The 72,089-nt window shown below is 35.6% G+C and overlaps 4 protein-coding genes across 5 annotated transcripts; 3 read left to right on the forward strand and 1 right to left on the reverse strand.

Annotated features, from left to right (window-relative positions):
• Positions 1 to 809: 809 nt before the first annotated feature.
• LOC125656172 (uncharacterized) lies at positions 810 to 23,985 on the forward strand. Its single transcript, XM_048886767.2, has 3 exons — positions 810 to 827; positions 11,156 to 11,275; positions 19,693 to 23,985. The coding sequence occupies exon 3, from the start codon at positions 19,706 to 19,708 to the stop codon at positions 21,359 to 21,361; it is 1,656 nt and encodes a 551-aa protein (XP_048742724.2). The 5' UTR covers positions 810 to 827; positions 11,156 to 11,275; positions 19,693 to 19,705; the 3' UTR covers positions 21,362 to 23,985.
• A 5,940-nt stretch (positions 23,986 to 29,925) lies between these two features.
• Positions 29,926 to 31,746, reverse strand: LOC125654693 (putative nuclease HARBI1). Its single transcript, XM_048884718.2, has 2 exons — positions 31,263 to 31,746; positions 29,926 to 30,119 (listed from the first exon to the last, which is right to left on the reverse strand). Exons 1-2 carry the CDS (start codon positions 31,588 to 31,590, stop codon positions 29,926 to 29,928), a joined length of 522 nt encoding a protein of 173 aa, XP_048740675.2. The 5' UTR covers positions 31,591 to 31,746.
• Positions 31,747 to 33,881: 2,135 nt separating this feature from the next.
• Positions 33,882 to 42,178, forward strand: LOC125653954 (uncharacterized). Of its 2 annotated transcripts, none has more exons than XM_056145527.1 (9): positions 33,882 to 33,975; positions 34,066 to 34,132; positions 34,269 to 34,393; positions 35,080 to 35,274; positions 37,031 to 37,219; positions 40,116 to 40,220; positions 40,525 to 40,615; positions 40,704 to 40,842; positions 41,012 to 42,178. In XM_056145527.1, exons 1-9 carry the CDS (start codon positions 33,933 to 33,935, stop codon positions 41,357 to 41,359), a joined length of 1,302 nt encoding a protein of 433 aa, XP_056001502.1. In that variant the 5' UTR covers positions 33,882 to 33,932; the 3' UTR covers positions 41,360 to 42,178. The 2 variants fall into 2 exon arrangements, with proteins under 2 accessions (XP_056001502.1, XP_056001503.1); XM_056145528.1 differs by having other exon boundaries at positions 37,061 to 37,219.
• A 19,929-nt stretch (positions 42,179 to 62,107) lies between these two features.
• Positions 62,108 to 68,562, forward strand: LOC130048809 (uncharacterized). The gene is made up of 5 exons (XM_056145871.1): positions 62,108 to 62,219; positions 64,831 to 64,902; positions 65,068 to 65,158; positions 65,278 to 65,416; positions 65,587 to 68,562. Exons 1-5 carry the CDS (start codon positions 62,108 to 62,110, stop codon positions 65,938 to 65,940), a joined length of 768 nt encoding a protein of 255 aa, XP_056001846.1. The 3' UTR covers positions 65,941 to 68,562.
• Positions 68,563 to 72,089: the final 3,527 nt, after the last annotated feature.

Here is a 72,089-nt window from a genome sequence, read left to right on the forward strand (position 1 = left end):
TTGCTGCCGGAATTCAAAGACCGGCCTTCCGCATGCGGGGCGAACGCTTTAACTTCTCGGCCACCGCGGCGGTATTTAAAAAGGATAAGTAAATATATGTGACTTAAAGAGATTCGCACATGAGATTCGGAGTAATGTCAATGTTTTGGGAAGTGTGTTTGTGAATTTTACATTGAAGGAGAATGAGGAAATTAAAAAGAAAAACTGTGGTTGTAACGTTTGTTATTAACCCACAGTGTTTTAAACATGACCTTCTAGCACTTAAAATTCATTCAATTAAACTTGATTTGTCTGTTGGTGTCAACACAACATAAGCAACACAAATTGATCATTACACAAAATTGATAGATAACCATGTCTTCTAACACTGCAAACAAGTTTAATACTAATAATGAAAATAAATAACGACCTTTTTGCACTTGATATACCGGGGAAAATCATGATACCAAATTTGAGATTTATGTTATGATGTTATTTATGCATCAATTTTGATGCGGTTTTTTACTTTCAACTCAGTAAAGAAAATTCTTTTTAAACACTAACGGCACTCTACTGACGTCCATCTATTACGCGTTCGAAAAGAACCTCTTTGCTTAACTAAAGTATAATTTTTCTCAATCACTGATTAGATATTATATATCTATTTATTTGAAAGTCCCCATCTTGGATTGAAATCAAGAAGTAAATCAATTATAAAAATTGTATGTTTTCTTAACTTAATTGACTTGTACCAGAAACAGGTCGGCTCTATTCGGGTCACTATCCCCAACACTAACCATTTTCCCTAACTTACTTTCAGTGCTATGGACAACTACTCTGGAAAACAGGTAAACAACCAAAACAGCTTCAACTCTATTCGGGCCACTGAACTGATTTTCTTCTTACTTTTCCTAATGCTAAAACCTTTATTCATCCTTAATTCTTATTAGGCTTCCTCTCGGTTTGATTAGTTCACAAGAAAGACACAGAATTTACTGCACACCGGGTTTATATACACACAGACTGTTCTAATTATAAGGGGAGTCAGGTCATCCCATATTATCATGACAAATGTACTGGTAATCATTGAAACATTAGATTGAATATAACAACACAATTACTACACACTTCTCTGGATACACTGATATCAACATCTTACAAAATTTGTTATTATTATTTTTCAAATAATTGCAATACATAGTTCAAACACATAATTAAAATCTTTAATTACTAACTGAACACTATCTATGTTAAATGATTCAAACGTTTTCCATCACTTTGATTAAATCAATACAAAATGGTTTTCTCCTCTGTAATTCCCTCGATGTCAATTTAACCGTCTCTGGATTTCTTAGTTGTTTTCTTGGATATTTCCCTAGCAAAGTCTGTCTGTGTCCATACATCAGACTTAAGTTTCTTGTTGATGGATCAACATTGTGTCTGAGTCATCGGGAACATTTTTGACCTTCCATCCATTGTCTGGCTAATAAGAAAATGGTGATCTAGAGGATGGACGCGTTTTCCTGGCAGAGATGGTGTTTGTTTTCTGTAAACTCGACCTGCCAGCAAGTCATTTATTTTCTTTCGGCGTTTCATCTTTTTTTGTGTTGATCTTCCGCAGAGTAAGACATCTCATGATTTTCCTCAAGCAATTCACCTGGATCTTGACTTGTCCAGTCATCATCAAATGAACCAGATTCATGTTATTATCTGCATCTCTGATTAAATTATCCACTATGTCCTTCTGACCATTAACATAACTTTTCTCTCCAAGAGGTCATGGATCTTCTAACAATTCCATATGAGCTCTTTGCATATGGCGCTTGACATCGCATTCCTTCTGTGATGTAAATGCATAGAAGGTGCAGGGATGATCATGTTTGGCACACTCCACCATATGTTTGGAGAACGCAACATCTCCATGACATAGCACTTAGCACATTGGACATGTTCTAGAGTCAATACACGTTGTCAGTTTTGTCTTCACCATAGTTTGATCTAAAACAAACAAAAATTATATACAATGACTGAAATTGTAAGTAATAGTCTGTCTCATAATCTTTTAACCAAAACAGGTGGTCGTCTACATCGAAATTGCCTTGTGGGCAAATCAGCCAATTTGCCTAACACCTGACTTTCATCTTTATCAATATCGGTTTTTGTGTCATTGTCTGGAAGGTTTTCATGTGTGGCATCCATTGATAAGCTTTCAGCAACATTTTCACTTTCCCCTATCAAAATATGACTATGTTTGATTCTTATTATGTTAACACGAATTACTGGATTTGAACCATATGGACCACAGTCAACCATGTATGGAATCTCGGGATACCAAAGTAAGGTCCACGCCAATAGCTAGTGAATTTAGGGGGCTGATCTGATTTTCCTCTATGAAATAAACATATACTTTATCATCTTTATTGAACTTTGCCCAGTTCAACGTTCTGTCACGGTAATGTTTCTGTCTTACCATTTCTTGGTTTGTATTGATGCGAACAATATTTTGGACATTCTCTAATCTGTCTTGGACTTCCCTGACCCATTTATCCTATGGTATTGGTTTTATTGATGAGGACACTTGATATAAGATGTCCAGAGGAGTACACACGTCCCTCTCTAACATTAAAGCATTGGGTGAAAAACCAATGGTTTCATGTATAGTAGAACGGTGTGCCATCATGACATATTGCAAATGTTCGTCCCAATCATTATGGTTGTCATTTACAGACTTACTAAGTGTTGTTGTTAATGTACGATTAAATCATTCCACCATACCATCAGACTGTGAATGATAAGGTGTTGTATGTGTTTTTGTTAGGCCCAACAAAGAACACATTTCCATGAACAACTTGCTCTTGAATTGTCTTCCTTGATCGGCGTGTAAGACTGCTGGTACCCCAAATCGAGAAATCGCCTCTTCAACCAGGATTTTCGCAACCGTACGAGATTCCATGCTCGGCATGGCAAAACTCTCGGCCCATTTCGAAAATAATCAGCAACCACTAAGATGTATTTATTGCCATTTTTTGTTAGTGGAAGCTCACCCAAAATGTCCGTTACTATTCTTCTATGGGGTATGCTGTATGTACTATTGTCATAGGCGCGCACTCCAGGTAAAAACTCTCACCCGAAACTGAAACATTATTTGGAAAGACAACTTGTTCTATCCAACTGCGTAGTTTTTGGAGGTCGGTGTCAGCTTTTTGTGAAGTCTGCAAGTACTGGTCGATACCTATGTATCCAACAGTGTGAGAAACAGTCTCTTCTTCCCAGATATCGTCATAACCACATTGTTTACAAGGTAGCCTACTGATCACATCTGCATTGACATGTAGTCGTCCTGGATTCGGAAGTTGTATGTGGACAATACATCAATCCAGCGCGTAAATTGTCCTTCAAGATTTTTGAATTGCATAAGCCAACGTAGGGAACTGTGATAGGTTCTAACAAGAAACTCTTTGCCATACAAATAGTGCTTAAAATATTTGACAAAAGATGTCACCGCCAATATCTCTTTTCTTGTTACGCAGTAACATCTCCGATTTCATCAAGCAACGACTGACTTAAGCGCACACTCTTTCCTTGCCATCAATGATCTGTGATAAGACAGCTCCAATAGCATTATTACTTGTGTCTGTATCTAAAATGAAACTGTTAGTAAAGCCAGGGTGTGCCAATACTGGATCAGAAGTGATAGTTGCCTTAAGCTTCTCACAGGCATCTTGACACTCCTCTGTCCATTTAAAGTTCTTGTCTTTGGCTGTTAGATCATGCAACGGCTTTGCAATGGCTGCAAAAGTTTTAACAAATTTTCTACAAAGACCTACAACGATCTCATTTGTTGGCCAATCCTGCACTACCTTTCTCTTTGCTGGGCTTGTTGATATACCGTCAGTTGACACTATGGGGCCCATGAATTCGACTTGCCGGGCAAATGAAGTACACTTTTTAGATTTTAAGTTTAAGCTAGCAGCTTCCAACCGATTAAAAACACGAAACAAGTTTCCTATCATTTCCTCGAAAGATTTGCCATAGACTATGATGTCGTCTAAATAAATGAGGCATATCTCAAACTTCAAGCCTCTCAACACTGTCTCCATTAAACGCTCAAATATGGCTGGTACATTGCAAAGCCCGAATGGCATTACTGAAAATTCATAAAGTCCACATCTTGTAGTAAAGGCCGTTTTCTGCTTGCCCTCAGGATCTACATTAACTTGCCAATATCCTGAACATAAGTCTAATGCGGAAAACCATTTAGCACCTCTCAATTGGTCCAAAGAATAATCAATTCGTGGTATTGGATACGCGTCATTCTGTGTTACATTGTTCAATTTGCGATAGTCGATACAAAATCTTGTGCTACCATCTTTCGTCTTTACTAAAACAATGTTGGATGGCCATGGACTACTAGACGGCTCTATCACATTTCGCTGCAGCATATCGTCAACATGAACATCTACCTCCTTCTGCATGTGAACCGTGTAGGGACTTGTTTTATTGGAGGATTGTCACCCCTGTTGATGTTGTACTTTATGACATCTGTCCTACCCAGATCTCTGTCAGATTTCGCAAATGATGTCTGGTATTGTAGAAGTAACTTAAGGATAGCTTGCTTGTTCCTACATGGCATACCCTTATTTGATCTTTCAAAAACAAATCATGTAGTTGGTCTGGCAGTTCTGAAATTTCCCTTTTCTTCTGTGTGCTTTTGTAGACAGATGCTGCCATGACATTTTGAATTGGGTTTAGCTGAGCAATGCATGTTCATTAATTAACTGTTTAAAGTCATGTTGAACATTCATTAAACGCACATGAAGTTTGTTTTTCATACCACTTGTCACTAGTGCTCTTGCCACTAATGATCTATCAGAGTTTTCAAATGCTGTTGCACCTGAATCCACCAGAAAGTCTAATTGTTTGTCGTTTATATTTATTTCTAGAAACATGCCTGATTCACCAGATTTATTGATAATATCTGATGCTCCACAACTAAATTTTTATACATCTCCTCTGTCTGAAGTTTTACATTTTGTCTCTGATGTAGAGTATACCTTTGCCTTGCTTACTTGTGTAGGTCTGTGGTTAGCTTGTAAAGCAAGATAACGTTTGCATTTACTCTTCATATGACTTGGTCTGCCACAGTAATAACACTTATATATATTAATATCGCTTGATGGTTCAGATTGACTTTTCCTGCTAAACCTTGATTGCATGGACGCATGTTTACTGGGCCCTTCCTTATGTGACTTCGCATATTTCTGAGGTGACAATATGGTGTCAGTTATTTCTATCAATAATTTGTCCGTTTTACTTACATTAGAATATTTTTCTACTGTTCTGACATACCCTTGGTTTTCCTGCATTTTCTTTTCTGCACTTTGAAATGCCTGTAATCTACGGTATGGCGTATTGCATCATTTAGGTCCACAGGACGTGCCGGTTTTATTTTAAGTCTCATGTCGGAATCTGTAATAGCATCTATGTATTGTTCTTTAGCAAATATCTCTTTAAGGTCCACTGTTGCTGCTGGGTAAGCCAAATTTGTAGGTCTCCTGATGTCCTGGCCTAACTCTGGTATTGACTTTACAGCCTTTTGTTTTCTTTCGCGTAATTGAGCCCTGTACAATTCTGTCGGGTTTGTTGGTTCGAAGCTCTGGTCAAGTGCTGTACATAACGCGGGTATGTTAAAGGGACTGATTCACGATTTCCCCCCAAATTTTATTTTTCACTTTTAATGATCAAAATTTACTGTCTAATATGTTTTAAAAAATTCACATAAAAATTAAGGTTATACATCATCACAGAAGCCCATTTTAGAGAGTTTATTATTTGTTTTGTAAACAAAGATTGCGGTATGTTATTGTTTATGAATTTTAAATAAAAATGGATATCGATCTTAGTTTATTATAACTTTCGCATTTCAAGCATTCTTCGGGTAATATGTGTTATATAAAAGTTAAAATGTGTAACTATGCAAAATTATGATGCTTTATATTTTACTTGTTTGTTTGTTTACATAAAAAGACTCGAGTCTTTGTTTACATAACACATATTTAAGGCTAAAATATAGCTTTTATCCTTGCATTCAGAAGGTCAAAATGTTGGTTGTCAACATTAAATGAGTTATACTTTTAATATCTAGCACAAAAAAAAAATAAAAAAATATTTTCTTCAAAAATCGTGAACCAGTCCCTTTAAAGCAGGCCATGCTCCATTTATGCACGTAAACTGCATAATGTTTCAAATCATATATTACATATATCCCAAGTTATATATTTCAAATACTCCACATTTTGTCGATATTTGCATGGCACACATTAACAAATTCCTTGCATGTGTCAAAGTCACTCATCAGTTTACTTTCATATTGATCAGATAGAAATTACACGACAGCAGTATAACATTTCGAATTTCTTTGGATCTTAGTAGCTGCATTGTTTATTTTATGCATAAATAAAACTTACATAAAAATAAGATCGGAACTTAATATATACTTGGTGACATACTTATCTCAATTATGACGTCACATTGTTTTGCGGATTTTATCCCAGTAAAGATTTTCATAACCTGCATTAACGTGCCCGCGAAAGTAGCGTAATCACGTTGATCAGATGCAGGAATATTACCTAATACACTTTGTGCATTATCCCTTGAAGATACTGCCAACTGCAAGGTGAAGTTAACGAACAGTGATCAATCTCATAACTCCTACAAGCAATACAAAATAGATAGTTGGGCAAACACGGACCCCTGGACACACCAGAGGTGGGATCAGGTGCCTGGGAGGAGTAAGCATCCCCTGTTGACCGGTCACACCCGCCGTGAGCCCTATATCCCGATCAGGTAAACGGAGTTATCCGCAGTCAAAACTAGTGTGCCAAGAACGGCATAACAATCGGTATGAAACACGTCAGACAGCATTTGACCCAATGCGAGGTTGTATTGACGAACTAGATCGTATATTATATTATTCCCATCTATGCCAGTATTGTTGTCTGCCACTGTTCTTGAAGGTTGACCTAACATTGATGTATTTCTCATGTGTGAGACACACCGATCAGTACTTGTTGATGTAGTATTGCTTGCTATTCCCTCAATATTGCTTCTCTGACTTACCATACCCCTTAGGTCTGTCATTTGACTTGCCAATTTTCCATGGTCTGCCAAATGACTAGCCCTTCCACTTTGGTTTGTCATGTGGTCTGCTATCTGGCACGTCAAACTTTGATCTACCATCTGGCCAGTCATTGTATGATCGACTCTCTGCCTCGTTATACTATGGTTTGCCAATTGTCCTGTCATAGTACGGTCTACTAGTTGTCCTGTCATAGTATGGTCTACCAGTTGTCTGTACATTCTAGGATGACCATACGTATGACCTGCCATAGTAAAATTACTGGCATGCCGTATAACAATTGGTGTTGCATGTTTATGCCTAGCGATTTCCATATCTGACCTCATGATTTCCCTCTCAAGCAATGCTATCTCATTTTCAATATTGCTTCCCATTGCTTGCAAAATTGAATAACCATATATGAAAGGCAAAGAAGTACACCAAATGATGTAACGACACTCTATTGCTGTCATTCTATTATGAGTTCAAAAATCATCTTTGCTTAACTAAACTATATTTTATCTCAATCAATGATTATATATATCTATCTATCTATTTACTTGAATGCCCCTACCTTGGGTTGAATTCAAGAAGTAAATCAATAATAAATGAAATACTTTACTTCTACATGAGAAGAAAACATCTCTTGCTATGACCTTCAATTCGATATTTAGATCTATCGACGATATATTATCTATAAACAATAATAAATTTCATTCATATGTCGATTCCATATATCCGAATGAACTTGAAATAAAAGGCACCACAGAGTCGTCCGCTTCTGCTTCATACTTAGATATTTTATTGAAAGTAGATATCAACGGCAAGCTAACAACTCAGCTTCATGACAAACGGGATGATTTCAGCTTCTCCATCGGCAATTTCCCATATTCCATATTCCATTATCCCTGTATATGGTGTTTATAGTTCTCAACTGATTCGATACGCAATATCCTGTTCTACTTATGGTCATGTTTAAAATCGAAGCAGGGTACTGACAAAAATGTTGATAATGCAGGGGTTCCAATAGTCTTGTTTTAAATCAGAATTTCTAAAATTATATGGTCGTTATACAATCTATCATTGGGTGAAATGCTTGTCTGACGTGTTTCATACCGATTGTTAGGTCGTTCTTGGCAGCACACTGATTTTGACTACAGAAAACTCCGTTTACCTGATCAAGATATAGTGATCATGGCGGGTGTGACCGATCGACAGGAGATGCTTACTTCTTTTCTTACCCACTTGATCCCACCTTTGGTTTATCCAGGGGTCCGTGATTGCCTATCTTGTATTGTTTATAGGAGTAATGAGATTGATCACTGTTCGTTATCTTCACCTTTCATCAAGTTCTTTTCCATTTTTATTCCATCGTCTCGCATAATCTTCGAGAGAATTCATAATAGAGATGAAGCTCTGTCATCAATTGAAAGACCGAGGTTTCTCTGTATTTAGGACCTTTTAGAATAAATGATTTGACGTATATAATATGTTATAATAGTAAAATATAATCCAGACAAGGTATTAACTTACTATTGCCTATATGTACATACCTGTAGACATAAGTAATTGCGCTTTGATTGCTATAGAAACAAAACATACATTTATGCATAAGTTTATGACTTTTGAGGATACTTAACATTTTAAAAAAATAAATTCTTAATCCCAGAAGCATCTGGTGCAAACATACATAAAATCAACATTCACTAGTACTTTCAGGACCTTGATTAATATATTCTACTCAAAATTTGATAAGGATCACTAGGTTATATGTGTGTAATTTACTACTAACATAACAAAAGACATAAATTTGACTCAGAAACGTGTTTACTCGGGTTGTGAATGAAAATTCATGAACGGCATGAACTTTTATCAATACGGAAAGCTTGGAATCTGATAACAACACCAAAAGGCATTTCATTACAAAAAGTTAACAGCAAACCAGAGAAAAAATTACACAGTTTTTGGGGATAGTCCATCATTACACTTAGTCGATGAAGTGTCAATATCGGGTATGGCCTCCCCTTGCATCAATAAGGGTTGACAACGTCGATCCATGCTGTCAATAAGCACCCGGATGTTTCCAATGGGAAGGTTGTTCCACTCTTTCACGAGGGCGTTTCCGAGCTCTGCCAAAGTCGTGGGTTGTGCTCTACGGCGTGAAAGGGCAATCTGCAGCATGTTCCATACATGCTCAATCGGGTTCAAATCCGGCGAGCGCGCCGGCCAGTCCATACGGACAATTGTCTCCTGCTGAATGTACTGCTCCACCACCCTGGCGCGATGAGGACGGGTGTTATCATCCATCAGGATGAACTCAGGGCCAACAGCGCCAGCGTAGGGTCTGACGTAAACATCGAGGATCTCATCCCGGTACCGCACCCCCGTCATTGTTCCTCTCTCCAGGACATGAAGATATGTTCTTCCATCCCTGCTGATTCCATCTCAGACCATGATGGAACCACCACCATAACGGTCATGTTCACTGATGTTGGCATCATGGAAACGTTCACGTTGTCGTCGCCACACTCGGTGCCTCCTGTTTGTAAAGTCCAAACAATACCTGGACTCATCGGTGAACAGAACTTGAACCCAATCGTTCTGTGTCCAAGTGACATGATCTTCAGCCCAGTCCAATCGCCCCACCGGTGTCAAACAGTCAGAGGGACTCGAACACATGCCCTTCTCGAGTTGAGACCTGCATTGTGAAGCCGATTCCGTATCGTCTGAGTGGACACATTCACCCCCGAGGCGTTCAGGAGGTCGTTACGTAGACTGATTGCTGTCCAAAAGGGATGAGGTCGTGCCTGAAGAGCCACAAAATGGTCTTGGCGTTGGGTTGTCGACTTCTGACGACCACCCCATGTCGGTGTGCTGCTGTACCAAAAGTTTGCTGTCGGTTCCAGGCCCTGTTTACAACGCTCTGGCTGACGTTTAGTGCATTTGCAACGTCACGTTGTGAATAGCCTGCGTCAAACATTCCAATACATCTGCCCAGTTGTTCTGTCGTCAGGCGACGCCTTACATGTTGAGGGGGCATTGTGTTGATAAACGTAGTGTAAACACTCAAGTGAGTTTGAAATTTTAGAAAGAATCAGACACCGATGCCTGAGTGAAAATTGTGCAATGGTAGCAGAAGCATAACCTGTGATGAGAAACGCATTTCCCATGGCATGGAATTCACCTGCAAGTTTGTTGAAGACGTTTTTGATTTCACTTGGACACAATAATGCCAGTTATGCAGTTATTAATTTTTTAAACAGAAAAATATCTATGATCCTTATCAAATTTTGAGTAGTATATATATATATATGGTATGCACGAAGGTGACCTTGAAATTGCCCCTAATCTGAATGACTGATGCGTTTAAAATTTCATTTATGTACATAAATAATCCCATTCTACGGAAACAGTGGCAAAGTTCAGTTGTATCTGCTATAAAAAGCAATATCATTTTTTTTCTGAAATATATCTTAGATATATTTATGCCTTTGAAAAGAGCTGGGATCAACTTCTGTCTTGTATATTAACGACATGATATCTATAGGAATGCGGATAACCCGTTTATATTCGCTGATGACTGTAGACATATAGCATGTTTAGTTTGAGTATGCATTTGGTCCTATAACTTTCTATGTATATTTTTTAAATTTCTTTCTGAGTATGTGAATAAAAATTCAGCTGGTTACCCGAATGCATCTGAACTTTTATTCAAAAGTAGGGCCTCTTGATTTTTTTCGAAAAATAAAGTGTTACGTGATATTCAATTGACGTCGCGGGGAATTCCCATGAGAGGAATTTACGGTAACTCAGTCAAAGTCAATATATGGGTAGTGTCGTTTTGGTGTTGAACCGTAACAAGTGTAATGATACTTGTGAATTTGAGGTGTAATTTCACCCATTAGTTATAGTGCAGTTTACCATGGAAAACCCTAGTTGGGTAGCTCTGGCAGATTTATTTCCAGTTTCCTTCACTATGGGTAAAAATACCCACGTGGTGTAAATTTAGATAACAATAACGTTAGTAGAGGTGCTTAAGTTACCTATGTGTTTATACAGATAAATTATCCACCAAGAAGTATAAACACCAAACGAAACGTACTTCCCAGCCTGGTAAATATCGGGGTGGCGGCCATGGATTTCTTGTTCACACACCGTTGGAAATTGCAAGTATAAAAGGTAAATCTTGCTTGCTTAACGTCTCGCTCGAGAATTTTTCACTCATATGGAGAAAAAAAAAGGTAAATCACTATACAACAATTTATTAGAGCTTAGTGAATAATGCACATAAATTTTCTCCTGACATGATAATATGACCAGAAGTATTGGTGAAAATACACAGCCTTACACGTCTGTAAAAAAATTGTGTTACATCTATCTGTGTATGAACGTTCTCTCAGCTGCATCTCCAATTCACATATTGCTCCCTGTGTACATACAAACTTTTAACAAATATTAAATAGTAAACCTTACAGTTAATATCTGTATGAACAACAGGAGTTAAGAGCTTGTGTGCGAGAAAACCATGCAAAATGTGATGGAAGCAAGTTGTCGGATCAACAACATATTTTGAGTGTAATAAAGTACATCAATATCAAATACTTTGGCATATTATTTCGGGGATGTAGTCATTGGATAGGGATTTGCAGCCATGTTACTAAAAATAGCACTTCTGTTCTGACAAAAATATAAAATTTTGTATAGTTTACCATTTCTATTTAAAAATTCTAACAGGTTATTGAAAATGGATTTTTAAAAATTGACACAGTTTGTAAAACAACTGGATATGCATATTCATATTGTTTAGTGGGACTCTAACGCTTTGATTTATTCAAAATTTCTTTCATCTTATAGAGTCTTTGGACTCTCGATTATAGTAAATATATTAATACTTTAAGTTGGGCATTTTTTCCTGCTTGTAGAGCTTTTATTCTGGTAGCCATCTAAACCTGTTTTCCATGCATGGTCCTTGTTATCTTATTAAATCTTATATAATTTTATGATTTCACATCAGATGACCAGAAGTATGTATCAATCATTTTTTGTTGCTATGGTCCTGGTTGTCATGGTGACAAATTGCAAAATTTGAAAAAATAACGTTTTAAAAAAAAATAATATGCATCGTATGAATAGTTGTAATTTAACAAAATTGATATTTGTGTACTTTTAAAATGCAATTTTTAAAAACAAATTTCATGCCAATTTATATTATGCTATATATAATAAATTCTTTATTTAGACACGATAGCACGATTAGTACAAATGACTAGTTTACATTGTGGTCCTACAGAGACTTAAATATACCACAAGCAATTGGATCATATTTCTTCATAGATTTGCTTTCCCCGTGGATACAATAAGGATATATATATTTTTTTAAAATCTGACTGTTTATTGAAAACATTCTGAAATAATCAAACTCAATCGCAAATACTAAGCCAGCCAGCAATGAAACTTTTGAAAAGTTGTATGAGAGTCACAATATTGATATTCTAAAACAAATAAAATTGTTGCCATAGTAACATTTAGACCAATTTAAAGACTGACGTGCTTTAAGTTCAAAGCTAAAACTTAATTGTGTGAAGACAGAACTTAATAAATATCCACAGTATAATACCCCAAATCTTTATATTTTCCTCGGGACAGTTAGCACGTCATATGAAGTTGTCAGGTACAATATATTAGATAAAAAGTACTTTGTGATTAGGAATTTTTAGATGTCATCAAACTTTAACAAATGAAGTACCCAGAAAAAAATGAGCAGCAACCCTTAAACAATTAAATAACATGCTTAATATGTACATATAAACAAGAGTTGGCAGATGACTGTACCTAACCGTTTGTTCAAAATGTTAAAAGTTTTTGAAAATTAGGTCAAAGTCCAAGGTCGACGTTGACAGTTCTGGTAACAAAAGAAATAGCATCTATGTTTGAAACATCAAAGATATATCACTCTTGGTTCAAAAGATATAACCAAGATAAAGTTTTTAAACAGTACGTCAAAGTTCAAGGCAAAGGTCGTTAGGTCAAACCAAAATAAATGTCTCTTCATGAGGCATTTATATATGTAAAATATCAAAGCCTTATCCCTATTGGTTCAAAAGACATAGTCCAGGTTGAAGTTAAAAAAAAATAGGTCAAGGTCACAGGTAGAAAGTCTTGGAACCACATCAAAGCTCTCTTCATGGGGAATCAATAAGGGATATATCAAAACCCTACCCCCCCTTGGTTTAGAAGATATAACCCAGGTTAAAAGGTTTCCTTAAAGTGACGCCGACGCCAACACTGGGGTCATTACAATACATGTAGCTTTCCGGATAATCGTCCCGGTGAGCTAAAAGGAATGTGCATGTTCTTTTCTTGTCTTTCTTTTGTTTTTTATTCTTACATGTAGCGTATTATTTTACATTCTAAATCCATGCGAAAGGCATCGAAGCAGCCATATTCAATACCGGAAATTAATGATTATAAACATTATATTGAGAGTGGAGGGGTGGTAATGGTAAAATGCTCTTAGATAGTGAATGATCTTGTTAAAATCATAAAATAATCAATAATGTTGAATATATCTAAATACAGAAATATTCTTTGCATTCGCACTCCACTCCCAACACCATTACACGTACAAATGAAATATAGCTTAAATGCCAACTGACAGTAATCACATAAATTGCACCGAAGATGAAAGTAAGATAATAATAACGTCCGAATTCGCACAAAAGTAGAGAAGTTCGCTTGTATTAATTGGAAATATAATTTGTAATGAAATGTATTGTTTATACCTGACCCGGCTGGTATAGTATGTCCTGTCTAAACACATTCAGTGTAGCTAGGTGGAGAGGCCCTGTAGTTGGCACTCATCACAAGGGCGGAGGGTGTGGTGGGTGGCAAATTTTTATAGAACCCCCCAACCTCCCTAAAAATTACTTTTAACACAAACCGAAGGTCAAAATCCTTGATAATAAAAATAATGGGGGGTTGGGGGTTTCCAAGGATTTCATTCATCAGTTCAAGCTTCCATTTCAATTGTTTATTGATTGCCATAAAAAAGTAGAGGGGGGGGGGGGGGCTGATTTAGCTAAAGAGACCTGATCGAAATAATATTCGGTTTCCCTGTCAGATAAATGATTTTTTCCAAATTTTTTCCCGATCAATTTCTCATGATGAACAAAGTATAGTGACGATCCAAACTCTACCTACATCAATGACTTTAAGAAAACTACATTGGCACATACATATACGTAATACCATCAGTTTACAATATCTATATATTTGTTGTTGGTAAAATATAGAGAAAGGTGTAAATTTTTGCATGTTGAATCGTAACCTATGATTAAACATTAAGTATGTCTTACTGTTACATTGATCACTGAAGAAGAAAGAAACCGAGCAAACTGTTACAGTATACATTCTTAATTGAGAACACGTTGTGGATTTCTATTTCACACTTTTGTTATTTTGTCCTGTCCTCATTACTTAGTGCATATTTGTAAACTAATAACAAAATGTTTTGTCATCAATCATGTCGATGGTAAATACATTTTGCAAATTCGGGGAGGGGGGGGGGGGCTGCACTAGATCCTCACATGCTCCATCTGGACTGACTATAGATGCATATTTTCTTTGATTTCCTCCATATAACATCTAAGCATTCTCGGTTAATGCATGTATTATCAATGAAAGAACGCTTTCAATTCTTCAATGACAAAATGCCTGACCACTGGTACTAGTTTGCAGTATAACAGGACGAAGTACCGAATACTTTTTAAACCCTGCCAATATTTAGAAATTTCTGGTTTACATTCACAGATACAGTTATGTCTTTCACTGATATCACATAAACATGATGTACAAATTCTCAAATCCCATTTCAAGTTGGAATCATAACATTCCATAATATTGCTATCATTTTGTACCTTCTACGTATGAAGAGTGCATCAAAGGGGCGGTAATTACAGCAACAGGTCTATTTCATTAAAAGACCCCCTTTTTCATATAAAATATTGGGATTTATATTTATTAGAAAATGTTAAATCTATAAATAAAATTAAATTTCCAAACAATTTATGCATCTAATACCACAAATTTTAAATCTTTAATCTTTTAAAAGATAGTTTTAAATGCTTAAAAATATTCATTTTTGTCAGTTTTTAAAGTTTAATTGCAAATGAATGTCCAAAAGTCCAAAGTACAATTTTTTATATTTTACAGACAAGAATTTGATATTAAAGTATTATACACTTTTAAAGAAATTTAAGCGTTACTTTTGCAGCAACACCTATTTCAAAATTGACCATATAACACAAAATGAAAAAAGTTTGGCACAATGCCAAATTACAGGCTCCATGTAATCTCTATATGGACACTTATGATGTCAAACATGATATCTCCATAAGTGCTTTACATGGAAATATCATAAAAAATCCATTCTTTTCATACGTCTTCAGAATTGATTTGCATTTTTGAAAAAATAAAACCCTAATATTTAAGGATTTTTCTTGTGTTCAAAAACTAATCCACGTGTAAATACAGAATGCGCTGTTACTAAAAATAGAAATGACCTATCAATAAATTTACCTCAAATTATCATTATTCCAACCATATACTCAAATGATATAAATGATTAGAAATGATATTGGTGACCACCATTTCCTTCATTTTTATATATTTGCATGGTTTTCTCGTAGACAAGCTCTTAAAACAAGGTCACCCTAAAACTTTCCTTTAACACAATTTATTGAGGACCAGTCAAATACGTTGGGTACATTGACTCTTTGAAGCAAGTTTGTATTTAAAGTCACTAATGTTTTTTAATGTTAAAATGTAGGCTGTTTCAATGTACGTCATTTCATTAAATCACCGACCTTTCAACTCTTATATTTTACCTCCAGCAATTTTGTAGTATCATCACTGGTTTACGATTCGATCACGTGAAAACCAAATATATCCATACACCGTCAGTGGTAGTCATTGATAGACCAGTTATTTCCCTTTCCATGTTTACTTTGATTACAAAGTGGCGGACTGCTCGGTAACACAACTAACAAACCCAGTCGAAGAAATAAATTTAGAACTTTTAAAACTGAATACAGGCAATGTCTAGAACGCAAATACGTAAACTACGCAGTTTCTAACGTCATCTGTGTGTGAAAGCCATCGTTGTGTCAGTTCACAGTGCATCCTAAATGTCACATGCAATTTTATTTCTCATACATTTATTATATCTAAAGAAGCTTGTCAGTAAACTATATGCACTATATGATTTAAATTAGCCCTGATATGGTACATGTATTTACGTGGTCAGTAAATTCCAATGGGGCGAGACCATCTATAAACCAAATTAGGTCAACCACAAACCATGGAACTAATTCACAATTCAAAATAAACATAAGAAATAAATATTCTTGTTTGTATCATACTGTCATTACCATTATCTATGTACAGGAACTCCAACAAGAAAGAACATTTACTCTTAAGAATTTCGCACCTGAGATTTGGAGCAATGTCAAAATTTTAGGAAGAGTATTTTTTATTTTTACATTGCAGGAGAATTAGGAAATTAAAAAGAAAAACGGGCTGCAATGCTTGTTATTGAGCTGCAGTGTTCTAAACATGGTCATTTTGCGCTTTAAATTGACTAAATATTTATTCGTTTAAACTTGATTTGTCTGTTGGTGTCATCACAACATAAGCAACACAAATCAATTATTACTTGAAATAGATACATGATCATGTCTTCTAACAATACAGATAAAAAAGTTTAATACTAATAATGGAAATACATAATGACCTTTTCACACTTGATATAGGAAAAATCATGATATTAAATTTGAGAGTTTAGAAGGAAAAATTAGGAGTAATGTCAATTTCTAAAATTTCAAACAATTTTGAAGGTCTTGTCTTCAAATTTAAAATGCAACTAAAAACTTGAGATCCATGGGCCACATCGCTCACTTAAGTTACCTTGGTCCATATTTAAAGATTTTCCCTGTATATTCGCATGTGAAAGATGAAGATAACGAACAGGGGTCAATCTCATAACCCTTATAAGCAATGCAAGATAGATAGTTAGGCAAACGCAGACCCCTTGACACATCAGAGGTGGGATCAGGTGCCTAGGACGAGTAAGCATCCCCTGGCGACCGGTCACACTCGCAGTAAGCCCTATATTCTGATCAGATAAACGGAGTTATCAGTAGTCAAAATCAGTGTGCCAAGAACGGTCTAACAATCGGTATGAAACATGTCAGACAGCATTTGACCCAATGATAGGTTGTATTGGCAAACTAGATCGTTATAACGACCATAGAATTTGCGAAACGCTGACTTTAATCGAGACTGTTGAAACCTCTGTACCATCAACTTGTTTGTCAGTAGCTTGCTTCGATTTAAAAACGGACCATACAGAGAACAAGCTCTTGCATATTCGCATGTAAAACTTTGATCCCTATTGTTGCCCTATCCTACCCCCACGGACCATGGTCTTTACAGATTTGGTTCTGCACAATGTCCGGAAGCTTTCATGTAAATGTAAACTTTTTTGGCCCAATGACTCTTCAGAAGAAGATTTTAAAAATATTTTCTTTGTATTTTTGTATGTAAAACTTTGATTCCCTAGTGTTGGCCATCTTACCCACGGGGGCCATGATTTCTACAACCTTGAATCTGCACTTTGGCAGAATGCTTTCATGTAAATTTCCACTTTCCTGGGCTAGTGGTTTTTGAGAAGATTTTTAAGGATTTTTCCTATACATTTAGATGTAAAAGTTTAATCCCCTATCGGGGCTCATCCTACTCCCGGGGGTCATACTTTTAACAAACTTGCATCTGCACTATGTCAGAAAGCTTTCATGTAAATGTTTGCTCTTCTCGCCCAGTGGTTCTTAAGAATATTTTTAAATGGCCCCACCCTATTTTTGCATTTTTGTGATTATCTCCCCTTTGAAGGGAGCTTGACCCTTCATTTGAACAAACCTGTACGTTCTTTAGTTAAGGATACTTTGTGCCAAGTTGGGTTGAAATTGTCCCAGTGGTTCTGGAGAAGTCGAAAATATGAAAGGTTTACAGGTAGACGGACCGACGACTGACAACAGGCGATCAGAAAAGCTCACTTGCGCTTTTGGCTCGTGTGAGCTGAAATGGGGTTAGAAGCAAGGCGAAGACAACGAACAGCGACCAATCCCATAACTCCTACAATCAATACAAAATAGATAGTTGGGCAAACACGGACCCCTGGACACACCAGAGGTGGGATCAGGTGTCTAGGAGGAGTAAGCATCCCCTGTTGACCGGTCACACCCGCCGTGAGCCCCATATCCTGATCAGGTAAACGGAGTTATCTGCAGTCAAAATTAGTGTGCCAAGAACGGCTTAACAATCGGTATGAAACACGTCAGACAGCATTTGACCCAAATTATTAGCGAAAGTACTGTATTTGTAAACAAAATTTCGAGTAAATTAATTTACACTTTTTAATGGACATATCGGCAATTTGAGTTAAAATATTTAAAATTCTATTTTTCCATTTTTAATGTTTAGAATGCTTAATTAAGGTACATCTTATGGTTAACAAACATTTTAATATATGTTGTCATGAAACACGGGGGATACAGAGCTCACAACTCTTTTTGATATAAACAAGGCTCCTGTCATGTTTTTGTTAACATAGGTTAAATATACTAGTAACAGTTTCGTTTAAAGCAAATTTATTTTCAATTTACAAGTTAATTCTGAACTCAATTAAATAGTTTCTGGTGTTTGACACATTTCATTTTGTTTTATACATGCTATTTCTATGAAGCCATCAATATGTAAATACAAGCATGTCACGAACCTTGTTTGAATAACAAAGACATTTGAGTGCTGTATCTCGCTTCTGATTTAACAAATGATATACAAATTTGCGTTGAGCATTCGAAAAGGTTTTCCGAATGGTCAACCAAAATTTGCGTATCATTAAGTTAAGCATTCTAAACAATAAAAATAAAAAAAACAAGATTTGAAATTGTTCAGCTCAAATTGTGTCCATGCCCCTTTAAAAATCGGTGTTATGTTTTGAAAAAGATATTAACCAAATCAATAAATTACATTTTGACTAATTCCAAGTCTCAACTACTTGTATCATAAATTATAAAACTGAAATACACGTAATACTATAGAAGTATAACAATAGAAGATATATTGGATGAAACAGAAACTGTAAAATTTTTGATAAATCAATTCTTCCGTCACAAAACATAGTCCCCACCAAACCCTTTCAAAATTTGATTTGATACAAACTTTTCTAATTGAATAGAGTTCAGTAATAGATGTGTAATAGGTTTGCACCACCGAGATAAGTTTTGAACCAGTAAATACCTAGTTTTAGCATCCTGTGCAGCTGTGGTCAAAAGCTCTGGAGCTAACTTCCTTAAATCTGACACACGCCAACCTACTGTACAAATCATCTACTCCGTTTTTGAATTACAAGTTACTCTACATGATGATCTTGATGAATTGTATCAAATTAGATGCTAAAATTTTAATTATTCTAAACCCTTTTAAGGCAACATTCATACATTATAATATATAAAATTTCATTTATTATTTATTTCCAGCTTTTATTGGATTATGGCCACGTTGATCTCCCAGGCAAAGGAGGTCATCACCTGTGACCTTTGTGTCAAGCCAACCCAGCAGTTCTGTAACAACTGTCAACTCAGTTTGTGTGTTGACTGTGTTAGTAAACACGTGGACAAGCTCAAGTACCAACCACATCGTATCGTTCATTTCAAAGACAGAAAGGTGGCTTTTCCTGAGTGTGAATTTCACTCCAACCAGAGATGTGAGGTCCACTGCCAACAATGTGATGTTCCAGTTTGTCTGAAATGCATGCTTGATCTCCATAATGGACACAGAGTCAAGGATATGCCAGAAATTTTCAATGACAAGAAAAAGAAATTGGAAAAGGAAACCAAAGAAATTGAATCCACCATTATTCCACAGTACAAGAAGAAAAACGAAGAAACAAAAAGCCAAATATCCATTATAATGGCCGAATTTGATGAACTGGAAAAAGAGAAAGAAAAGCACAGAAGATTCTGGCACAAAGAAGTAGACACAATTTTCAATAATCTCGGTTCTTTGATGAAGTCCATCAAAACGAATATCCTGTCTGCTTTAAACTCTCACCAATCCAAGATGAAAAATAAAATTCCAGACATGACCCAAACAGTTCAACAAAACAAAAAAATACTGAAGTCAAACAATGTGTGTGCAGTCACTGACTACAAATCCCAACTCGAGGAATACAGGAACATGCTTACTGATATTGATGTCAAAGTGCCATCACTCAAAACCAACATAGTCCAAGGAAGAGAACTCAGCCTGGAATTAGAAGAATACAAGGCTAGCCTGACACAGACAACACTGCCCAGTCTGACAGAGGAAGTCTCCTATTTATCTTTACAAAAGCTGTTAGAGCAAGCCAAATCAATTGCAACCATTCCTACTGGAGTTAATCCTCTATTCCATGTTGCCTGTGCGGGAGTGGATGACGCCTGGGTTAGTGGTAAAGATAATACAATAAGGCGCATTGACATAAACGGGTATGTACGGGACACTGTCCCCACTACATGTCAAACCTGGCCTGGGGATATCACAGTGACCAGAGAGGGAGAACTGGCATACAGTGATGCTAACAATAGAACTGTGAACATTGTCAAACAAGGGGAAAAAGAGACACTGATAACCACACCACAGGGCTGGCATCCAAAGAAAATATGCTTTACTAAGTCAGGGGACATCCTGATCAGTATGGCTACTTCTTATTGTAGCCGAAATAAAATTGTCCGTTATCAGGGACACACAGTGAAACAGGAAATAGATAGAGATGAAGATGGAGAACCAATCTATAAAGGAGGGGAAAACCCACTGTGTCTGGTGGAGAACAACAATGGAGACGTCTGTGCCTCTGATCTTAATGCTGACACCGTGGTCGTGGTGGACAAGTCAGGAAGAGTCCGATTCCGATACGACGGTACACCAGCCATGAGGAAGAAGTCATTTGATCCTGGACATATAGTGACAGACTCCATGAGTCAGATCATTGTGGCAGATTGCAACAATGCCAGTCTACACATCCTGGATCAGAACGGAAAGTTCCTTAGATATGTGGACAATTGTGGACTAGAAAATCCTGCCGGACTGAGTGTGGACAGTGAAGGGAGATTGTGGGTAGTGTTATTCCATTCAGGAGAAGTGAAAGTGATTCAGTACATGAAATAAACACATAACATCACATACATACATCAGATAATGACAGAGTTCACACAGTGCTCTTGATTCACACATGTTTTAGTGATATTTACACAACGGTGTTTTCTTACGCATTTGTTCAAAGTTTTGTCAAAGTCAAACATTCCTAGAAAACATTAATGTGAATCTGCTTTTTCTCATCTCAAGATATTTACTGTCATTTTCCTTTTGATTTGGATACATAAACAGGTTGTACAATTCTACAGAACAGCAGTCTAACGAAATACACACATGCACGCAGGCACATCCACCAATCGAACCAGTACATGATTGTTGGTTTTAGTTGCCCTCAGTCAGAGAATGCATTTTCAGTGATCCCCTGTTTGATGGGGACTGAGGTAAAGCATGGACTTGGATGGATTGTGCTCAGTGATCTGTAAAGTGTAAATGTTTTGCTTATGGTCAGTTTTCAAATCGAAGCAGCTACTGACAAAGTTGATAGTGCAGGGGTTAATTTTCTTTTAAAGTCAACATTTCGCAAATTCTATGGTCTTTATAACATTCTAGTTTGCCAATACAAGTTATCATTGGGTCAAATGCTGTCTGACGTGTTTCATACAGATTGTTAGGCCGTTCTTGGCACACTGATTTTGACTACAAGTAACTCCGTTTACCTGATCAAGATATAGGGCTCACGGCGGGTGTGACCAGTCAACAGGGGATGCTTAGTCCTCGTAGTCACCTGTCCCACCTCTGGTGTATCCAGGGGTTCGTGTTTTCCCAACTATCTAGACAGTATTGCTTATATGAGTTATGAGATTGATCACTGTTCGTTCGTTATCATCACCTTTCAGTTGAATCCTCCGTGATATATAAATACAAAATGCTATTGAATTTTCCGTGATCTGTGATACAGAATACAGTTGAATCCTCCGTGATCAGTAATACAAAATACAGTGAAATACAGCATGAGATTTGTATGTATGACAGTTTAAGAATTGTTTTATATGACTCTAGTTTCACACACTCGTAATTTTTTTTTCTTTACCAAGATTGGAACTTGCAATGGTAAGTTAAAATATTGAAAAACAAAAGAAAATTAAAATAATTTGTCAGGTTATCTCAGATATTGTCACATCAAATATACTGAGACAGAACATTCTGTTGTAAGGATTTTCTACAGGCCCTCTTCCTGTTATTTCAAGATGTTACTTGTAACAATCATTCCCAAGAGTTAAGTCGCCATGTTCTTACCGGTCGTTGGAATCTAAAGAAGTTAGATAATACACACAGCGTTTGTGTATAACACTACAACCGGCTTATTAAGGCTTCACAAGTCAGGAGTTCCTGGGTTCCATTTTTGACACGTCATGTGAACCTACGACATTAAAACTAGGTCGTGAGTGTTCCTTTACGTGTCTGCATTAAAAGTGAAAATGGCGTCTTTCAGACATATGTCACAGCAGGCGATGAAATTATAAAAGAGCCTTCCCTGTCATCACCATGATTGTCATATATATGCGGTAAACGTAGAGTACTACAAAACTACTCTTATATAAATATATATCACTAATTTGTTAGTTTTTGTATATGTGTATTTTTGTTTCATTCATTGCTAATTTTCATTACTTGGAAGTTCGTATATTCATAAAGTTTGAAGTTCTTTTGCGCGTCTGGATTGAGTTGATATCCTATCTTTCATTTCACTGGTTAATCTGGAATTTTCCTTTGAGTTACTGTCTAAACTATGTAAAATCTAAAATTAGAGCAATATTACATTTTCATCATTGATGCTAATATGTGTAATCTGTATCAAATGTATACGAGGGGTGATGAAAATGAATTTTGGCACACAGTCAAAAACATGTGTTAGATGTAGAATGAGTTACTTAATAATTTTACATACTACATTGTGATAACCTGCGGAGAGAGAAATATGATAGCCAGGAAAATCTTGGTACTGCTCTGAACAGTGCACCATGGAGCACGTCACGTGATGGTCTGGATCACATGTTTCGAGCATAGACAGACCGATGGCAGAAGTGTATCTAAGTTGGAGAAGCCTACTTAGGAAAAGAAAAGAAAACCCTGAAAATCCCACTACCGTTTGCATTAAGTAAGCTATTCTTCTAGTTCACAGACTTTTTATCACCCTTCGTATAATATCATATGTACATTGTAATCATACCAATATATGTGTAAAACAAATCTTAGATTTAGAATTGTCTGTAGTGGTATGTTATGTCTGAAAGTTCAAAGTCATTTTGTTCCAAAAATAGTTTTAAGTTTCAATGTTATTCCCGTTGATATCTTTACAATTTGTAATTATAGCCATTGCCTCATGTATATGCTGCAATTATAAACAATATGTGTATGAATTTGAAAGGGTAAATCTAATTTTTCGGTTGGGATTTTTGACAGAAATGAAATACTTAGATTGTAAATGTAAAAAATAACATAAGTATACCGGAGTAAAGCGTCACAGTAAGTACCCTCACATATTTACAAAAATGAAGTTTATTTTTATATGTATACTTTATCAATGGTAATCTATCGTTAAATGTTTATGAAACTAAACATGGAATATTGTACTATACTTATATAATTATAACCAATGCCTTCATGATATTTCCTGCAATAAAAACTTGACTTTCCATCTTATTTCTTACTGCTCGGTCACAAATAGGTAATAATTTACACTGCTTCACGTAGAGCTGGTCATATATGTAACAAGAGTACCACAAGAGCGGGGCGCATGTGCTAGCGATTATTAGGAGGGTAGTGAAAAGTCCTCTAATCAACGATACCTATCGGCAAATTTGTAAAGTATTCAGAACAAATAGTGTAAGGAACGATAACTCTGGGTAGATGTTGAAAATGGCCTGTCCATGGATTTACGTTTCTGTCACAATACCTACGCATTATCATATAGTCTTTAAAGTACTTACAGTATTATTGTAGTACCATAGCAAGCAAATGTTTTGTGACACGTTTTGAAATGCGTAGGATATAAAAACATTGTGGGTTGGAACACCTTCACAAGTCAAGGGTATTGATGCGTTACCTCACACTAAACTTTGACATCAGTCGCTATATAAAAGTTGGGCATTAGACCATTACACAATTCACTATAGATAAAACATCCATTGAAATCACTGCATCTTGTTATGGTGTATATGAATACAAATGACGCGATCTCATGCTGTACTGATAAACACGCGCATCTGTAATATTTACACCACTAATTACATTTACTGATAGTAGATCAAGTTTGGAAACCTTTTTGCGTTAGACAACATTGCTTGAACAATTGAAATAGCCATAACTGTAAGCATCATGAAAACGGAACGGAAGGTAAAATACTGATGCATAGTTGATAATATGGGATGATCAGTATTTTGTAAAATCGAAAGTACTATTGCATTATGAACAAGGGCAGCAGCAATTTAAATGAAAAACGTCATCCTCGTGTTCCACCGTTTCATATACTTCATACGTCATACACACATGTATATACCTACATGGTGCATGTACATGTACGTATCATAAAATAGTAATAACTTGCCTCATGTATCAGCCTCATAAGTCTTAACAACAATTGCGATTCTTTTGTCATACTTGTTATGCCTCTCCTTTTTTCACATACCTGGGATTTGATCAGATGTTATAAAAATGTTGCAGGCTTGAATTGGTATAATATAAAAAAAACCAACAACAACAACACTGTTTTTCTCTTGCTGTAGAATGCATGATAAAAGTGGTGGCATTTTGATGGGGTTGATCTACACCTTCCATAGGGCTTCCATTGATAACTGAAGTTGCAGATGATGATTGAATATGCTATGTTGATGAAAGACTGCTGTTGTTAGGTGGTTCTGTAAATTCTCTGACTTGTGCTGCTGTAACAAATATACCCAATGAATTTTTATTGAACCAGCAAAAACATTTTTAGTAGCATTGAAAGTAAAACAAAAATGCTGAGAGAGGCCATGGGATTTTAAAAAGTGATCTATAACATGAAAGTTTCTATGCATAAATTACACGAAACATTCATTTGTTAGTATTTCAATAACTGCACATTTCGTGATTTAATGCTTAAGTTACAGTGGCAGATCTAGAGAGGGTAATGGGGTTATTACCAACCCCAACTCCCACTTTTGGCGGAATATTTTTAACAATAAAGGGTCATTCTGTGCCATTTTGGGGTCTCTATCCTATTTTGGGCAGAATAATTATTAGTTTGGTACGGGATTCGATTGCTGTAAGAACCTGTACGTCGTAGGTTCTTTTTATTGTGACGTCATATCTTGTAAAGTGCACTATGGTACATTTATATACAGCACTGTGATTGTTCTCTGGAAGTCTTAACTGAGGTGATTGTTCATTATCTTCAGTTTTCACTACCTAAACTTCTTACAATTAGTGAAAACCAGGAATCCAGAAACAAACCCAAACTTCCGGTTGAAAAGAAAGCACACTTTTATGCTAATTACAGTTCTTTAGACACTTTTTCATTGCTACAAGCAAACAATAGCACTACAATTACAGTCTGTGTCATCTTGGTATGTCGCCAGGTTAAGAAAATGCACGAAATTCATTCCTCCACGTCGCCAGAGGAGATGCGGTTACCATATCCGAACAGCCAATCAGAATCGGGGAGGGGGTGTATGGAACCCAAGAACCTGTGCTAAGAGCTATACTTTATTATTTTTAACATATCATCTATTAAAAACAATCCCCTATCTAAACTATTTTCATATCTAAGGTCAATTCCTAGTAACTTTACACCATATATTCAGTTCCGGTCTCATTGTCTTAAAATGTTCCTTCACAGCCTTAAATGTACATATTATATAACTATATTAACGCAAGATATAGGGTTCATGGCGGGTGTAACCTGTCGACAGGGGATGCTTACTCCTCTTAGACACCTGGACCCAGTTGCTCAAAACCTTGGTTAAATTTAACCACTGGTTAAAGTAACCAGTGGGTAAATTTACAATCCACTGGGTATCTAAACACTGGTCAAAATTCTGTTGCTCAAAGTGAGTTTAGCCCTAGGACTTACTAACCAACGGTTTAGTACTTTAACCAGTGGTTAGTATCCCACAATGCAACATCTGTCGTCTGTATATGTAAACAATAATGGCTACCAACACAAACAAGAAACGAAGTGAAAATTTCTCACCAGAGGAGACACTATTTCTAGTGGAACTAGTTGAAGAACATTTAAGTTTGCTCAAGTCTAAACAGACAAACCAGGTTACTAATGCTAAAAAAGCTGCTGTGTGGCGACGTATTACGGAAGCTGTCAATTCCAGGGGGTCGGGGGTAGTGCGTTCGATAGACCAGGTAAAGGAAAAATATAGAAAGGCCTGCTCGAAGGCAAAAGTGGAGAAACACCTCCAGAAGACTCACCGTGTCAAAACCGGGGTCGGTCCGCCACCTCAGCCAATTGATCCGGTGTCGCAAAAAATCTTAGATATCCACCACGATTCCCCCAACTTTATTGGGATCGGGGGAGGAGTTGAGGTCGGAGGCCTCATAATCCATGGTAAGATTATTATTCGCTAAACCACTCTTTTGTAATTTGTCCAAGAACATTATCCAAGAACATTGAGTAACTATGGCAGAGGAAATTCGTAACTTGTGTTCGTCTGCAATACATGTCTTGGGCTATCCGACGATAGACCGAACTTCAGAGTTGTAATTCACTGATAATATGCAAGAAAAAACTCATCATTAACAACTGTTGAAGTATATTCCATACACGTACATCCTATCTAATTTTAAAACTGAAATTTAGAGTCCATATAACCGACTGCTACCGAGTAATCGTACTTGATGCATTAGCAATGTGAAGGTCACGGAAACTTCTTTTTTCGCCCCATGAGTGTTTTGCACCTAGTATCATAATTTCCTATAATGTATAAATACAATATCCCAACGAACAGTGTTCAAATATAGTACTTCGTGTAAATTTAATTTAGAAACATACACACGAAATATATTTCAATCAGATATTTAAATGTTTTGTTATTTACACACTTTTGTTTTTGATTTAATCCAGAAGTACCAGCTATACCTACATGTATGTTAGAGAAAGCTGAGAGTTCAGGTAAGATTTTTACTCTGAAATGGCTTTTTTGAGTTATAAGTATATTTTAATTGTTCCTTTTGACAAAGGAAAGCGAGGGGTGGGGAGTGGGGGGCACATTTTTAAAACGTGTTCAACAATTGACCCTTATCTTGGCCCCTAAACTTTCACACTTGAACAGCATGAAAAAGGGCCAACAAATAGGTGATTGAAACATGTAAACTTGTGACCCCTTCCCCATAACTTCATCGTTTTCTCTTTTTTATTGTCAGCTTCTTTTATAATATACCAATTGCTTGTAAAGTTATGCATTGATGATGTAAAATTTTCTTTATGATGGTAATCGATTTTTCTTAATTAATTTCATACAATCTAGGTTTTCAAACCATCAATGAAGAGACAGTCACCTTTGAAGGTAATGCAATGTTTACAACAAGTTTATTTTAGCATATAACATTTTAACAAGACCAATGGTGATATAAATATAATAAAAACATTGTACATGTATATATATTTATTTATTTATTTATTAAATTATTAAACATAATTACAAATTAACAATATTTATATAGTAATTAGCAATATTTGAAATTCATAGACCAAGGTAGTACAGAGACAATTTTTCAACTCCCAGAAAATGTGGAATGTAAGTTTAACAATGATAAATACGTAATCTCATATGACATACATAATACTTAATACATGAATGTAGTGCATAATACCAGATCTATATTTACTTTTCTGTAAGAATGGAGATTAGAGATTTATAGCACTGGGTCGATTGGGAGAGGTTACTAAGGGCGCTCTCAAATGTGCATGTATTGCAAAGCAAAGGTTATAACTGTCAAATAATTCAGTATTTAAAATTGAATTTTATTTTAGGGACATCTGTAACATATGATGTTACATTATCAAGTTCTGGGACCTTGATCAGCTCAAAGAATAATGAAACAGGTATTGTATATAAAGCAATGTCTAATGTTAAAGACATCAATAGTGCGAGTCTAACACTACTTACAAAAAATGGTTCACTGTATCCCAAAATTATTTTATAGTGAAAAATTGCAAATCAAATTGTCTCACTGCAAAGAATTAAGTGAAAACAAATTTGAATTATACAATAATAAAAAAAACTATATAATGTAATAAGTATATTTAACAAAAATGAACTTTGGAAACTCAAAAACATATTTCAAATATAAACATTTAATGAACATCTAAGTATACTATTGGATTGATGTATATTGATTTTTTTAGGTAAAACAAAGAAGAGGAAAATTGGTCAGGAAAGTCTGCTAGATCTTCAGAAAAGTGTATTGAGAGAGGATAGGGAGAGGATCTTACTAATGAAAGAACTTATTAAATTGCAGAAAGAAAAAGTTGCATTAGAAATTAAAAAAACCTGCAGATGGAATTACCATCTAAGCCAACAGAAAATGAGATGTAGTATATTAAATGGCTCAATACACAGTAAAATTCACCTGTAGTAAGCTATTCTGATCATGTTGTCTGTCATCTGTTTGTCTATATGTTAGTCATATTGGTGTTGCTGGATCTCTTTGTTATGTTAATTAATTTTCAGTTATGTTGTGATCCTTTGGGACTAAGTTAAGGGCACAATATGGGGGTAAAAATGTTATGGGAATAAATATTGATGAAAAAAAGTTTTTTGAAAATCACAACAGGTAAACAATGACAGGTTGAAGGTGAATCAGGTGAGCAATGAGGCCCATGGGATACCTCACTTGGGGGTGGAGTTAAAAGTAGCAAATATTCTGACTATAATTAAAAATAATTTTGGACAATGAACTGTCTGACATTGTTGTTGTTTGGTTCCACTACAATATTATTTGAAACATGTGGCTCATCTGAATGTCCACACTCCAAATCATCCATACAATCTTTCCTCTCTAAAGCAATGTTGTGCAGCACAGCACAAGCTACAATTATTTTTGCAGCACGATACGGTTTACACTAGAAAAGAGAACACATGAAAATCTAACATGTAAAAATGCACAATTTCATAATACAATGTAAATTAATTTAAAACATTGATCTCTCAAGTTTTAGATAAATTCGAAATTGAATGCAGTTCCAAATAGTTTGTGAAGCAAGCATTTGGAAAAAATAGTAAATTTTATTTACAATTTCATTTAACATTGAAGAGTTGTCAAATAAATCAAGTACATAGCATGTGCATATCGAAATACCCTAATTTCTCCATGAAGGACCATAAATCGTCGCTTCAGCCACCCGAAACTTCGCTCAATCACTGCCCTTGTGTGTGTATGTGCCTCATTGTATTTCATCTGAGACCTACATAATACATTTGACGACAATTACAACTTTTCTGGTGAGGTAATTGTATTAAAATATGAAATCGATAATTTGAATTGAGGAATTGACTCCATAACATTTCCTCTTTTGAATTAGGAAATCTCAGTATCTGATTTTAGTTTGGTCTTAAATTACCCCCACCCCCCGGAACTTGAATCACTTAATCAGTCGTGGGTCGTAGAAAGGGAGTCACCAGATATTTGCTGCATGCATATCCACTGTCACCAATCAGTAGTCCATCCACATCAATCCCTTTATGATGCGCTTCGAAATATGTTCCAATATTTGATTCTCGAAAAATAAAAGAATCATGGTTGGACCCTGGCCACTTGGCAACAATGTTGATAAATCGGCCTGTAAGTAAGGAAAAGGAGTAAAGGTGGGGCTTGCATGAAGTTTCATTATTTTACTACCAGCAGGACAGAAAGTTGGGTTTTGTTGTTGTTGTTGTTTTTAAAAATATATATTTATGTAATTATGATATGTATTCATTAAACTAAGTCAAGTGCAAGCCAAAATTTTCAGCCAATTTGGGTGTCCAAAGGGGTAAGGGGGACTTTATGGCTCCTCTCAAAATCTTCCACCACTGATAATGACCGTATGTGTTTTTTCATATGTAAACAAAGGTATATTGGGTGGCCCACTATTTTTTTATAGTTGCTAGTAGGTATGAATGAGAACAAGAATGTATGCTTGAAAGTTCTGAATTGTAATATCAGTACTGAAGGAGCCCACCCACCCCCCAAAAATTAGAAAGTATAAGTTGATGAAATATTCACCCCCCACCCTAGATTTTATAAGACTTCAAATATGTCTCCTAATTAGTCATTTGTACTATTTTCTATCATTTCTGATAAGGTGAGGTTAATAAAATGACGCACATTTTAAGTGTTTTTTTGGAAAAAAATTAAGTTCTCCCAATGAAGTAATTCAAGAAATCAAAAGATTTTGCCCCGCCCCCTTAAATCCGCCACTGGTTTAGGCACGTTAATATTCCTCATACGATGCTACTACGTGACAAAAATACAAGTAATGCAATTATTCAGTGATGATACTACCGCCAACTATATAGTACACATGTGACAAATTATGTATTTACATACATAGGTAAGTGAAGTAAAGTGGGGGGGGGGGATTTACAGTTGGAGTGAAAGCTCATTTTTTACCGGAAGTGGGAAACACTATTCTCTCTTTCATAGGCCTACAAGTTGTCGACACGGATAGACTGTGTTTCTCCACTGCTAAAAGTTCATGTGAGTCATTGTGTATTTTTGAATATTTTGTTGGTGAATATGAATTTTTATATCAATGTTTAGTGGTGATATACCGGTATATTAACTTCAAAAGTTATTATGAGTGACATAATTGATATTCAAATTCAATATCATGAAGTGTATGACCTGTCTTTATTATCTCATGATCATTTAATTATTTATTTTAGGAATACTAAATACAATATATTGAAGAAAGATAAAAACTTGGATAAAGTATAATCACCTTCATGATTACATATGGCCTGTGTGTTTATTGAATGGAAGCCTTTCCGGTTCACATACACGTGCTCGTGCTCACTGGGGCCCATGATGCGGACGTGGGTACCATCGATAGCACCAATCACACCAGGAAATTTGGCAATGGCATAAAAGCCCTTCTTGATGTTGGACTTCTCTCCTTCTGTGGATGGCCACTTTATAAAACGTGAGGCCAAATCGGTCAGGGCTTGGGATACATCGTGGATACTTCGAGATACACTTGACTTGTGGAAACCCAGTGTATCGCCTATAGTTTTCATGTTATCACCTGTAGCGTAATATCGTAGAGCCATCTCGACCTGACTGAGAGCTGACAAGGAATATGAGCGCAATGTTGGACGGCACAACTCGGGTTCTAGTAGATCAGTGATGAAATTAACTGACTCTTTACTTAACCTATACCTTTCTTTGTATTCACTGTCATTGAAATCGTGATTAAAATGTCTGTAAACTCTTATTTTCTTGTGTCGTCTGCCAAGGCTAACATCAAACAGCAAGCGGGCAGCCATGTTTAACCACTGGTTAAAAGACTTGACCCACCTCTGCAGAATGGCTAACTTTGGACAAAACGTAACCACTGGTTAGGCAACTTAACCACTGGCTAACGTTTGAGCAACAGAATTTAACCATTGGCTAAAAGTTAACCGGTGGACAAAGGATTTAACCACTGGTTAAGCTTAACCAAGGTTTTGAGCAACCCAGTCCTGATCCAGGGTCCGTGTTTCCACAAATCTGTATTTTGTATTGCTTAAAGGAGTTATGAGATTGATCACTGTTCGTTATCTTCACCTCTTATGCTACTGTCTGTAGCTACATGTGAATATCAGGATTTGTATTCTGGTTACACCTCTATATGGGTGAAAAATTCAAATCAACATACAAATAAAACAAATAATTATTCCCATGCTTCTATGCCACATATTATTATTTTGATTCTATGTTAAGAGAAGCCGTTTAAACAACCATCCTATTTTCACTACTATTTGATTATCTCTCCCGGAAGGGGTCATTATTCTTCATTCTCGTAGATTAAAATATCTTTATCCAGGCATGTTTGGCGCCACATATGAGATTGATCACTGTTCGTTATCTTCGGTTTTCACATGGTAATGTTTAAATGATTCTGTGATTTTTGAGCAGAAGGAGAAAATAGAAACAATTCATACATGTAACCTAGTAATGGCAGGTGATCAGGTCTTCCAACAGTCTGTTGGAATTCCCATGGGCACGAATTGTGCTCCTTTGTTAGCTGACCCGTTTTTATATTCATATGAAGCAGAATTTATTCAAAAACGTCTACGTGAGAAGAAAAAATCTCTCGCTGTGACCTTCAATTCGACTTTTAGATATATCGATGACGTTTTGTCTATTAACAATGATAGCTTTCATTCATATGTCGATTTGATATATCCCTGTGAGCTCGAAATAAAGGACACCACAGAGTCGTCCACTTCTGATTCATACTTAGATATTTTATTGAAAGTAGACATTAACGGCAAACTAACAACTCAACTGTATGACAAACGGGATGATTTCAGCTTCTCTATCGTCAACTTCCCACATTTATGTAGCAATATTCCATTATCACCTGCATATGGTGTTTATATATCTCAATTGATTTTATATGCAAGAGCTTGTTCTGGGTATAGTCAGTTTTTAAATCGAGGTAAGCTACTGACAAACAAGTTGATGGTACAGGGATTTCAACAGTCTCGATTGAAGTCAGCATTTTGCAAATTCTATGGTCGTTATAACGATCTAGTTCGTCAATACAACCTCGCATTGGGTCAAATGCTGTCTGACGTGTTTGATGACGATTGTTAAGCCGTTCTTGGCACGCTGGTTTTGACTGCGGATGACTCCGTTTGACTGATCGGGATGTGGGGCTCGCGGCGGGTGTGACCGGTCGACAGGGATGCTTACTCCTCCTGGGCGCCTGATCCCACCTCTGGTGTGTCCAGGGGTCCGTGTTTGCCCAACTATCTATTTTGTATTGCTTGTAGGAGTTATGAGATTGATCACTGTTCGTTATCTTCACCTTGCATGAATACGTTACGTCACAGATGACAAACACTACGTCACAGACAACAGACAAACGGACGGACCTGCAGAAATTTGATTCAGAGAGACAAGCATTCAGCTTAATTAAGTGAGCTAAAATAAAAAGACAACCATTCAAGATATAAATTAAGGTTTCTACACTATACGAGCACATAGGGTACTTTATCGTAGAACTAAAGAGGACTGGTTCAAAGGAAACAGTAAGATTAATTCAAGAAAGTTGTATCAAACAAAATAAAGTCGACAACGACAAACATCTGATGAGCGACACAACTGTCAGCAGTGGATAGTATGAATCATCATCTATGCCGTTAGTGAGTCATCATTCTAATTTCGTTATAAAGAAATAACAAAACAGAGAAACAACAGTTTTCTTTAAAAAAATCTTTCTAACAATATCCTCAAACCCCGCTCCGGTCAATACTACTTATGGATTATAGGAGTTCCTTGTTTGTAATGCTCTAAATGCTCGCATTGTCTCTGAAAACTGTAATGTCCTTATGAAGCTAGAAAGGAGGGGAAACTTCATTTATTAATCAAATATATTTATCAGGTTGCGCTGTGAAGCGAGATCATGATCATCTTTCAACATCTACTGATCTTGGAATTGTATTTATGTAAGTTGCAAATTGAATATACAAATGCATATGTGAGAATGAAATTGTGTGTTTTCTGTTGACAAGTAATTTGGTCTTATTCGTTTGTAGATGCTGGGATATCGATAAAACCTCTACTAACCTCAAAAATTGACGGGGATTACACTGTGTATGACGAGTGAGTCATTGCATGTAGTATAATGGTCATATGTTAAGTTTGAATACAATATACGTTAGTTGATTCGTGTTTCAATCAAATTGCTGAAAATATATTTAGATATTGATTTATATTTCCCCGTGATGTGTATTTACAGAGTGAAAAGTTTTGACAGCACGCTCAGAATCCTGGGCGAGATACGTGAGAAACAATGTCTTCCCTGTTTTATATATACAAAGAACTGGAGAGAAGATACATTTTTAAACCCAAGTTCCACATCAGGTGTTTATTAATTCTATAATACTTTGAATGTGCAAGATTTTAATCAGTGTATAGTGGCAACTATTAGAAACACAGGGATAGGAATGGAAGTGGAACATTTGTTGTGCGTTACCAATGATTTCAGTTTTTTACAAAGAATTTCGCGCACATTGTTTCTGATCCAACGAACCGGGGTCGGAATCATAGTGGTACAATTGCTTTGCAATCTTTGATATGATAAGGGTACATATACTCATGGAATTTTCGACAGATGACCTCCATCAAATATTCGAACGCCGCTCGCGCCGCCGGTAAGTGAGGAAGTTTCCCAGTTTACTTTCGCAAGGTCGGTGGTTTCTTCCCAGGAAGATAGTATCTGGGTTCTCTCTTCCACCAATAAAAACTGGGCGCCACCAGATAACTGAAACATTGTTGAGTGTGGCGGACAACAGCAAAACAATCCATCAATCTTATCATCATTCTAAAGGATTTTATATTTGTATCTATTACAACCAAACTAAGCCATAATCTATATACAACGCATTCATTCATAATTTTTTTATTTGTTTGCATCACGCGTCCTGAAATACAGAATAAATGTTTTTATAATGGAGAACCAGGTCAATTTACTTTGTCTATCTTAGAATAGGTGTGTCTATAATGGGGGAGTGGATATATTCACTGATTTAGTTTCTCTTTTCACTCAGACGACCTCCAATTATGCAGGCAGATCAAATGTAGTTTTCAAGGAAGATGTCTAAGGTTTAAAAAGGACATTTGCTATTCATGGACATTCACAGTCATCTCAGATAAGAAGGAGTACGTACTCTTTTCAAGGACCAACCCATCTTCTGATGAGAAAACCAACTTGAATATCACTTGTTACGGCACAGGAACAGCACGTAAGTTTGTATTGTAATTACACAATTAACATACCTGAGTTAAGTACGTTTTTTCAATATCAATACATGTAACAGTGTAATCATAAACCACGTTATTATATACTTTCAATTTCATCTCTTCTTTTTTCTTTAAAAGTTTGCAGGCATATATCACACGATATATGCCCGGAAACATTCCGGCCCGCAAACATTACGTCACAATCAAATTTCTACGCCGTTAAATTTCAAATTTTTCGTGTTTTTCATCTTTTACTCAGTTAAACCGATAAAGTTATTGTTAAAAATAAAATTATTGTTAGATTCTAAATGAAATTGAAAGTATATAATAAAAAGGTTATAGACTTTGTATGGGAAATATGACGACCTCGTTTTTTCTTGCAAGCTCGGTCCGTCTACGCGCCAAAAAACTCGGTCGTCATATTTTCCCATACAAAGTCTATAACCTATAATTATAGTCTACTCCACTTACATTGAAGTTGCTTATATTGAACTATCTGTTATATTGAAGTCGCTTATATTGAACTATCTTTCATATCTCCCCAATCCTTGGCGTGGGGACAGATAATACATAACTATAAACCATGGGGATTCTTTTTCTTACATTTTTTTCCTTACAGCCTATTTAATTTGCATTTGGTATTATTCCCTTTCGTTTACTTTTACCCTAATTACGTTAATTCGTAACATTACGATGCATGAAATAGTTCGTTGAAAATTAATAAAACTAAATTATGTCTGTCACAATATCTAATTCATAAAAGATCATTTTCAAGAGGTTTTTTTTTTACATTCCAAGATGTTTTACATGTACATTGAAATTGTGTGATTATTCATGAAAAATGTCATTAGAATCTACGTTATAGATAATGCGTGGTTTGTTTATTTATTTGTTGTCGGTGGAAAACATGTGTAAAATGTTGACGATGAAATTACGACCATGTACATTGCCATTCAGGAAATTTTACATGCTTCCTGTGAAATGTTATATATGATTTGTATAACATGCTAAATTTGTTTCTTGCACGTTCGATGGATGTTGGGTATGGAAATTTTTCTGTTTGAGGCCCCCCTTTTCGGATGCTTCATATTGGTTTGTTTCTTTATCATCACTGTCCGATCAGACAAAGTTAGATGATGTAATGTTTTGTTTAGTGCCCCGTACTTAGCCTACCTATCATATGGATGACCAATCACAGCGCGCCGTTAGGACGCTTTGGTCATTCCTCTTTGTTTGCTTGGAGTGCAGAGACTGCTCAAGTTATTTTATGTACACAAAAATTAATTTGATACTAGAAAACAGATTAGATATAATGTAGTAAACATGAATTTTTATGACGCAGAACAATTTTCTCGTAGTTACTAACTCAAACGGATGAGCCACGCATTGTGATATCAATCCTAAGACGGTACATTACACAACGTAACAGGGACTTTGTTTGATTAAGTCAAAATAGCTAATCAGTTGCGTTTTATAAGGGAAATTAAATTAACATATAAGTGGTGTTTCTAGCGAGACACAAATTTAGGAATCTGACCACCAATTAGGGTATATATATGATAAGCGACTTTATAATTCTAAGCAAGGTAATTTATTACCTCCGATATGGAATAAATATTATTAATATTCAATTTTAGTTCCCTCACCACCGTCGCCAATAATGCGAAAATAAAATCCTCGCTAAAATTCGATTGATATGGTATTAGCTATAAATCTATGCGAACTTCCCTGTGAAGGATTTCTGAAATCTTCTTTCAGAGTGTAATTACTTGCACATTACTTCAACAGAAATTTCAACAACTGTTCGGAAACATTTCTGGTCTGAGACGAGCAACCCAGATAAGAAAATGCCCAATCAAGATGTCGGTGTTGATGATAACAACGATAATGACGGCGAGGACAAAGAAGCTACTAAAACAGAAAATAAAAAGAATCCAAATCCCGCATGTAAGTTTCATGGCCTTTCGTTTTCTTTATTGAGAGAGGGTGGATTCTGAAAGTTGTCTTTTACTCCTCTGGTAACGAATGTTACATCATTGAGTAAAAAATTATGGACTGAAGAAAAAGATAATTGCTATTTTGGATTTCCAATATTTCGACTTGAGCATCACTGAAGATACATTATTTGGCGAAATATAAAGAGTAAAGATATAAAACTCTAAATGTAGGATATTTAAACATCCGTGATAAGTGTGAGTGAAGACAGTTTTACAATTTTCAGTCAATTGGAGGTATTGCGGATTTCAATTTATTAACTGGAGAAAATGTCAACTTAGAAATTATATCTTATATTACACATTCTACATAAATGCTTGTCGCAATTCACATTCTATTTAGTAGTATACATTACCAGGCCTAGGTAAATTTCGAATGAAAATTAAAAGGCAATTTTTTGTATTAATTTCTGCATATCTTGGGAAGTATACGTAATGTCTGGATGAACTTTGGTAGTAATGTAGATTTGAGGATATATGAATGTAATACAACACAGACATGAACGCTGGAAGTAATGTAGATTAATTATGTCAGGATATGTAGGGATACAGAGATTAATTATGTCAGGATATGTAGGGATACAGAGATTAATTATGTCAGGATATGTAGGGATACAGAGATTAATTATGTCAGGATATGTAGGGATACAGAGATTAATTATGTCAGGATATGTAGGGATACAGAGATTAATTATGTAAGGATATGTAGGAATACAGAGATTAATTATGTCAGGATATGTAGGGATACAGAGATTAATTATGTCAGGATATGTAGGGATACAGAGATTAATCATGTCAGGATATGTAGGGATACAGAGATTAATCATGTCAGGATATGTAGGGATACAGAGATTAATTATGTAAGGATATGTAGGGATACAGAGTAGAATCTTAAAGCATTTGGCTTCTTGTTTTTACATCGGCGAATTTCATTTTTTAGCTCTACTCTTTAATAGTAATTCGAACCCAAGCGATATAGTTGCCTCTACATACGGTCGAGAAAAAAACAAACAAACCCGTAATCATGAAAGATATGTATATTGACAAGTACATGAGCTAGAGTAAATATATGGAGATAATACTACCATTCAGTGTGTTTAGTTCTGTGGAATAAATCAGTCGACTTTTCGCGTGGGTGTTATTGTTTGGATGACAACATTATAATCCTGTATGAAATACAAGGGTAAGCAATTCACGTGGACGCACTGGACATTAGCAAGTATTCCATGAACATCCATTATTTTTATGGTTAATGTTTCATTCTGCTATCGCTAAGAAACAATTGTCGTATTGCTGCTTGTGGGAGGTGTGGGGTTGGTCACTGTTCATTATCTTCATCTTTCAATATGATAAAAAGGTGCTGCGTTGGACAGAACAGAACGTTTTACTTTAATGGTTAGATAAAGGAATTTCTATAATCAACATGTGACATCCAGAAATCAGTACCACTGTTTGTTTAATTTACAACGCCCACTTATTTCACACAATAAGTTAGTTCACGTTCTAGAAAACTCACTGTTTGCGGTTAACATAACACTGTATTAAATCCATATTTCACTAAGCAGTGGACAGATTTATTCTACTTAAATTGTTTTATTATAATCGACGACGTTTAATCTATCACCAATAATAATTTTCATTGATATGTCGATTCGATATATCTCTAACTAACAACCTAACTTTATGACAAACGGGATGATTTCAGCTTCTCCATCGTCAACTACCCATATTTACCTAGCAAATATGGTGTGTATATATCCCAACTGATTCGATACGCAAAAGCGTGTTTTCCGTAAGATCAATCTTTAAATCGAAGCAGGCTACTGACAAACAAGTTGATGGTACATGTGTTTTAACAGTCTCTTAAAGTAAGCATTTCGTAAATGCTATTGTCGTTATAACGATCTAGTTTACCAATGCAACCTATCATTGAGGCAAGTGCTGTCTCATGTGTTTCATACCGATTGTTGGACCGTTCTAGGGACACTGCTTTTGACAACGGATAGCTCTGTTTGCTTGGTTAAGATATAGTACTCACTGCGGGTGTGACCTATCGACAACGGATGCTTACTCCCCTTAGGCAATTGACCCCATCTTTTGTATATTCAGGGGTCTGTGCTTGCATAACTCTCTATTTTGTATTGCTTATGAGATTGATCAATGAAAGGCGAAGACAACGAACAGTGAACAATCTAAAAATTCGTAAAAGCAATACAAAACAGAGAATTGGGCAAACACGGACCCCTGGACATACCAGAGGTGGGGCCAGGTACCCTAGAGGAGTAAACATTCCCTGTCGATCGGTCATACCCGTCGTGAGCCCTATATCTTGATCAGGTAATGGGAGTTATCCGTAGTCAAAATCTGTGTGCCAGAACGGCCTAAACACGTCAGACAGCATTTGACCCAATGATAGGTTATATTGGCAAACTAGATCGTTGTAACAAACGTATAATTTGCGAAATGCTGATTTTAAACGCGACTGTTGGAACCCCTGCACCATCAACTTGTTTGTTAGTAACCTGCTTCGATTTAAAAACTGACCATACACAGAACAAGCTCTTGCGTATCGAATCAGTTGAAAGATGTAAACACCATATGCAGGTGATAATGGAATATTGCTACATAAATATGGGAAGTTGACGATGGAGAAGTTGAAATCATCCCGTTTGTCATCTTCACCTTACACTAATAAATGTTTCTAATTTCTCATATGTAAAGTAATAACTGTTTCCAAATTTACATATGTTAAGTAATAAATGTTTCTAAATTCACAGTTGTAAAGTAATAAATGTTTCTAATTTCACAGATGCGAAGTAATAAATATTTTATATCATTTTATCTTGTAGGCCAGAAAAAATGTAAACAGTGTCGGAAATGTTCGGGAAATAAAACATTAAATGACTGTGTAAATGCAGCAAAACAAAAGGACTGTCCTGGATGTAGTAATTTGGGTAGGTATTTAGAAAATCATCCGAAATATACTGTAATTCAACTTCAGTATTCGTCTACATTGCTTTTTTTTTTTTTATTACTAATGATTCTTTCACAGCCACAAATATTCGGGGAAAGTAGAGCACGAGAATCCTGTGAATAGTTTTCAAAAGTGTAATAATAAAACGCCATGATATAGATGAAACAGAATTTCTTTGTCAGGAGTACAATATATCAGGCATTTTACATAACTCTTCCTCACTGAATAATATGAAAATATATCTCAACATTTTCTTCTCTCGTGATCATATGAACTCGTTTTAGGCATCTTGTTGATTACACACGTCATTGCAGCAGGGATTGGTGGAGGGATCCTATACTTGATACAGTTTATCAAGGAGTTTCGGAGAAAAAGGTTAATGACAATTTGCTTTTATTTATTAGTTTTGGATTGCCAATGGCAAGTGATTATTATACACGAAACTCTAAACCTCTAAACGTAGAACTGACGAAGCTAAGCCAGAAAGTAATGATGAAATGATCAATGCATCTTACGGACACACGAGAGGAACTGACATTCTGCAGATGTCCAACGTCAGCCATCAGGAAGAAGGCATCTACAGTGAAGTTGCCGACAAGCCTGTTAGTTAATAAAACTTCCGTTTATATTGCATACAAATACATCGACCTTTGCAAATGCAATAATTAATTTCTTTAAGTAAAGTCTCTTTCTTGTGAACATTTGCACCCTGTTTTCAGTCAAGTCTAAAGCATAGTCATTTCATTTGTAGAACTCTATTTTTCTCTCCAGGACTCGCTTCTGAATGATAACACAATCCCAAATTGTTCAACGGGAAGTGTGTTAAACGACAGGAAACACTCCACACTACCAGATATACCTCACGACTCGGAGAGAGACGAAGAGTACTTGCTTCCGCAAATTCCAAAGAGTCTTTCATTGCCTGATACACATGTGCATTTGTCAGAAGAAGTAAACAAATCAACATCTATTGTGCAGGAGGAACTGCCATTGAAAGACGTCAATGATGTATATCAAAGAACAGAATTTTATGAAATCCTGCAGGATGCATCTGCTACAGATGGTGGGAATAATGTATATTCTTTTCTACAGAAAGCAGATGAATTGGATCTAAAGTAATGATGCTTCATACGATAAAAGATTACAATGTGTCCTACCATACATGTTTACATAGATTATAAAACACATTACATTCAACCTTTTCAAACATTGTGGACTAAAATTGGTTCTAACATCATTTAGTCACTCAGCAGAACACTTGTTAATTTCAGATGTGTCAACAACAAATGGGGTAAAACGATATTAATTCCAGGATTCAGTCACGAATCTGCAAGAATTTTAACCATTTCAGTGACATCTATTTATTCGTGATTCAATATCATTTCCGAATCTTTCGGTGAATTTGAATGCTCTCTAATTTTTGCAATTTAAGAGATATGGATAAATCCATGATTTTAAATATTCCACGAACAACGAAGACTAATTAATCCAACAGACATTTGGTTTCAGTACCATGGCGCATCCCCACATAGTGTCATGGTAATCACTGAATTATTTGAGAAAGCTTATTTCTTACAAAGCAGCAAATGACTGGCCTCCTCATTCCCCTGACCGAAACCTGCTGTGGACTATCATTTGTGGGGATACCTTAAGGACAGAGTATTCGGACCCAGTTCAGATGATATATAAAATTCTAGCTGCAATATCTATAGAAAATTGAAAGATTTGAGATGAAGCTTGTGCCATTATGATCGTGAACCTCAAGGGGCGCATTGACGTAGTTATTTACCAGAGATGACGTCATGTGGAACACATTTGAATTTGTATTGTTTTGTTTATATGTTTGCATCATTTGCCTATACATTGTTGAAATCATATGATGATCTACATGCAAATAATAAAACTTAAGAGGTAGTATCTTTATACTATTTAATCATTTACTGTCTGTATTTGTTCTTTGAAAGATCATAATCGTATGCTTGAAATGTGCATACCATGGAACGCCCTCAACAAGAGACCAAAAGTTATAATCAGAATACTGCAAAGAAAGAGTTGAGATGTCAAAATAAAATTGTTATGTAATATTGCTTCATCAAGTTATCAGTGTCTACAAATTAAAGCTGACATGAATTAATAAATACGTACACCTTTCTCATCTTATCCACCATATTTCTCTCAGGTAGGCTAATTTACTCTACCCGTATATACCCCAAATGTGATTGTCACACCTGAGTGATTTTTCTAGGTGGATTCGACCAGTGCACATCTCCGATAGTAATATATAGGGAATGCGAAACAAAATCACATTTTAAAATATTATGCTTTGCTCAAAATTACAAAATATTTGCTGTATAGCAATGCAACATTCCGAAAGATTAGATAATTTAGAAAAAAATGCAAAAAAAAAGAAGCTTTTCTTGCATACTTGCAAGTACATGCAAGTTTTTGCAGTTTTTTATGAAATAAATGCGCAGAAATCATTTGCCAATTACAATATATTATTCATATCAATTTTTGCAAAATACAGGTCCATGCCATATGTATAATATGTAATGCACATGGTGAACTCCATTTGTATCTCGTTAGAACTTTACAACACGTTGTCATTCCATTATACAGACTTCGACACACTTAACCCGTGCCAAATAGGGTGTCTTCAATCAGGGGAGATGTCAGAGTCGAAAAATTTTCCTGTATTGAATGCTTGTCCGGTCGAGGTTTTACAGTTTATATAAATCGGGAATATAATCATATACACTGAGCATCTGGTTGAAGATATTGCGTGCTCAATTCAAAATTTATCGATGATCATATACAAACTTGGATATAATAATGATCGAAAATATACATCTGTCTAAAATGCGGGTATTACATTTGCAATCCATAATAAACAGTTGATTACACAAAGACACATATAAAAGGAAATAAACGAAAATATAGTTTTATTGTCTCTTTGGGAACCACATAGTTATTTACGGTCTCTGTATGTCCATATTAATTGATTGAACAAGAGAGAGAGAGAGAGAGAGAGAGAGAGAGAGAGAGAGAGGGTAGATAGAAAGAGAGAGAGAGAGAGAGAGAGAGAGAGAGAGAGAGAGAGAGAGAGAGAGAGAGAGAGTGTGTGTGTGTGTCCTACTTCGATGTACAATATATTTCACAGAAGGAAAGAAAATTGATCACTGATATAATGGTAAGCTTACAAGCATTAAACATTTCAAGCTATTTAAAAAATTGTGATTGACAATATATTAAGAACTTATAGGAATTGATGCTTATAATTGAATTCATCACAATTTTAAAAAAAATATTAGTTTAAACTGCATGTAGAAAACACTAACTTTGTCTGTTAGAATAACAGAAAAAAGTAAATTGTCAAAAAAGTGAGGAGAGCAGACCAGCCCAGCCTCCCTGCCCACCCCAACCCCCTGTATACGTGCCTGAAACAACATATCAATTCCTGTTGAAAGAAAGGTACGTGCCTATCTGCATTTCATTAAATTATAAAGGAGCTCGAATTTATGTGTTCCCCTGTTAATTATTTGGTATGCAAGATTCGTTCCCGAATTTAGAATCATGCTTTCAGTCAGAGCAGAAATGAATTCATTTTGAAGTACATCTAGTTTGAATGCAAATGTGGGGTTCCTTCTTTTAATTTCATGAGACTCATTAGAACCCCCTCCACCAAACTATGCAGCGTTGTTTTTATTGATATCTAAATCGGCATATGAATCCGGATATAAATTATATAATGTTTTTTCGTGATCATATAAATATCGATACTAGAAAATGTTTATATTCTTGCCTTCTGCATATCCTACTAATGCATTACAGTAGATTGACACTGTATCATATCAAATAAAACCTCAGCACGAATATTACTGATTTATGAATACTAACATCTTATCGAATACATTTGAATTTGAAATTTCGACGTACAGCGTATGTCTACTTTCAGAATATATCCATTGCACCAGATCTACGAAATGAAAATATTCATTATGGCATATTACAGAAACGTTAAAACACACATATGCTATAGCCCTGCAATGCATGCATGCGATTTGTCTGAATACATGTATTTCTGTATTCGTGAATGAAGTTCCTACGCTTTAAACTATCTTGGCCTTTATGTATTTTGTTTTGTGATTTTGGTTTACCATTCCTTACACTGTGTAAATGAAGGAAAACTTAGTAAAGGGTGCAATTCTACACCATACAATAAGTATGCATGCATGTGTTGAAAAGCAAAATGTACTTGTAATAAGCAGACATGTATCGGCATTTTTCAGGAGGGGGGGGGGGGGTCAACAGGAAGTAAAAAATGGAAAATTGGATTCTTCAAAATTTCTTGCCATTCAAAATAATAATTAAAAAAGATGAACGAAAACAGCAATAAAATAAAACAAAAAACCCAAACAAACCAAAATGTTTTATCCGATGTTCAAAGTCCTAATATGTAGGTGAAGGGTTAAAAGAGTTTTTTACTTTGACTGCCTCAATAATTTCCCCCTACACTTCATTCTCTTCCATCGTTGGGGGTGGGATGGGGTGGGTAGAGTCCTCTACTATGAGTGCCTCATAATATCTTCATTTTCTTAATTGGTGGTGGTGTGTGTCTTCTACTATTATATCAGAACTGTCAAGCTGGGGTCAAGTTTGGGGGGGGGGGTGCCACCCAATATATCTTTTATTTGCATTACAAAATAACGGCCTCTCACCTATGTCGGCGCAGGTTCAAATCGCGCTCGCTCCGGTAAGTGAGAAAGTTTCCCAGTTTACTTTCGGAAGGTCGGTGGTCTCTTCCCATGTACATTGTATCTGGTTTCTCTCTTCCACCAACAAATTTTGGGCGCCACCAGATAACAGATAACTGAAAAATTGTTGAGTGTGGCGGAAAACATAAACAAAAAGCAGGACAAACAATGGATATGGTTATCAAAGGTGGGGGACAGACAGTCTTGTCCCCTCCCCTTGATTCTATGTGCTTGATAACGACGCATAATATGATAAACCCAATTATTACATTTTGCATTAGTACAATTTGCGTCGAGTTCAACGCAGAATGTAATAACGCAAAATGGCATAGATATATAAGATATATTGAGCGCCGAATTAACATGAAATAAAGTAATTGAAAATAACATTATTTAAAGATATGTTTAATTTTTAATTATTGCGTGCTTTAAATGAATCAAATAAATTCGTATTATCAATTAATGAGAGGAATATTGAGTTACTGTTCTCTTATATTGAATTAACAATATCATTTGTCTGAATAAGAGCGAGATTATTACAAGATCATCGTTTGAATCTCTCTCTCAATCTCTCTCTCTCTCTCTCTCTCTCTCTCTCTCTCTCTCTCTGTGTGTGTGTTTGTGTGTGTCTCTCTCTCATCCCATACACCCGTACAGTGTTGTATATGCAAATTATCTATGCACAAACACTTTATGTACCTAAATGATTTCCTGATTTATAAATCTGCAATACTCTGACCAGTAAATCATACGGTATAAGGATTCATGCACCATACAGGGTAAATATTCTACTCTGATACTTCCCCTGATTGAAGATAGCTGATCGGCACGGGCTAAGTGTGTCGCAGTCTGGACAATGGACAATGTTATTTACTGTTGGAATACAAATGGAGTGTACCGTTTTGTTTCATGAATTATGCTAATAAAGGGAGTTTTACTACTACTTAGAGTATTTTCGACAATTGTACACGTACATCTGCGGTCCTTTACATATACTACGAGTAGATCCAGGTAAATAGTCGTCCGCATTCAATGTTTTTTCATGGCGAGCATACATGACCATGTCTTCTTTATACGTACAGTAGCATTTATGTATTTGAATTTTGCTTGAAGTGTGAATGGTATAGATTTTATACCGTTTGCTTATTCCATTTCATCAATAGATCTAGATAATAGATGAAATATTTCTCCGCGTTTTTGTATAGTTTTGACACATTTATTGCAAATGTAAGCACATTCACGTAAAGAAAAGGCATTCTATATTTATTTATCTAAAACGTTTAGAATGATTTACTACTGTACGATATGTTTATCGTAATTTTGAGCAATGCATGTTGTTTCAAAACGTGATTTCATTTCGTCTTGATGTCCTATAAATTAGTATTGGAGATGTACGTGTTACCTGTCGAAGCTACCCGCACAAGTAAATCGAAGACACTGATGTGAAGTGAAGCGTAGCAAAACTCGTCCCCCTATATACCATGCGAACCCTGATACATATAACAATAGAATATCCAACTAATATGACGGATTAGCAGAGAAATATGGCGGACATATAGAATTATACTATGAGTCTGAGTTTGTTACATAATCGCGGGGCCTAAGCGTTGATAGTTAATATGGAACACCATAGAATAGGGCTTGATTCCATGTCGCGAAAAATACAGGTCATTTAAAAATATATTTGCTTAAAATATATCTTATTTCTAAATTGCATGTTTATTGAAGATTCTATTCGTCGATTTCAAAACACTATTACCAAATAATCATTATAATTTTTCATAAATATCTTTTTAAAAAAGAATCAGAACGTATATCTTATAATTATTTATAAGCATATTCTATCAGATATTGATATCAAAATCAACAACATCAAAACGTATGACTTTTCAACACTTCACACGATAATTCCTCATGGTAAATTCAAAACCAGACTTTATGACATCATAGACATTTGCTTCTTCAACATGAATGGAAAACGGAAATATTCATATCTAGTTATCAGTCATCCAAAAAAAACAACAACAAAAAACGTTATTAAATATCATCCTGATTCCAAACACAAGTAATCTGAAGTTGAAAAAAATATGCTGAAGTTCCTCATTGACAATATCTTCCTCGTCTTTGGTGATCAGGTCTTTTAACAATTTATTGGAATTCCCATGGGCACACATTGTGCTCCATTGTTTGCTAAACTGATATTATATTCTTATGAAACAGAATTTATTCAAAAACTTCTACGTAAGAAGAAAAAATCTTTTGCTGTGGCCTTCAATTCGTTATTTAGATATATCGGCGACGTTTCATTTATTAACAATCATTTTCATTCATATGTAGATTCGATATATCACTATGAACTCGAAATAAAAGACACCACAGAGTCGTCTACCTCTACTTCATACGTAGATATTTTATTGGAAATAGTTATTGACGGAAAACTAATAACTCAACATTTTGACAAACAGGATGAATTTATCTTCTCCATCGTCAACTTTCCATATTTATGTAGCAATATTCTATAATTACTCGCATATGGTGTTTATATTTCTCAACTGATTCGATAGGCAAAAGTTAATTCTGCGTATGGCCAGTTTTTAAATTGAGAAAGGCTACTAATAAACAAGTTGATGATGCAGGGGTTTCAACAGTCTCGTTTAAAGTCAGCATTTTACAAATTATATGGTTTTTATAACGATCTACTTTGTCAATACAATTTATAATTGGCTGACATGCTACATGCCGTGTTTCATACCGATTGTTTGGCTGTTCTTGGCACACTAATTTTAACCACGGATAACTCCGTTTACCTTTTGAAGATATTGGGTCACTGCGGGTATGATCGGTCGACAGGGGATGTTTACTCCTCCTATGCACCTGATCCAAACTCTGGTGTTTCCAAGTGCCCGTGTTTGCCCATCTCGTTACTTTGTAGTGCTTATAGGAGTTATGAGATTGATCACTGTTCGTTATCTTCACCTTTGGTTATGCATAAAATGAGAGCTAAATTTGGACTCTAAAATCTCTTATTTGCAAAATGCCTTCTTTTTATCATCCACGAAAGGAAACAAAACATGCATATAAAATAATTGAGTACCTGTGTTATTTTTCAATGGTGAAAGATTAATTCTTTGAAGGTGCTTTAACGAACTTTAATGTAATTAACCACGTTAGAGAGGAAACGACTGTAAATATAACATCACGAAGGACGTGTATTTTCACCCATAGTTTTTTATTTTATTCTGTAAAATGCTGAAATGTGATAAATATATTTTTTTGCGACAGTAACTTAATCCAAAGAGTCACCACGTCTCGTTGTTATGCGCGGGTTATCAGGCTTGAATTTCTTGAAATAAACTTAAGTCAAAACTTGGACCTAGTCTGAGATTTTGCTCAGATTTTGGCTTCTCAAATAAAAGAAAACTCATATTTAAGTTTGAGATATTTTCGACAAATCCTAGCCAGTTTATATGAAACTCGTCCTGTTTGATCTGATGATCTGCGCCTGTCAACGACACTTGGATCAAATTACTTTTGTAATGATGAATGCATTATATACCACCTTATTTATTTCTAAATACACGATTTATAAGATAAGGAATGTATTCATATTGATAGAAAAGTTACAAGCGTACAGTGAGTATATTTTTGTATACGCAGGTTTCTTTGAAATGCGGTCGATCATTTTCCACAACAAATATGAGTTTTCTTTAAGGGGGATTTAAAGTTTACGTGAAAGAGATAGGGTGCTTCTTTATTCTTTTTATTATTAATTATAGACAAAAATAGTGTAGTTTACTTTCTATTCTTCACCTATTACATCAATTGTAAGGCACACTTGAAATGTTTCCGGATTTGAATTTCTTTGCATTTTGGATTTTCTCTTTTTTTGGTATTCAATAACTGAAGAAAGTCATCAACATACACTTCTTTTTCATACATAGATTTTTCATACAAAATAGATATTAACGGCAAACTAACAGCTCAGCTTTATGATAACCGGGATGCTGTGAACTCGAAATAAAGGACACCACAGAGTCGTCCACTTCTGCTTCATACTTAAATATTTTATTGAAAGTAGACGTTAACGGCAAACTAACAACTCAGCTTTATGATAGCCGGGATCATTTTAGCTTCTCCATCGTTAAATTCCCATATCTATGTAGCAATACCGTGGAATCATCAATGTTCGTGGGGGTTGATGTTTGCAGAATTCGTGGGTCACTCTTCGCCACGAATTTACATGTCCTCGAACATTTTTAAACCAAGTAGAGTTATCTCTCCTAGTAACGTCATATCACTTACCCTCGAAATTACTTCCTCACGAACCAGTAAAATTTTGCTTACCCACGAACATTGGCCCCCATTAATTAAAATTATTCCACAGTATTCTATTATCACCTGCGAACAGTTTCAAATATAACCTGTTGCTGAATTTTGATTTAATTCTTCAACGTAAAAATAATCTGACATAAATGAACACATTTGATTACAAGCATTAAATTAACGTAAAAGACACAGGTGACATTTATTTTGAAAAGGATATATATATATATATGTATATGTATATATATATATATATATATATATATATGTATATGTATATATATATATATATATATATATGTATATATATATATATATATATATATATATATATATATATATATATATATATGTATGTATATATTAAAAGAAATAGAATAAACAGTATCGAACAGTACACTGTGATTTTTTTTAAAAACACATTTGGATATATATATATATATATATATATATATATATATATATATATATATATATATATATATAACATTTCATTTCATTCCTTGAACAAATGAGGGTATCGAACAGTGATCACTTCCATAAAGTCTTTAACGAATACCGCATTACGAAATGTAGGAGAAGGACAAACACGGACTCCTGGATATACCAGAAGGGGATTAGGTGCCCGGGAGGAGTAAGCATCCCCTGTCAAACGATCACACCCTCCATAAACTATATATCTTGATCAGGTAAACGGAATAATCTTAGTCAAAACCATTGTGTAAAGAACGGCTTAATAATTAATACGAAACACATCAGACAGCATTTGACACAATGAAAAATTGTATTGGTAAATTAGATCGTGATTATAACTATATAATATCGAAATGATGCCTTTAAACGAGACAGTTGAAACTACTATTCTCTCGCATATCCAATCAGTTTAGAAATATAAACATCTTATCCTGACGATAATAGAATACTGTTACGAAAATATGAGGAATTTCGATTGTTTGGGTAATTCTAGCATATTTAGGACGAGAAACAATTAAAGAAATATTATCGCTTTTAGTCGAGCAATACCACAATGTTGTACTATCAGCTCCGGTTATTGTTAACTGTTGTTGCATTCGAGTTACTTTAAAAATTCAAAAGCAACACCTCGCAATGAAATATTACATTGAGAACATCATTAATCACGCTAATACATGTTAATACTGGGAGATGATTTGATGATCAGATTTCTGAGCCGTAATACATTCATCAATACTACATTATTATATGGACAAAATCAAATGAAACGCTCTATTATCTAAGAATACAAAAACTACGATTGTCGAAATGTAAGAGAAAATAATATCAAAATATAGTATGTTGTTTTCAAGACTTTCTTTCCGAATCGAGCAGAATGTTGATGACGTGAAGGTCCCACTAGCATGTCACGTGCTGTTTTCCTAGCAATTCTTGGATCTATGCAAAAGTAACTACAATATAGTGTTTTACGCAATCTAATTAATATCAGACTTCTTAGATCCGCTCCATAAATTTTGCGTAAGAAGATCTGAGACAACTTGACTAGGGTCATTTTCATGTGAACTTTATGCTAGCCAATCAGCGCTTCGCCAATGAAGTCGTCGTCGTTCACAATTCAAGGAAAATTGATGCGATTGTTTACTTTGATATAAAACACATCGCAGCTAGAGGTGACGTCACAATGCACCGTTTACGTCGACTGGCGTTATTTCCTCGCGTTGTTAAGTAAACCATCTTGAAAACTATTCAAGTCATACCCATTCCTATTCATACATAAATCGCAATACAGATTAATTAAATTTGGTTGTATTCTATATCGTACATATTGTTGTTTGTATGAACGGAATAGATTAGACATTATTGCAAAAGCTTAAAATTCCTTATGTGAGAATATACAATTTCATAATGTGTAATAAACTTCGTGGGAGAGTGATTACTGCAACTTGTTTACGGATTGCCGGGAACCGCCTAAATAGCCATCATTTTCTGTATGGGTGATAGTTCTCATGAATATTTCAAGTAAAAGGTCATGTGGACGTGACCCCCTATGGGGTTGTGTTAGATCCTATTGTAGCGATTGTGAGCGTATCTCAGGATCTGATTTTAATTAGATTGTGTTTTAGGTTGATGCGATTAAAATGAATTTGATTTTAAACAGGCGATGTTTTAATCCGATGGATATCTACCTGTAAATCTAAACATATCTTTATGGATAATAATTAAGTATTTCTTGCATGTATTGTTCCATCATCAGAAAAAGGATGTAGTTCACAATATTCAATATATAGATAATGGTCTAGAATACAGGAGATATAATGTGAAAACAAGTAAATCTGCACATGAGGATGTTTGTATTTTAGTCTCAGCAAACTGTACTTGAGACGATATCTTCAATGTTCCTCTATATATTTAAATGTGAAACAATAAAACCTAATTGATGACAACCCTTGACCCTATTCCCGTATTATTGTAAAATATCTACACTTAGTGTGAGTCCAGGTATATTTATTGATTTGATAAATTGCACCATTGTAGCTTTTGAAATATACTACTCGAAATTTGATAAGGATCATAGATATTTTTCTGTTTAAAAAATTGATAACTGCATAACTGGCAATATTGTGTTCAAGTGAAATCAAAAACGTCTTCAACAAACTTGCACGTGCATTTCATGCCATGGGAAATGCGTTTCTCATCATAGTTTATGCTTTTGCTACCATTGCACGATTTTCACTCAGGCATCGGTGTCTGATTCTTTCTAAAATTTCAAACTCACTTGAGTGTTTACACTACGTTTATCAACACAATGCCCCCTTAACGTGTAAGGCGTCGCCTGACGACAGAACAACTGGGCAGATGTATTGGAATGCTTGACGCTGGCTATTCACAACGTGACGTTGCAAATGTACTAAACGTCAGCCAAAGCGTTGTAAACAGGGCCTGGAACCGACAGCAAACGTTTGGTACAACAGCACACCGACATGGGGGTGGTCGTCAGAGGACGACAACCCAACGCTAAGACCATTTTGTGGCTCTTCAGGCACGACACCATCCCTTCTGGAGAGCAACCAGCCTACGTAACGACCTCCTGAACGCCTCGGGGGTGAATGTGTCCACTCAGACGATACGGAATCGGCTTCACAATGCAGGTCTCAACTCGAGATGGGTTTGTGTTCGAGTCCCTCTGACTGTTCGACACCGGCGGGAGCGATTGGACTGAGCTGAAGATCATGTCACTTGGACACAGAACGATTGGGTTCAAGTTCTGTTCACTGATGAGTCCAGGTATTGCTTGAACTTTACAGACAGGAGGCACCGAGTGTGGCGACGACAACCTGAACGTTTCTATGATGCCAACATCAGTGAACATGACCGTTATGGTGGTGGTTCCATCATGGTCTGGGGTGGAATCAGCAGGGATGGAAGAACAGATCTTCATGTCCTGGAGAGAGGAGCAATGACGGGGTTGCGGTACCGGGATGATATCCTCGATGTTTATGTCAGACCCTACGCTGATCCTGTTGGCCCTGAGTTCATCCTGATGGATGATAACGCCCGTCCTCTTCGCGCCAGGGTGGTGGCGCAGTACCTTCAGCAGAAGACAATTGTCCGTATGGACTGGCCAGTGCGCTCGCCGGACTTGAACTCGATTGAGCATGTGTGGAACATGCTGGAGATTGCCCTTTCACGCCGTAAAGCACAACCCACGATTTTGGCAGAGCTCGGAAACGCCCTCGTGGAAGAGTGGAACAACCTTCCCATTGGAAACATCCGGGTGCCTATTGACAGCATGGCTCGACGTTGTCAAGCCGTCATTGATGCAAGGGGAGGTCATATCCGGTATTGACACTTCATCGACTAAGTGTAATGATGGATTATCCCCGAAAACTGTGTAATTCTTTCTCTGGTTTGCTGTTAACTTTTTGTAATGAAATGCCTTTTGGTGTTGTTATCAGATTTCAAGCATTCCGTATAAGTTCATGCCGTTCATGAATTGTCATTCATAACCTGAGTAAACACGTTTCTGAGTCAAATTTATGTCTTTTGTTATGTTAGTGGTAAATTATACACATATAACCTAGTGATCCTTATCAAATTTTGAGTAGTATTTTAAATTAATTTTCCCGTATATTCCATTTTAAAACATACCCCATCGTCGACTCAGGGGTCTACACCTTGAAAGGTGAGGATAGCAAACAGTGATCAATCTCAAAACTCGCATAAGCTATACAAAATAGATAGTTGGGCAAACAAGGACCCCTAGACACACCAGATATGAGATCAGTTGGCTAATAGGAGGAAGCATCATCAGTCGACCGGTCACATCCACCGTGAGCCCTATATCCTGATCAGGTAAACGAAGTTATCCGTCGTCAAATCAGTGTGCCAAGAACGAACTAACAATCGGTATGAAAAACGTCAGTAGCGTTTTGTACTGGCCACTATCCAAAATGACTAGGAACATAACACGTCTATGTGTATGCCTGGAATTTTATTAAGTCAATGATTGATATCACACGATATGCTGTAATAAAACAAAACACTAATTGTAAACAATGAATTGATACTGGCAACACATATGATCATCTATAATAATAATTAAAACTATCCCAATCGTGATTTCAATACAGAAAATTGCTGTTGATAACACTGACTGCACCAATCAAGTAGTACTCTGATATAAATTACAATAAATATAAAGAGCATATGTAGTGCACAACAAAACAGAGTTATTGCCCCTGAAGTTACAAATAGTTTGAGTGCAACCAGTTTGCACCTTATGGGCGAAAGAATATCTATACATGGTCTTACTATATATCATATATCTTTATATTATCGCTGAATTATATTGCACATTAGTGTAATTCTGTAAACATAGTTTGCATAAATATTCGGGACATATCATATATAGAGTGTGATATTGTTTATATCATATACCTAAAACACAACAAGTTGATAAACATTTTTTTTTAAATTGGGGGAAGGGGTATTGACCCAAACATAAATACATGGTATACTGTACAAATGGCAACGATATTTGACTATTTCAATCCTTCAGTGAATTTACTTTAAAGGTTACGTTTCCAGTACTGTTGACATTGTGAAACATGCTAAAGTCTGGGTTTTTAAGCTTTATTCCATTGTTGGTCACGATAATTGGATGATTAATTATAGACATTCCCTGATATGGTCTAGAATCTGGATGTTTCAATTTACTGAACTGCTTGGCTGAGAAACTCGTCACATCTATCTCTGTGTTGTTCATGTACATGTATAGCTCCTAGGGGCTTGCTAATTAATACTAAGATTGGAAATAAGTGAATTATTCTTATTTATTTATTCGGATCTACATGTACCAAACTCGCCCGTTTTCATTATTTCATATTATTTGTAAGAGTTATGGAACTTTGTTTACGTGGCATCATCGTATGAACTGGAATGTTTACAGATATGATGCTGCCATTTCTTTGCTTAGGGAATATACTTTATACCGTTCAAAGTAAGTTTTTTTTTTACCGTTTCCAATCTGTTTAGCATCTATAAGTCGTTGAATAAGTCGGAAGATATTGGATCTGCTTTTCTCGTTTTATTGCCAAGTACTCGGGAATTTGGATTTCAGAAATCGTTTTAGCCTAAAGCAGTTTTCTACATCAAAATTGCCGTAAATTAACATGTTGATCTCCATTAGGACCGGGAATTTCTGAAAATGCTTCACACTCAATAATTATCCTACTGTTTTCTATCGCCTAGAACGTTGATTGTTTTTAAATGAACTTAAACGTGTTATTGCTCTAAATAAATAATTGTTACTTGGGTTACCCCCCTTTGCTTAGATACTCGCTACAATTTAGCGCTGTTTTTGAAAACGTTTTTCTTTAATTTTTCTGCTTAAATTAATCTAATATCATTTTTTTTCATGTAGTTATGTTAGATTTCAAAAGATTAAAGAAGAAATACCCATTTGAAATTTGAGGGCGAGAGAACCCCTTGACAACGGACCGAGACAGACATATCTCGGCCCTTAGGGCGAGACAGCCCTACCTACTTGCAGCTGTCTCACCCTAGCCAAGATAGGTGTATCAGGGCTGATACACTACTAGGTATATGATATATGAACTACGTACACATGTATTTACTCAGAGAACATACTTTATATACTGTATCAATTCAAATAAATACACGTTTTCAAACAAATGTATGGCATGTGCTAATGTTCATCATTTTCTTACCGAATAAGTAGTTTCTCTAGGAAATAGTAGTTCAGTACAACTTCCAACAAAACAGGAACACACCCACATTCTTTCCAGCGAGCTCGTGCATACACAAAAAATATATGTGCCCTTAAAACAAGGACGTAACACGCAGATAATGTGTACAGATTGGCGCAAAAATGTCGAAATTGGCTGCAACACCCAATAATAGGTTGCATTGGCAAACTAGATCGTTTGCGAAATACTGGCTTCAAACGAGACTGTTGAAACCCCTGTACCGACAACTTGTTTGTCATTAGTTCGCCTCGATTTAAATACTGACCATACTGGTACGGAAAAGGATGAGCGCGTGATTCGATTGCTGTAAGAACCTGTACGTCGTGGGTTCTTTTATTGTGACGTCATATCTTGTAAAGTGCACTGTGGTACATTTATATACAGCAGTGTGATTCTTCTCTGGAAGCCTTAACTGAGGTGATTGTTCATTATCTTCAGTTTTCTCTACCTAAACTTCTTACAATTAGTGAAAACCAGGAATCCAGAAACAAACCCAAACTTCCGGTTGAAAAGAAAGTACACCTTTATGCTAATTGCAGTTCTTTAGACACTTTTTCATTGCTACAAGAAACAATTGCAATACAATTACAGCCTGTGCCATCTTGGTATATCGCCAATGTTTGTCCAAGACTATTTTGGCGTTATATAGAGAGTGGCCATTTTAGTTCATCAATTTGAAAAAATGTGGGTATTGTCCTTTTATTTTCTTCCACACCAACAAAACTGTGATACCGGAGGTATTGAGATGTTTTAATATGATTACTTTGAGTTCTCTTAAAATTGGTGTAAATATGCGCGTCGGAAAAATGCAAAAAAGATACACGGTACCCAGAAAGGATAGTAGGAGAGATTTTTATTTCATTTCCAAAACCAAAGTCAAAGAAGGATAAATGTTTACGTTGAATAAAGACATGCGGTAGGGCCTAGTGATAATTCAATAGGAGCAAAATGGACATTTTTATGTTAAAAAATCAATGAGTCTTTTCAGACACTTGAATGTACTTCAATCGTATGTATTACTTAATGGTAACAGTTAAATCAGGGACTCATAATAAATACATACACATGTGTGTGTAGCCTAAACATTGCGCTATCTACTACCGTTGCTTGGGTTCAGGACTCTCCTTTTCCCTCTCCCATATAACCTCCACGAGTTACTTTAATTATTAGTTGTTGAAAATATTTAATGCATGACATCCATGTCTTGCATACCCTAAAAGTCCAAAATAACTCAAAATAGCTCTTTTTAAAAAAAAGTACCCTCACTTCATATAATAACAGATCGTGTGGCTAGGTTCTTCGGAGAGGGGGTGTCCCGAATCCAAGCACCTGTGCTAAGAGTCATACTTTATTATTTTTAAACATGATATGATCTATTAGAAACAACCGTCCATCTAAACTATTTCCATATCTAGAGTCAATTCATAGTAACTTTACACCATGTATTCAGTTCTGGTCCCATTGTCTTAAATGTACATATTATATAACTGTATTAACGCAATATCAAGATATAGGACTCACTGCGGATGTAACCGGTCGATAGGGGATGCTTACTCCTCCTCGACACCTGATCCTCTGGTGTGTCCAGGGTCCATGTTTGCACAAATCTGTATTTTGTATTGCTTATAGGAGTTATGAGATTGATCACTGTTCGTTATCTTCACCTTTCATGCTACTTCATGTGAAGATCAGAATTTGTATTCTGGTGACACCTCTATATGGATGAGAAAATCAAATCAACATACAAATAAAACAAATGATCTTTCCCACGCTTCTATGCCACATATTATTATTTTGATTCTATGTTAAGAAAATACGTTTAAATAATCATCATATTTTCACTACAGTTTGATTGTCTCCCCTCAGAAGGGGTAATTATCCTTCATTCTCGTACATTGAAATATTTTTATCCAGGCATGCTTCGCGCCACATATAAGATTTATCACTGTTCGTTATCTTCGCCTTATATGGTTACATTTAAAATACCCTGTGTCCATAATGAATAGAAACAAATCGTCTATGCGTATGCCTGGAAATTTATTCTTAAGTCAATGATTGGCATCACGCGACTTCCTCAACTTCATACGATATACTGTAATAAAACAAAACAATAATTGTAAACAGTAAATTGATACTGACAACACATATGATCATGTATAATAGTAATTCAAACTATCCAAAAACTGAGTTCAATACCGAAAATTGCTGTTTATAACACAGACTGCACCAAACAAATAGTACTCTGATCTAAATTACAATAAATATAAAGAGCATTTGTATTGCACAACAAAACAGAGTTATTGCCCCTGAAGTTACAAAACGTTTGAGTGCAACTAGTTTTTACCTTATGAGCAAAAATAATCTACACATGGTCTTATTATATGTCATATACATCTTTATACTATCATTGAATTATATTGCACAATACTGTAATTCTGTAAACATAGTTTGCATAGATATCCAGGACATGAACTACGTACACACGTGTTTACTCAGAGAACATGCTTTATACACTATCAATTCAAATAATACACGTTTTCAAATAAATCTATGGAATGTGCTAATGTTCATCATTGTCTTACCGAATAAGTAGTTTCTCTAGGAAACAGCAGTTCAGTACAATGTCTAGTGAAACAGGAACATAACATCCACATTCTTCGCAGCGAGCTCGTGCATACACAAAAAATATATGTGCCCTAAAAACGATGACGTAGCACGCGGATAACGTGTACAAATTGACGCAAAATTTAAATGTAGAAATTGGCTGCTAAACCCTGTGATTTTTTAGCAGAATGAAGAAAACAGAAACATCTCATAGCCTAGAAATGACAGATGACATACGTTACGTCACAGACGACAAACAGACGGAGGAACGCTGTACAAATTTGAATAAGAAAGACAAGAGTTCAGCTTAAGTGAGCGAAAATTTAAAAAAACGCATTCAAAGTAGAGCAAGATAGAACTTAAAGTTACTAAACTATCCAAGCGCGTATGGTACTTGAACGTAGAAATAGAGAGGAATAGTTCAAAGGAAACAGTAAGGTTAATGTAAGAAAGTTGTATCAAACAAAACAAAGTCGACAACGACAAGCAACTGATAAGCGATACAGAGGCCAGGATTGGCTACTTTGAATGATCAATTATGCCGTTAGTGAGTCATCATTCTAATTTTGTTATAAAGAAATAACAAAACAAAGAAACAACAGTTTATATAAAAAAAACATTCTTTTTAACAGCATCCTCAAACCCTGCGCCGGGCGATACTACTTATGGATCATAAGAGTTCCTTGTTTGTAATACTCTAAATGCTTGCATTGTCTCTGAAAACTGTAATGTCCTTACGAAGGTAGAAAGGAGCGTGAAAACTTCATTCGTTAATCAAATTTTTAACAGGTGGTGCTGTGAAGCGAGATCATGGTCATCTTTCGACATCTACTGGTCTTGGAATTGTATTTATGTAAGTTCCAAATTGAATATACAAATGTATAGAAGATGTGAGAATTAAATAGAGGATTAACGACACTTGTTATAAACAAACCTTTTTTAAAACTTAATGATAATACATATTAAATGTATATCTTTATAAGTAAATCGAATACAATGTACCGTATGGAATGTAATTTATTGCCATGATTTTTCAATTAAGTCCTAAAACACTGGAGTATAGAGTTATATAGAGAGGGGTACAACGAACATCATAGAAAATCGAAGATGCCTTCTTATCACCAGAGCCTATGTGGCCGAGTGGCTAAAGCATAGCGCCCAAAATCACATGGCCTCTCACCTCTGGTCGGCGCGGGTTCAAATCCCACTCGCGCCGGTAAGTGAGAAAGTTTCCCAGTTTACTTTCGGAAGGTCGGTGGTCTCTTTCCAGGCACATTGTATCTGGGTTCTCTCTTCCACCAATAAAAACTGGGCGCCACCAGATAACTGAAAAAATGTTGAGTGTGGCGGAAAACAGCAAAACAATCCATCAATCTTATGATCATTTTAAAGGATTTTATATTTGTATCTATTACAACCAAACTAAGCCATAATCTATATACAACTCATGCATTCATTTTTTTTGTTCACATCATGCGTCCTGAAATACATAATAAATTTTTTATAATGGGAACCGGGTCTATTAACTGATTTGTGTTTAAGAATAGGTGTGCTTATCATGGGGAAGTGGATCTATTCACTGATTTAGTTTCTCTTTTTACTCAGATGATCTCGAAATATGCAGACAGATCAAATGTAGTTTTCAAGGAAGATGTCTAAGGTTTAAAAGCTACAGTTGTTATTCATGGACAATCACAGTCATCTCAGATAAGAAGGAGTACGTACTCTTTTCAAGGATGAACCCATCTTCAGATAACAACACTAACGTGAATATCACTTGTTACGACACAGGAACAGCACGTAAGTTTATATTGTAATTACACAATTAAAAACATATACCTGAGTTAATTACCTTTGTTCAATATCAATACATGTAACAGTGTAATCATAAGTCATGTTATAGTCTACTCCACTTATATTGAGCTATCTGTTATCCCTCCCTGATTCTTGGTGAGGGTACAGAAGATATTTTTCAAGACGATAACTCGGCAAGAAAATGGAAATGACAGGCTTGTTCCCTCGATCTTAACTTCATATATGAATTCATGGTTTTCAAATTTTGAACATTTTACAACACTTGTACCATCTCCACCTATTTAAAAAAAAAATTAAATTATGAAATTCCTTCACCCTGATCTACTTCCTATACTTACTTACTTAATCCTCTTCGTGCATGTCTGCACATAAGGCTGAAATCAGCTTCCACCACACTTGTCTGTCCCTTGCCTTCTTTTCTGCTTCTTTCCAGGTTAGTCCCATCTCTTTCAACTCTCCATCTATCATTCTTCGCCAGCTTTCTTTTGGTCTTCCTCTCTTTCTTTTCCTTCAGGATTCCACCTGAGAGCGACATTTGCTGGGCATGTTTTGTTCATTCTCATGGCGTGCCCTAGCCACTCCCATCTGCATTGTTTAATTACTTCCTAAGCAAATACATAAAGTTTTACTAAGGACATTCATATCAGTTCGACAAGAACATGACCGGTATTCTTGGCATCTAATATTCGTTATATTTGCCACTTGAAAATATTCACGAACTCAGATTCACTATATATACAACAAACGATGACACTAACATTCGATTGAACATTAGTGAATAATTCTACCTCCAATATTATTCATAAATGCATGTAATATTTATTATTGTTATATGTTGCTGATAAAATCTCATGAAATACGTTACACTATTTTATGCACCTGGTATATCCAGTAATCAGTGTTTGCCCTACTCTCTATTTTGTATTGAATATAGGTGTCATGAGATTTATCACTATTGGTTATTTTCACCATTTGATGACGCGTAACAACAATGTCGTAGGTACGAAATGCAAACAGAGGAGTCATTTTGTTAGTAATCCCAGGAGGTCGCATCACCCAATTTATCAGCCACATTGTTTGATAAAATCAAATAAGCTAATCAGCTGCATTTTACAACTGAAATTGAATTATCACCAATATTGTAATTATTGTAGATAATTACTTTTATGTAACGTGTTCATTTAGTATGTTCTATGGTGCGTTTTTGGATAAGTGAAATATGACAGATATATGTTTTAAATACATACTAAATTTGTTTCTTGCACGTTCGATGGATGTTGGGTATGGATATTTTTCTGTTTGAGGCCCCCCTTTTGGGATGCTTCAAATTGGTATGTTTCCTTATCATCACTGTCTTGGGTGGAAATTTCCGACCAGACAAACTTAGATGATGTAATATGTTGTTTAGGGCCCCGTACTTAGCCTATCATATGGATGACCAATCACAGCGCGCCGTTAGGACGCTTTGGTAATTCCGTTTTGTTTGCTTGGAGTGCAAAGACTGCTCAAGTTATTTTGTGTACACAAAAAATTAATTTGATACTGGAAAACAGATTAGATATAATGTGGTAAACATGAATTGTTGTGATGCGGAACAATGTTATCGTAGCTACTATCGCAAAGGATGAGCCACGCATTGTGATATCAATCCCAAGACTGCGCATTACACAACGTAACAGCGACCTTGTTTGATAAAGTCAAAATAACTAATCAGTTGCGTTTTATAAGGAAAATTAAATTGACGTATAAGTGGTGTTTCTAGCGAGACACAAATATAGGAATCAGGCCATAAAGTAGGGGTATATATATGATAAGTGACTTTATAATTTCAAGAAAGGTAGTTTATTACTTCCGATATGGAATAAATATTATCAATATTCAATTTTAGTTCCCTCACCACCGTCGCCAATAATGCGAAAGTGAAATCCTCGCTAAAATTCGATTGATACGGTATTAGCAATAAATCTATGCGAACTTCCCTGTGAAGGATTTCTGAAACTTTTTAAGAGCGTAATTACTTGCACAATTCCTTTTTTTTCAAATTAGTGAACACCAACATTATTTCAACAGAAAACACAACAACTGTCCTAAAAAACATTGGGATTAAGACGAGCAGCCCATATAAGGAAATGACCAATCAAGAACGCAGTGACGATGTCGGTGTTGATGATAACAACGATAATGACGGCGAGGACAAAGAAGCTACTAAAACAGAAAATAAAGAGAATCCAAATCCCGCATGTAAGTTTCATGACCTTTCGTTTTCTTTATTGAGAGAGGGTGGATTCTTAAAGTTGTATTTTACTCCTCTGGTAACGGATGTTAGATTACTGAATACAAAATTATGGACTAAAAAAAAGATAATTGCTATTTTGGATTTCCAATATTTCAGCTTGATCATCACTGAATAGACATTATTTGTCTAATTGCGCATCTGGTGAATCAAAATTGATACCGTATAAGTTTTGCGTAAATCAGCTTACGGTCACAGGTAATGGTGTTGTTTATGTTCGAATTTACTATAAAGAGTAAAGATATAAATCTGTAAATATAGAATACTCAAATATCCGTGATAAGTGTAGGTGAAGACAGTTTTACAATTGTCAGTCACTTGCAGCTTTTATAGACTTCAATTTATTAACTGGGGAAAATTCAACTTAGAAATGGTATCTAATATTACACATTCTATGCGATTGCTTATCGCAATTCACATTCTATATAGTGGTACAGTGCCAGGCCTAGGTAAATTTCCAATGAAAAATAAAAGATGATTTTCTGTATTAATTTCTGCATAGATGTATCTTGGGAAAAATACAGAATGTCTGGATGAACGTTGGTAGTAATGCAGATTGATTATTTATGAATGTAATGGAATACATAATAGAATTTTATACCATTTGATTTATCAGGTGTTTCATCGTCTAACCTGAGAACCCTAGCAACATGTATTTAGAGTCCTATACTTCTACTCGTTAATAGTAAATTCGAGCTATATAATTGTCTCTACTTACAATAAATCATGTATATTGGCAAGTACATGCGTCTGTAGTCAATAGCTGGAGATAATACAGTCATTTAGTGTGTCTGGAGAATAAATTAGTCCGCGAGGGTTTTATTTTCGCGATGACAATATTATGATCATGTATCAATTAGAAGGATAAGCGATACACGTGAACAGTAGCAAATGTTTTATGACCATCAATGGGTGTATGGGTAATGTTTTATTCTGCCTAGGTCAAGAACCAATTGGCGTATTTGTGACATTATGATAAACAGATAAAATGTAAAATCTGTTATCATAAAACGGTACCCAATTGGATTGAGCAGGACGTTTCACTTTAGGGATTACCGGTAGATAAAGGAATTTCTACAATCTAGACATCTAGATACGAGTATCACAGGTTTATTTAATTTATACCGCCCACTTTTTTCACACAATAAGTCCTCGTTCAACACAATATAACCTGTGGTGAATATAAACCGTATTAAATTGATGAAAAGGTGACGATAACGAACAATGATCAATATCATAACTCCTATAAGGAATACATAATAAAGAGTTGGGAAAACGCGGATGCCTGAATATACCAGTAGTGGGATCAGTTGCCTAGAAGGTGTAAGCATCCCCTGTTGACCGGTGAAACCCGCTGTGAGCCCTATATCCTGATCAGGTGCACCACCAACTTGTTTGTCAGTAGCCTGCCTCGATTTAAAAACTGACTATACGAAGAACAAGCTCTTGCATATCGAATCAGTTGAGAGATGTAAATATCATATGCAGGTGATAATGGAATATTGCTACATAAATATGAAAAGTTGACGATGGAGAAGTTGATATACTTAACAATGCGGTTGGGTTAAGTTATGACAAGTAAAGTTAAAATGAAATCAGTGTACCTCAGTGCACTGCATACTATATGACGTCACAATATAAAAGTAAGACATGACATACAGCTCTATAGTTGTGTATTGCTGGGAAAATGTCATAATATTTTCTCGCTATGTTTTAAATACCGTTATTCAGTGTTCAAAGACGCACATGTGTAATCTGTTTGTCAAATGATGTTTTTCAGCTGTCTTTGATGATGTATGATGATATTGATCATTGCTCGTTATCTTCACATTTCATAAATCTCAGGTTTTTATATATAGTGTGCACTAAGGTAATCTTTATATCATATTGTGACATTAAAATTGTCCGTGATGCGTAAAATCATTTATAATAAAGAAAGTCAATCATGTGTACATATTGATTGGGCACAGATGAGAGATGACGATATTTCATTTCGATCAAGGCATGCTCCTAACGGTGACGAGTTGCAGATATAGGATTTGGATACGGAGGGTAAGGTTATTTCCCTCGTTTAGATAAGATTTGGCAATAAATGTTGGAAATGTCCAACATTTGAGTCGCGATTATGGAAATTGCTAAATATGAGAGGATATTGTGCCTGTCCGGATTACTTTGTCACAATGTCGACATATCAAGCCCAATTTATAAATTATTTGAGTGCATCTTTCATCTGTGCCGAGGTGATAAACAACTGAAAGTATAGCGAAAAATTGTTCTACGTTACTTGTATGATGACGTAATAGTTAAGCGAGGGAATTCCCCACGTAATACGATGTTCATGTATTGACACACCATTTGTAGTTGAAATATGAGACGCTTGGAAGAATTTTACTATAATTTGAATATGCTTTTATTTCCTGTTATTGTGCTCGGAACACCTAACCCAGGTGAAGGCAGTGGACGTTTTTTTTTTAGACCTGAATTGTTAATTATAGCAATAAATGTTTCTAATTTCACACATGTACCGTAATAAGTGTTTCACATCACTATATCTTGTAGGCAAGAAAAAATGTAGACAGTGTCGAAGATGTTCTGGACATCAAAATGACTGTCCTGAATGTAGTAATGTGGGTGTGTATCGAGAAAATCAAACTTGTTTTACTGTAATCCAACTGTAATATTCGTCTACATCGTTTTTATCATTACCATGCATTTTACATAGCTTGTCCTCACTCAACAATATGAAAATATAGTCCACATTCTAGCTTTTCTCATGATCGTGTGAACTCGTTTTAGGCATCTTGTTCATTACACACGTCATTGCAGCAGGGATTGGTGCAGGAATTTTATACTTCATGCAGTTTATCAGGGAGTATCGAAGAAAAAGGTTAGTGGTAATGTGCTTTCATATCTTAGTCTAGAATTTTCAATGACAAGTGATTACTATACACGGATTTCAAATGCTCTCCTTTATTTCACACTCTAAATTTATCTTTCTCAAAATAGAACCGAAGAACCTAAACCGGAAAGTAATGAAGGTATGATCAACGCATCTTACGGACACACGAGAGGAACTGACAATCTACAGATGTCCACCGTCAGCCATCAGGAAGAAGGTATCTACAGTGACGTGGCCGACAATACTGTAAGTTAATAAAACCTCCGTTTATATTGTATACAAATATCGACCTATGCAAATTCAATAATTAATTTCTTTAAGTAAAGTGTTTTCCTTTGCGTGAACAATCGAACCACAAATTCAGTATAAATTAAGGCATCCATGATTTGATGTCGGGCGTTCATTTTGTTCTACAGCACTCTATTGTGTTTGACAAAACCACCTCTAATTGTTCAACGGGAAGTGCGTTAAACGACAGGAAACACTCCAAACTACCAGATATACCTCACGACGCGGAGAGAGACGAAGAGTACTTGCTTCCACAAAATCCAAAAGATTCTTTGTTGTCAGATACACACACTCATTCTTTAAAAAAACTGAAGACATCAACATCAGGTCTGCAGGAGGAACTGCTATTGAAAGACGTCAATGAGTTAAATCAAGAAACAGAACGTGATAAAATCCTGCAGGATACGTTTGTGGCAGATAGTGGACATGCCGACTATTTTGTTCTACAGAAAGCAGATGATACATGTATGAATCTCAAGTAATGATGCTTTATACGACGGCAATATTTCGTACTTTGTAAATGTTGATATAACTCATAAGACACACTATATCTAAAATGTCAAAGGACAATGCCGTGAGTTGTTTCGAGCATCATTTAGTCTTTAAGCAAAGCATTTGTTAATTTAAGATGTATCAATGACAAAAGGGTAAAATCAATTTAAATTCCAGCATTCAATCACAATTCGCCAAGAAGTGTAGTCATTCTCAATATCATTTCTGTATTCGTATTTCAAAATCACTTCCGAAGATTTTGGTGAATTTTAATGTTATTTAATTTTTGGCATTTAAAAAGAAGTGGCATATCCATGGTTTTAAATACTGAACGAACAACGAAGAATATTTAATCCAACAAAATTTAGTTTCAGTACAATGGCGCAGCCTCAAATATAACGAAACTAGTCGCTGATTGGTTGGAAGAAGCTTATCTGCTACAAAACAGCAAATGTCTGGCCTCCTCATTCCCCCGACTGGAACCCGTTTTAGATTTTCATTTGGGAGATCTTGAGCACAAAGTATAAAAAAACCCAGTTCAGATAAATTAAACGAACATTTGCAAATATTAGCTGCAATTATTTAAATGTAAATAGAAATATTTGAGCCATTGTGGTCGGGAACTTCAAGGAGCACATTGACATAGTTATTTCCAAGAAATGATGTCATTTGCAACACTTCTGAATTTGTATTATTTTGTTTGCATATTTGCAATCATTTGCTTATTCATTGTTGAAATCATATGGTTATCGACATATAAGTAATAAAATTCATGATTTAGTATATTTAAACTACGTAAGCATTTACTGTCTGTATTCCGTCTTTAAAAAATCATCAATATACGCTTGAAATAATATAAGATTCTGTGGAACACACAAGATAGAATAAGTCAAAATCGGAACACTGCGATGGAATGATAGACAACTGAACGATTAATTTTTTTTTTCATAAATCTTGCTTCATCAAATTATAAGTGTCTGCAAATTAAGAGGTTCAATTCAAAAGTAAAGAACATGTTACAAGAGATTGAAATTTTGACTTGAGTATGAGTTTGTTAAATGATCTTGGGGCCTGGACTTTAATAGATAATACGGAATACCCGTACAACCCCTGAAACGTTCTTCTTTCCCACTTGAACGGTGAGCGAACTGTGAGCGCATGGTGAACGCATGCAGAGCGAACGGTGAATGTACTCAGAGCAAACGCAGAGCGAACGGTGAACGCAAGCAGGGCGAGCACCGAGCGCAATTTGATGAACGGTGAGCGAACGCAGAATGCGAACGGAGCACAAACGCGAACACATTGTGAACGGTGATCGCATGGTGAACACAATACTAACTATTCATTCGGAATGATTCGGATGTTTTCCCTTTGATTGTACTTTTTCCATGATCCGGTAAGAAAAACGATATATAGATTTAATCAATGAATAAATGATCAAATATACCAGAATCTGGAAACTGCATGTTCTACAGTTATGAATACATTCAGTCTAAACAAAACATAGTGCATTTTTGCAAAAGTACCGACTGTATTTTTGTCATGAAGGGATCGCAAATTTCACATCAATTCAAGCAGTAATCATGCAGAAACAAAAAGCACATTTCATGTGTACATTGTTTGCGGTATTACATGTACACGTACAGATACATGTACATGTATACATGGAAAAGCAGAGGAAATGCATATTTCGAATCATATTCTATAGTATTTAGAATGCTTGACCTTTTCCTGATAAATCATGAATATTGATGCGTCATCTCCGGATACTATTACATTTTGACGAATAATACATGGTATTTACTTTTTCAATGCACAGTGTATGTGAAAAAAATAAGACTATAGGCCTACTCTAGTAATTAGCACTCTAGTAACATCCAGAATGTAGAGGTGTTCGTGTATGGCTTCAAACTTTACGAGCTTGGTCGTTGGGATATATGTAATTAACAAACCCTCACGAAGTGGGTCAAGATATATGCATTGAAAAAAAAAACACGGACTGTATAGGCACCCCATGCCAACACATTTACACTCCTAAACTGTATTTAAAAGTTTTTCGCACCTAAAATTAAACATTCAGATTTGATGTCATTCACTTTATCGGAACTATATCTACCCGAAACTATAATCTCAGAATTTATGTAAGTACATTTTACAAAATTCATTACTATCGTTATTAGTGACTGTACAAGATATCAGGGCTTACATCCAGGTTGAGTTAGACATAAGGCATTTTAGAATATATATTAGTCTACAATATCTTATTTCTAAATCACAAGTTGGTTTACGATTCTAATCGTCGATTTGAAAACAGTATAACCAAATAACCGTTATATTTCTCCATAAATATCTTTTTCATTCAAATACTTGTTTTATTAATGTTAATCAATCTCCAATTCGCCCCGGTAATTCGCTGATGACTGTTGACATGTTGTTAAACCCTCCGGGTTAAATGTATATATAGTCTATTATTGTATTTATTCATTATCAAAATTGTGATATATATTTATATGAATTACTTGTGCATGGGTGAATATTTTTTTCTAATGATTGTTTAATATGTTCTCTATGTTATGTTAATAACGAATAAGAAAAATAAAACTTGGTATTAGGTATTCATATCATGCATCAAATCAAAGCGAAATTTGGACTCTTAAATCTCTTATTTGAAAACAAACTTACCTTTTTGATCATCCTCAAGAGAAACAAAGTATAAAGTACTTGAGAGATTGTATCATTCTCTCGACGGTGAAATTTTACTTCTTATACGGTGCTTTAAAGAACCATGAATTAATCATTAATCAAAATTTTGATATAATGAGCCACGTAAGAGTGGAAACACCAGTAAGGTTCACATCACAAACGATGTGTATTGTATTTCATCGGGCAAAGTGCTGAAAACGATAAATATATATTTTTGCGACAACAACATGATCCGAAGAGTCGGACCATGTTTCTTTGTTATGCGCGGATTATCACATCAAACGAGACTCGATGCGTTGAATTTGATCTGATGAAACGCGCCTGTCAATGAGAGTCGGGTCACTGTTGTAATGATGAATTTATCATATACTCCTTTTTATTTCTACATACACGTTTATAAGATAAGGAATGTATTCCTATTTATAAAATGCACAAACATATTGTTAGTATATTTTGTGCTCGCAGGTTTCTTTGCTTTGCGGTCGATCATTGACGACAAAATCCCTTGAGTTTTTTATTAAGGGGGATTTAAAGTTTATATGCATAAGATAGGTTGCTTCTTTAATCGTTTCATAATTTACACCAGCCAGGAAATCTTCTCGATGTGACATTCTCAGCTCAGTTAATGCTATCCTAGAAAAATCCCAGTGCTGTTATTAATGTAGCTATGTGCACTTGGCACCATATGATGTCACAATGAAAAGGTACGTCACAACGTACAGGTTCTTATACATGCAAACTCCCCGTCGAGGCCTCATTACGTCACCTACAAATAGAACTCTCCCATGTGACGTAGTACAATATACAGATTTGTATATTGTGAGTCCGCGATTATCACGCGGGCAATTAACACTAAAAAAGTAGTTCGTAGTTAAAAGTTTGAAGATATTGACATTAAGAGCATTAATATAAAATTATGGATTTTATTTTAAACATAAGATTATCAAAAGATCATCAACAAGTGTTTGACGTTATGTTTTTTTGTCATTCTACAGTGACGTCACAGTATACGCGGCCTAAGAAATCGCTATCCTATAATGCCTAACTGGAAGAGTTTGGTTTGTGAGCAAACGAACTCTGGCGGAAGTTTGCTTATACATGTAGTTGTATTGCGGGGAAAATGTCATAATATTTTGTCGTTATTTACTATCGTTATCAAGTGATGAGCTGTCTACTTGAAAACCTTTCTTGTAAAATTAGTATATGTTATTCCTTTATGATACCAAATCACTCTCCCTTCTTGATATATATTATGCATGAAGGTGATACTCATATTATATTATGACCTTGAAATCGCCCTCAATCTGAATGACTTATGCGTTTAAAAATTCCTTTATATACATAAACAATGTCATTCTTCAGAAACAATGGCAAAGTTCAGGTTCATCTGCTATAAAAGGCATTATTATTGTTTTTCAAATATATTCTAAATAATATTTAAACGTTTGAACAGTGCAGGGAGTAATTTCTGTCTTGTATATTAACGGTATGATATATATAGGAAAGTGGACAACCCCGGTAGTTCGCTGATGACTGTTGACATGTCATTACTGGTGATATAGTTGAAAATGAGGACATCAAGTCACTTATTCTAAAAGGTCCAAAATACAGAGAACCTCGGTCTTTTAATTGGCGACAGAACTTAATCTCTATTATGAATTCTGTAGAAGATTATGCCAGACGTTGGGTTAAATAAGAAGAAGAACTTCCTACATTGTCAGAATGGGTTAAAAGCATAAGAGGAATATTAAGATCCGGCATTAGACATATGAAAACAAAAGTGTGTAATATCTATCCTGCTGTGTTTAGTAAACCAGAAATGATAAAAGAATTAGATAGGTTACATGAGGAATATGTTTTGGTTCCAGCTGACGAAGCTAGTAACCACATTGTCTTTGTTTGTAAGGCTCATTATTACAACTGTATTTTAAACAAACTTCGCATTAATTCCACTTTTGGTAATCGTACTTATACTCCAACTGCCCTTTCAAAAGATGAAATTCTTCAAAACCATGCTTCAGTTTTAGACACATTTGATATCCCAGTCAATGGGTCAAGTGAATATGAGTTACCGTACCTGCACTGGATTCCTAAACTACATAAAACCCCTTACAAACAAAGATACATTGCTGGATCCAGTAAGTGCTCTATCTTTGCTCCTGACGAAAATATTAACAGCTGTGAAGGAGAAACTTCAAACTTACTGTGTGACTACATATGCCAGAAGTGGCGTTAATCAAATGTGGAATCTAAAAAATTCTAAAGAACTTTTAGTAAACTTAAAATCGCAAAACTTTTCCCAAATCAATAACATCAAAACCTATGACTTTTCAACACTATACACGACCATTCCTCACGATGAAGTAAAGACTAGACTTTTTGACATCATAGAAAGTTGCTTCTGCAACAAAGATAGAAAAAGAAAAGATGCATATCTAATGATCAGCCATTCAAAAACTTACTTTGTTAAACACCACTCTGATTCCACGCACAAGTACTTTGAAGTTGAAACATATGCTAGAGTTCCTCATTGACAATATCTTCGTGGTCTTTGGTAAACAGGTCTTTCAACAGTCTGTTGGAATTTCCATGGGCACGAATTGTGCTCCTTTATTAGCTGACCTGTTTATATATTCATATGAAGCAGAGTTTATTCAAAGACTTCTACATGAGAAGAACAAATCTCTTGCTGTGGCCTTCAATTCGACATTTAGATATATCGACGACGTTTTGTCTATTAACAATAATAACTTTCATTCATATGTCGATTCGATATATCCCTGTGACCTCGAAAGAAAAGACATCACATATTCGTCCACTTCTGCTTCACACTTGGATATTATATTGAAAGTAGACATTGACGGCAAACTTACAACTCAGCTGTATGACAAACGGGAGGATTTCAGCTTTTCCATCGTCAACTTCCCATATTTATGAAGTAAAATATTCCATTGTCACCTGCATATGGTGTTTATATCTCTAAACTGATTCGATACGAAAGAGCTTGTTTTGCGTATAGTCAGTTCTTAAATCGATGTAAGCTACTGACAAACAAGTTGATGGTGCAAGGGTTTCAACAATCTCGATTGATGTCAGCATTTCGCAAATTCTATGGTTGTTATAACGATCTAAACATGTAGTTGGTCAACACAACCTATCATTGGGTCAAATGCTGTCTGACGTGTTTCATACCGATTGTTAGGCCGTTCTTGGCACACTGATTTTGAGTACGGATAACTCCGTTTACCTGATCAGGATATATGGCTCACGGCGGGTGTGACCGGTCGACAGGGGATCCTTTCTTCTCCTAGACACCTATTATTCGCCTTTCATGTTTAGTTTGAGTATGCATTTGTTCCCAAAACATTTCTTTCTGAGTATATCAATAAAAATGCAGCTGGTTACCCACATGAACCTGAACTTTTGCTCACAAGTA

This window comes from Ostrea edulis, chromosome 7 (assembly GCF_947568905.1).
Source record: "Ostrea edulis chromosome 7, xbOstEdul1.1, whole genome shotgun sequence".
In the NCBI taxonomy this organism is placed as follows: domain Eukaryota; kingdom Metazoa; phylum Mollusca; class Bivalvia; order Ostreida; family Ostreidae; genus Ostrea; species Ostrea edulis.

Bases quoted from the DNA above. Each gene is read 5' to 3' on its own strand.
- LOC125656172 (XM_048886767.2), top strand. From the start codon at position 19,706: ATGGCCACGTTGATCTCCCAGGCAAAGGAGGTCATCACCTGTGACCTT.
- LOC125654693 (XM_048884718.2), bottom strand. From the start codon at position 31,590: ATGGCTCTACGATATTACGCTACAGGTGATAACATGAAAACTATAGGC. The intron at 30,120-31,262 runs GTGATTATACTT...CCTTACTTACAG, and splicing joins GGCCATATGTAATCATGAAG to GCCGATTTATCAACATTGTT.
- LOC125653954 (XM_056145527.1), top strand. From the start codon at position 33,933: ATGATCATCTTTCAACATCTACTGATCTTGGAATTGTATTTAT. The intron at 37,220-40,115 runs GTAAGTTTCATG...TTTATCTTGTAG, and splicing joins AAAGAATCCAAATCCCGCAT to GCCAGAAAAAATGTAAACAG. The intron at 40,616-40,703 runs GTTAATGACAAT...CTCTAAACGTAG, and splicing joins AAGGAGTTTCGGAGAAAAAG to AACTGACGAAGCTAAGCCAG.
- LOC130048809 (XM_056145871.1), top strand. From the start codon at position 62,108: ATGACCAATCAAGAACGCAGTGACGATGTCGGTGTTGATGATAACAAC. The intron at 64,903-65,067 runs GTGTGTATCGAG...AACTCGTTTTAG, and splicing joins TCCTGAATGTAGTAATGTGG to GCATCTTGTTCATTACACAC. The intron at 65,159-65,277 runs GTTAGTGGTAAT...TTCTCAAAATAG, and splicing joins AGGGAGTATCGAAGAAAAAG to AACCGAAGAACCTAAACCGG.